General features: G+C 39.2%; 3 protein-coding genes and 1 long non-coding RNA gene across 7 annotated transcripts; 1 reads left to right on the plus strand and 3 right to left on the minus strand.

Annotated features, from left to right (window-relative positions):
• Positions 1-6,987: 6,987 nt before the first annotated feature.
• LOC114561128 (uncharacterized) lies at positions 6,988-15,579 on the minus strand. Its single transcript, XR_003693317.1, has 3 exons — positions 15,446-15,579; positions 12,081-12,217; positions 6,988-7,244 (listed from the first exon to the last, which is right to left on the minus strand). It is a non-coding gene; the product is annotated as an uncharacterized LOC114561128 (long non-coding RNA).
• On the plus strand, positions 10,388-22,933 carry nr2f6b (nuclear receptor subfamily 2, group F, member 6b). Of its 2 annotated transcripts, none has more exons than XM_028586865.1 (5): positions 10,388-12,280; positions 13,431-13,525; positions 17,830-18,164; positions 19,101-19,347; positions 20,869-22,933. In XM_028586865.1, exons 1-5 carry the CDS (start codon positions 12,012-12,014, stop codon positions 21,141-21,143), a joined length of 1,221 nt encoding a protein of 406 aa, XP_028442666.1. In that variant the 5' UTR covers positions 10,388-12,011; the 3' UTR covers positions 21,144-22,933. The 2 variants fall into 2 exon arrangements, with proteins under 2 accessions (XP_028442666.1, XP_028442667.1); XM_028586866.1 differs by having other exon boundaries at positions 17,833-18,164.
• Positions 22,934-23,788: 855 nt separating this feature from the next.
• si:ch73-61d6.3 (occludin) lies at positions 23,789-44,832 on the minus strand. Of its 2 annotated transcripts, none has more exons than XM_028586863.1 (9): positions 44,584-44,832; positions 37,982-38,570; positions 37,263-37,454; positions 36,292-36,459; positions 31,527-31,690; positions 28,962-29,180; positions 27,610-27,781; positions 26,159-26,200; positions 23,789-25,841 (listed from the first exon to the last, which is right to left on the minus strand). In XM_028586863.1, exons 2-9 carry the CDS (start codon positions 38,549-38,551, stop codon positions 25,743-25,745), a joined length of 1,626 nt encoding a protein of 541 aa, XP_028442664.1. In that variant the 5' UTR covers positions 38,552-38,570; positions 44,584-44,832; the 3' UTR covers positions 23,789-25,742. The 2 variants fall into 2 exon arrangements, with proteins under 2 accessions (XP_028442664.1, XP_028442665.1); XM_028586864.1 differs by lacking the exon at positions 44,584-44,832 and adding an exon at positions 42,079-42,162.
• Positions 44,833-46,058: 1,226 nt separating this feature from the next.
• On the minus strand, positions 46,059-56,273 carry mfsd12b (major facilitator superfamily domain containing 12b). 2 transcript variants are annotated; one of them, XM_028587584.1, is made up of 9 exons: positions 55,386-56,273; positions 51,796-52,006; positions 50,854-50,986; positions 50,589-50,774; positions 49,707-49,799; positions 49,498-49,590; positions 49,213-49,386; positions 47,489-47,583; positions 46,059-46,808 (listed from the first exon to the last, which is right to left on the minus strand). In XM_028587584.1, the coding sequence occupies exons 1-9, from the start codon at positions 55,654-55,656 to the stop codon at positions 46,673-46,675; spliced, it is 1,392 nt and encodes a 463-aa protein (XP_028443385.1). In that variant the 5' UTR covers positions 55,657-56,273; the 3' UTR covers positions 46,059-46,672. The 2 variants fall into 2 exon arrangements, with proteins under 2 accessions (XP_028443385.1, XP_028443386.1); XM_028587585.1 differs by having other exon boundaries at positions 46,665-46,803.
• Positions 56,274-57,689: the final 1,416 nt, after the last annotated feature.

Below are 57,689 nucleotides of genomic sequence, written 5' to 3' on the forward strand. Positions count from 1 at the left end.
GATTCAATGAGCACTTGGCACACTTACTCCAGGAAGGCTTTGTTTTATTGTGTCTTTTATTTAGTAAAACTAAAAAATGTGTTTTGTTAGAAACAGTAAAACAATACAAAAATACTATTTTAATTAGGGATAAAAACTGTAACAAAAGGCAGAACTAATGCTTTTAAAGAAAAAATAATTTTACAGGCTGTTCATTACCATATTTATCAGAAAAGATTGAACAGTGTGAACAGTGTGAACAGTCAATTCTGACTGATTAATACATTCGATTGCAGTATATATGTTGCAGTACTGCTGATTATAACAAACCAGTACTGTGTCTTGTTTTATCTTATTTTATACCTTTTTTATATGCATGTATTATGAATGCATATGTTCATGTACATGTATGTAATATGACTTACTCTTATTAATATATTCAAATAAAAATGGTATAGTATTTTTCCCCCCATGGAGCTCAGGAAGAGGAGCTGTACAACTAATAGGGATGCAGATTATAAAACACTTTATTAGTCCAGATATTCATTAATAGGGTATCTAGACAGTGCCTGGTCATTAAGAAAAACATGTTTTTGTGTGTGTGTTTTTTATTGCGTTTCTATCCAGTGGTGTATCTGCGTAAAAAATGCTTTACTTTATGTTCTTTGGTTCAGGAACCCTGTATAACATGTGGTATGCAGCAATGATTTGGTTTTCTTTGGAACATGAAAGTCAACTACAGTATATGTGGTATTATTGTGGTTCATGTGATCCTATATGAGATGGACCTTTTACATAGCATAACAGATTTTGGACTGGCATGTTAGACAGCGCTAGCGTTAGACCACCATCAACAAAACACCAAATGACCACCAAAATAAGAAGGAAAAAAAACAAATAAGTTGTGCATAACTAAAACTCCAAAAAGTACAAAAAAAAAGAGTTTAACCACCTAAATCAATTGGATTGTTTGTTTAGGTTTCAATCTCAAAATGTAGCCATTTCGGCTTCTATTGTGTGAAATAGTCATTCAATTTCATTATTGTGTCATTTTAACTTTTGACCAACATGTCGTCAACTTATTGCCAAAAGGTGCAGAAGTGCTTACCTGTAATTAGGGGTGTCATCTGATCACTGAAATCCTTCCCTCACGTGTGCTGACCCTTTTTGCACTTTTTAGAATTAAACTGTATTAAAAAAAATACAACAACCTAACCTAAAATGAATTTTGCAGGACATTTCACAGGTAGATTTCTTCAAAGGACCCTGCCGCTCTTGACAGGTTGTCAATAAAGGATACTTCTCAATAAGAACTTTTTAGATTGCTTATGATTTTGGTTTTGGTTTGATTTCAAGGCCAAAGTGGCACCCCTAACTCTTTAGAACAATTCATATTTTTTTGTTTTTATCTTACATGCAGCCACTGGTTGTCTTTTCCTTTCCATTGATTGCAGTGTGAAAATAACCTTACAGAGACTTAACACTTACTTCAAATAGGCAATCCATTTTTTATTTATATATATTTTTTAACAATTGCCAAAGTTGTATTCTTATCGTATGCACAGGTGCAGATTGAGGGCATGATGTTCACTGTGATGGATTGACAATATCAAATACATTCAGTTATCTTAGTATTAGCTACACCTAAACTAGTTTAATACAACAGTCCTGCAATATAGTCTGCCTTCATAAAGTTCAGTTTTGTTTTGTTGTTTTTAGAGAGGTGTTGATTCAACTGTATGATCACTACTGGAAAATGTGGATTGTGGTGCTGAAAGGTGATTCTATTATTTAGTCTACCATATTTTACATAAATGGGGTGGACAATAGCCTGTATAATATCTACATAAGGTGTACAGTGGAAAAGCCTCACATTAATTTCCTAAAGTAAAGTTAATCTGAGTAAATTAACTGAAACATGCAAAAATATTTGTTTGCTGTACTGAACTTGATGAATTCACACCTGGATGGAGCTTAACATGTTTTGTGATGTACTTTATATAATGAAGCCATTGTAGGAGGCTGAACACACCACAGATCAGTGTTGAGGCCAACAACAGAGCAGAAGATCTAAAGAGGTCAGTTAGCTCATCACCTTGTGAGAGGTAGATTACAGGAATAAGGTGTTTAGAGGGGAAAGATGGCTGGGGGAGTGGCCTCGTCCTAATCCTGTTAAAGCATTTGAGTCGTCTTCAATGAGCTGATTAGGTAAATTTTCTGTCATCCTAAACCCCTTAGTGGACCTCTAGGCAATGTCTCCCGAAAGCAGAGGCCAGAAACAGGGAGCAACAGATTGGACTCAGATTCACAAGAGATTGAACTTGGTAATTGGGAACACGATCAAATTGTTGTGGCTACACAGAGTGTTAGGTTAATGCCTGGTCTGAAAATATCAGGCTTCTTGGATGGTTAAAAGCGCAGCAAGTTTATCTTTCAAATGGGTTTTCCGTTGACAACATATTGACACTGTCAATGTTAACCCTTTTACATCTGAAGGAAAACATTTAGCTAAATAGTTTTTAAGTAATGCTAGTTGGTACACATCAGCCTCTTTAACATTACAAACTTCTATTGGCTGCACAATCACAGTTCAATCCATCACTTTTATTTTGAAATCAAGTTAAGATCCACCATGTCATGTTATACGAAAAACTATGAATTTTGTAATGCTTTTGTTTTGTTCATGATGAGGAAAACATGGAGCATAAAGCAATTTTGACAATATTTGTGTTCCATACAAACTGTGATAATTATGTATAATGATACACATGATCTCAAAGCCAGCCATAAAAAACTCTGCATTTGAATATTCAAAACTTTATTTGATAAGTTGAAACAATAGCACCACAGTTGGTAGAAGGTCAGTATTTGTAACTGCTGAGTCTGCTGAATATTCAGTGAGACAGTAAACAAGGATGTGCAGCCTGGTGATGGTTCATTACTTTTACTTACTGTAGGAGGCAACTAAAAGACTGGTAACAATTAAAGCTGCACTATTTGTATATTTACAATGGGTCATACCCTCCTCTAAAGCGATGCGGAGGAGGGTCTGGCTTGTCCACACAGCATTCCGGGATGGGAAAAAAACATGCTCTGGTTTATTGGCATTTCTTTAAACTAGTGCTGTCAAACGATTAAAATATTTAATCGCGATTAATCGCATTAATGTCATAGTTAACTCGCAATTAATCGCACATTTTTATCTATTTTAAATGTCCCTTGATTTCTTTTTGTCCCATTATTTTTTCTCATTTTAATGCTCTTATCAACATGATACGGTACTTTTAAAACGGTGCCTGAACCAAAAGATATATATATATTAAAAAAAAGGAGCACCTTGTTTATTTGTATTTGTGTGTTCTGTATAGTCAAAAATATAAAAAAAAGTTTTATCTAAAAAAAAAAAGGAGCACAAAACAGTGAAAACAACCACTGGATGGGAAAAGGATATTTTACAATTACAGTGAATGCACCACGAGGCTGGTGAGGCGAGCAACATAACATCATGACTGTGTTTTTCAGACAGCGGCAGCTAAAGTCCGGTGTTGGAATCATCTCCAGTGAAATATAGTCATACTTTACACCGTTTAGCTGTAAACATTTTAACCGTGTTTAGCTGCTAGCTAACGGTAGGCTAACGTTACCTGCTGCTAAGTGTAGTGTTGACTGGCCTCCTGTGCGGCAATGTTTCAGTTCCCTCTAACGTCCGTTTTCGGAGCATCAGAAAGAAGCGCAGACATCTAAGTGGCACCTAAATAAGGCACCGAAATCTGCGTTGCTATTTGGTCCGGTAGATAACGGTGATGGTGCTAATACGGCACCGGGTCTCGGACCCCATTCAAAACGACGATTTTCGTTGAAAAGCGACTAGTTTGCAGGTATGTACTACTCTTTGGCCGGCTCACAAGCAAGTGCAAACAAGTGTGTGCAGCGTGCATGTTGTTTTGTTCCCGGTCTAGCTAGATCCGGTGTGGTGTTGTAGTTTTTCTAATGTTACTAGTTGTTGCATGTGAAAAAACTACAAGTTTGCTGGGCCAAAAAGAACATTAATCTCGCGATAAAAAAATGTACGCCGTTAAAATGGGTTTGCATTAACGCCGTTAATAACGCGTTTAACTGACAGCACTACTATAAACCAATCACAATCGTCTTGGGCAGCGCTAAGCACCGGCAGCAGGTGTCGCTGCAAAATAGCCTCGGGAAGGAACTTGTTTTGGTGGAACATGTGTAGGCCTACGCTCAAAAGTTGTTTTAGTCGTGCAACAGAAAACTCACATTCGACAGATAGTCTGCTAGCTTCTGGATTTACCCTGCAGAGATCTGAGGACCAGTTAACCATAGTCCTCATAAATCAACCAGAGTTTAAAATTCCAACACAAAGAAAGCGGAAGGTACCGGACATCCAGGCAAAAAGAGGGAAATCCGTCGGAATTTCCGGCAGCAATGGAGCAATCTCGGAAGTGGAACGTCATGGATATAGACTACATCAAAGAATTTCTAATATAGGAAGAAGTTCCACTCCCTCGTTACTTCAGGCTTCTGAACTGGTTGCAGTTCAGCCAGAGTTCCATATAGGGGGCGCTCACAGGCCAGTGCAGAATGAATGGGACTATGGAGCTATACCCCTCAAAATCCACTTTTCTCAGGATCACATTTTTTTGCATTCGAAAGGGTAGGCTAAGAGATTTTTTTTAAAGTCGCTTTTTGTTCTAAATAGCCTTTTAAAATGTCAATGACGTCATAACACATATACAGAGATACTGCTTTACGGCAAGCTCTGAGTCGCTTCTTTTTTTCTCTCGTGGCATTGACAATACAGCTAACAGGTTAGGCTCTCCCTGTCAACACACATGCTAGAAAGAGGTTTGCTAATGTTTTAAAGACCACGCCGAAATATTCACTCTGACATTCATGCTCTGCTTTGGATGCTGTCAAGCGGGATCTCCGATCGTAATCAGTCCTTCACTGACCAATCAGCATGCATTAGCAGAATGCTAGCGTGTTATGGGCAACAACGACTCACCATGTAAGAAATCAAAAGGACATAAGTACTCGTTCATTCAACTTTCGACCTATAACCCATGTTGAACTTGCAAAAACTACAATCAAATCGGAGGTTTCTCAATGACAATCAGGCGAAAGAGACACATTTAGCCGTCTAGCTCCATAGAGTCCCATTCATTTTGCACTGGACTGCGATCACCCCCAGTGGAACTCTGGTGGAACTGCAACCAAATTCGGTACAATGGGGCTGAATAGGGAGTGGAACGGCTTTCCGTAGACCGGCTTTGACTACATGTAGGCTAACCCTTTTGCATGTTAAGGTTAACTTAGCATACAAACAGGAAAAAGGGGGAAATAGATAGCTAGCTTTAGTGTTGCCCAAAGTTCAAACACAACCAGAAATAAAAAGGAAACATGACATGTTTTCCTTTTTACATTTAATGCACGCACGCACACACACACACACACACGCACACTACAGTTTGTATATGGATTAAACAAACAGGATACATGTTAATTAGTGAGCTTCAGAGGTGCTGGTAGACATGTTTTTTAATCTGCGGACAGTCCAGGCTAGCTGTTTCCCCCTGACTGTATGCTAAGCTAAGCTACTTGCCCCCTTTCTATAGCTCCACAGACTTATTAGCACACAAACATAAGAGTGATTTCAATCTTCTTATCTCAGCATTTAAATAACTATTAACTACTAACTATAGGTATTTACCAAAATGTAGAATTATTCCCCAAAATGAGAAATATTTTATGTAATCTGGAAAAAATGGGTACTTACAACATAAGTGGTATTTCCATAAAGTGTGGAAAATGCTTAATGTAACTTTAAATTTATTGAAATTTAAACAGGAATATTGTTAAGAACAGAGTTAATTTGGTTGAGTTAGAGCAATTTGGTTTAAACTCATTTTATAAGGTATCTTATCTTTACAGCAGACACATGGATGAAAAAAGCTCCACTGCTGTTACAGTAAACACGTCTATCGACTCCTCTGCAAACAATGGGTTCATACCTTGTTCACGGCGAACACAAGATAACTGATTTGAATGACAACAACACGCACCAAATGTGAAGTTTCCCACCATCCTGGGTAGGTCCTGGGCGGGGAGGAGGGCAAATATTGATTGGACGCCGTGTGTTGCTCTGGAGTCACCCCAGCAGATGTTTTTCTTTGGCAAGTTCCACTGCCCTGTGTATTTTATATTGCTCCGTCATTCACTTGAGGTCAAAGGCCCGAGGATAGAGAGAGTGTTGTGAGAAGGGAGAGAGAGAGAGAGACAGAGAGAAATAAAAAGAAAGAGAGAGAGAGGGGGTGTGATTTTCCCTCTGGCCTCTAGGCCAAAGGGCAGTAGGGGCTAATGAGGAAGGAGCAGGGAATCATGTGCTGTTGTTCACCCAGAGTTACTCCTCAGAGTTAAAGTTTAACCCCAGTTTTCAAATTCCTCTGCACCTTAACTAATGCAGTTAACACACTTCCAGACCAATAATTAGACCACCATTTGTGTGTGTGTGTGTGTGTGTGTGTGTGTGTGTGTGTGTGTGTGTGTGTGTGTGTGTGTGTGTGTCGGTGGGTGGGTGCGTGAGTGCGTGCGTGCGTGCGTGCGTGCGTGCATGTGTGCATGTTCAAACTTTAACTCAAACAATGGGAGAAAACATTTGAGGCCAAAGTGTGTAAAACATATGATAAACTGCCCACACACAAGCTCACGTAAAACAATGTCCATGCTATCAGTGAACCAGTCCATCCAGCCAGATGATGAGAGACAAACTAAATTATATAAACATAGCTGTTTAGCAATTTAACCACTCATATTTTAAATGTTATAATAAATATCACATAGTGCCAATGCCAATACACTGATGGAACAACAATAGTCGATTGCAAGCCAATATTTCAGCGTCATCTATTGTAAATACTGTATGTTCATTTGATGCAGATATGCAGCCATGCTTGAATAAATATTTTGTGTAAAATAAAGCACAAGTAAATATTATGTGAAAATGTTTTTTCTATTTAATTATTTTTAAACAAACTGGGGAGATATAAAAGGATTACATTGGAGGTGTGTTGTCATATCCCTGTGCATGTGTGTGTGGCATGTGTGTGTGTGTGTGTGTGTGCAGTGTTCAGGTGAGTGAACTAAAGGTTTGTCTGCTTCACTCTGGTGGCTCTGGCCTCCTTACTGTGTTGAGAATGCACAGACTCCGCCACACTCGACTTCACGCTGAGAGCAGCTGCATTCCTGACCTGCAGTTCAAAGAGAAAAAAAACACACACACAAACACACACACGCACACACTAACTTTCAGATATAAAGGGCATATGTACTTGTGCACAAACGCATGTGCACGCTCCGTCTCAGACATACAAAATACACATTTCAAAGCACAGTGACACTTCTATAATCGCTATATGTGCATATATACACACTCAAACATACATGAATGCACTGTGTCAACACAATAGCTGCAAACATGGACACACCGGTTTCAATCTCATACACCAACGCTGTACAGAATCCAGGCGATAAAAACGTAGGAAAGGTCAAAGGTCCAACCTCCTTGATCCACACTACACTTATCACTGTGATCTGCTTTATTATGACTGATAATACCAAATTATTTTGTTATTAGACATGGTCACAATTATCATTTGCAATCATTTGTCTTATTAATTATTCAGAAAATATGTAGTTATGAAAAATCTTTAGCATTTAAAAAATACAGAGCGTACGTACATATTCTATTTCAGTCAAGGTTATTTTTGTATATGCTTTACTATTAATGAGTTTGTTTTAAATTAGTCAGTGTATTTTTAATTTGTTTCCTCTCTACATTTGAACTGATCCAGGTTTGATTTGGTTAAGTTTTTTTATGTTGTAATCTGTCATGAGATAAATCCACTTAGTTTGCTACACTTTTAGATTCAGCAGAAATGAAAATGTCACCAAATTGCATTTTATATTAGATTAAAATGTATTTTGTGATAAAGTAGCAGCGCATATACCATTTAATTTTAATCTGTCACAACTCACAGTGACGTTGACATCTAACAAACTTAGGATGGATAGGAGGATGTCTACAAAATAAATGCAACATGTTTCTTTGGTTGAGTGTCCCTGTAAAAGAAGACTGTACATTTTATTATCCTTATATTCCTCTTCCCAGAAAATAATTTCTCATTTACTATAACTTTGAGCTTTAAAAAAAAAAACCTATGACAGTTACACTTAAGATATAGTAAAGTTGTACTATTTAAACATAGTGTACGACTAAATCTTTACATATCCAAATCTTGAGGGTTTATGAGTAAATATCAAACACTATCCCACATGGTCCGACCCCTGCTAATGCACATACACAGAGGCTTAAAGGACAGCACTAATTCAACTTACAGCAGCTTAACTTGGCCCCGATAACCTCTTAACCAAACAAAAGACCTATCCATGCACAATGAGTCTGGCTGTGACGGATGAGGGTTTAAGTTACCTTATGCTCACATTTAAAAAGGCTCAATTAACGTCACTGACAAAAAATTGCGTAAAAGAAATCCTTCCCCTTCCTTTCAGCCTTGTTATAAACTTTTACCTCTTTGCTCCTTTGACATTCATACATCTTCTGAGACAAAACACTCCTTTGAAGAACGCAAGGACAAAATGTTTTGTCATGCTGGGGGAATTCCTGTAAAACCAAGTGATGAGCAAACACTTTTTGGTACACAGAGGTTCTTTTAACCAGGCATGCTTAGAAGTGAATACCTCCTCTGTGGGTTTTCTTTTTCGCCTGCGTTTGGAGGCTGTTATTGGAAACTTGGATGCAGGCCCTGATTGTTTATTTTGTCCTCCCTTCACATGACAATGGTGAAATTCCAAAAGATCATTGCCAACTGCCAAGACGATAGATGAGTTACACAGCAAATTATAGTTAATAAAACAGGAGTAGTATATGCATGTAACAATACCTTTCTTTGTGCCATGAATGGTTTACAGTCTATCTTTAAGGGGCAATCTGCCGATTTCGCATATCAGTTTACTCAACAAGAGTACTAAAAGTAATAAAACAGCAAACCTGTCTCTTAAAAACTACATTTACATACTCTTAATCTGGACCAGCAAATACGTTTAGAAGAAAATGTATATTTATATTTGTATTTATAATTAGGAAACTTTAACTAACATATGTAGCAAGGTGCCAAATGTTAAGTAGCATGTTCACTGACAATATATTCCATTGCTTTTCCTATTATACCTACCCGTAGCAACTAAAGCATAATGAAACATTTTTTTGTGGTTGCAGGAATCAGGATGAGAGCCCCAGTCGCCACTGTCAAAGTCCGGCACTTTGTAAGCCTATCATCCATCACGAACACCTCCCTACAACTTGCGTGTACTTCGGAATTGTAGTATATTACTGTGAGGGCAGGCTTATGCTGTAAAATAGCTGTTTTGTATGATGTGTTCAGACCTGTATAGTTGTTCCAAATGGCCACACTGGAAGGAAACTACGGCATAGTTAAGGTTGGGGAAAGATCGTGTTTAAAAATCTGGTTATGGTTTGATTAGAAAGTTAAAACACACTGTTGGTTAGGGTTGGGGAAACATTATGGTTACAGTTAATGAAAACACAATAGTTAATGGCAGGTCTGTGAACTCTCCTTTCCTGCATGAAGGTTGGGCGTGCTACAACCACCCACCACCCTGACCTCCACACACTTTCCACCTCACTGGGTACACAACTATACTTCCTACGTTGGCTCTGAACATTGGCATTGGAAGTAAATCGTGAAATGCAGAATCATCCAGTGTGGACGTACACACTGGGTTGGTTGCAACTTGTCTCGCCAGTCCAACAACTTCATGGGCATACAATACTATTTTAAAATGTGGACGCAAAAACACAACCAGTACCACCCAGGATGCAGCAGTTCACCAGGATTTCTGGCATCCTTCACACAGACCTGTGAGTGTGTGCAGCAGGTGTGAAAAGGAGCCAGTGGCGTATCATATAACCTTTTGACTCTAAAACAACAGGCCCTCCCTGTTATTATTGAGTCAACAAAGTCGGAGAAATTCTTTGGGATTAGAGTGAAGTGGAGAACATGAGTGTGAGTGCCATGCGCTTGCTGTGTGTTCGACCAGAGCCCCCCACGTTTTACGGCAGTGTTAGGGTTAACTCCCCCCTTTGCTCCCAGCCTGGCCCGGGGTCAGGGGGGAAACAGGCAGCCAGTCAGGCGGCCAGGCATTCTTTCTGTGTGTTTGTGAGTGTGTGTGCTGCAGCCCATTCTGTGCTCTTTGACTCTACTGGCCTTATAAGGCATCCAGTGCCATGGCAACGGCAGGGCTTGAATAGCAGTGTCAAATCCCCTAGCACACAGACACACGCTCGCTCTCCCTAAAGGAGGGAGCCAGGCAGAGACACACAGAGGATTGAGAGGAGCAGGAGAGGTGGCTATCTCTGGGCTGCTCTCCACTGCAGCGTCTGGCTTTCACTAAAAGGTCTATGACCGTGTTTTTCCTGCGCTTGTTTGCCTAATTTATTCCTGCCGAGGCCAGCAGAAAGAAAGGCGGAACAGAGAAGAAGAAAAAAAGGACGGGCAGAATAGTAAAGAGTGCAACAGTACACCCTGACTTGCTGACAGGGAATGCAGAAAGGTTCTGGCCTCTGGTTGTTACTGCTGGATGGACAAGCACTGACAAAACAAGAGACAAGACTTTGTGGGCTTTGAGAAAGGGGGAGATTTCTCAACTCTGCTTTTTGTTCTGGCTCGTTGTTGTTTTACTGTGACATTTGAGCCTCTGACACGACAGACTCGGAAGAGTTGGGGGAGCCACCAGAAAACATCATAACACCACAGACACAGAAGAGGAGGAACTATTTGATGAAATTTGTTGCTGCAGAGACCACAAAGACATTACTCCAGGAGTGAAAGCAGTGTATCGTCTTTCTCAACACTTATTTAACTATCAAGTGTGGAATCGGTTTCAGTTGGATGTTTTTGGCTATTTATCTGGCACAGAGGTGTTCCTGAGCCAAAACACTTATTGTATATAAAAGCTGAAGTGACTCAGTGGTTGTGTCCTTTCAGAATACCAAAGAAAGAAACAAAAACCCAATTTCCAAAACTCCCCACAAGCCTTTTTTTCTTTTCTTTTGGGGACGTATGACTGAGCATTTCCAGAGCAAAACATGATCTTATTTTTCCTCTTCATCACTATAACCTTTGCTTCTATAACAGCCCCGACAAGTCAAGAGTGAGTCTGGACTAGAACTGCCTCAGATCAGCAGATAACACATCTGCACGGCAGGAACTGGTTGGACTAGTTTATAAGTTGGAGGAGAGGGCAGGGCAGTTTAACCCTGCCTGAAGGAGAGCTGTGTTTTATTTTCCTCCCACTTGCTTATCCTTTTGGGGAGAAAGTTGAGTGCTGAGAGAGGGGCAGAGCTTATTTTTCATTTGGAGAGCGACTCTGTTTTGTCCCTTGTCACTATGCTTAGGGATAGGTGAGGTGTTTATCTTTTTACTTCTTCCAGGGGGGAGACGGAGAGAGAAAGTGGGAGGGAGAAAGAGTCAAAGTGTAATTTATTGTTTCCAGTGAAAAGAGCAAGGCTGCACCCTTTTTTCCTGCTTGAACTCTGAACCACTCAATGTGTGTCTGAAGTTTTCTCAGACCTTGGGAGCCATTGATACGAGGTCAGGGTAGAGAACACAAGAAGGAAAGACAGGAACAGAGAGAGCAGAGGGAATAAAGAAGAGCGAGAGAGAAAACAGCACTGGGAAAGACCTCCAGGTCATTACAACCAGACGCCAAAGGGGAGAAAGGTCAACACGGGAGAGTCCGGGACGACTTTTTATCCCACTTCTAGATTCTTTTGGACAAAGCCTGCCTTTAATACAAATCTGGAGCCACTCTTTTCTTGTCTGGGACCAGTTTTTAGACTTTGAGGGTAGTTTGAAGCTGGGGGAGAGGGCGCGTCTGTGTATGATCTACTCACAGGGCTGCGTGTTTCAAAGAATATGGCCATGGTGAGCGGGGGATGGGGCAACCCCAACGGGGACACTAATGGACTGGGGGAGAAGGCTTACCTGAGAAGGGAGGAAGAGGAGAGCTCGCCTCAGGCCGGGAGCAGCGATGTAGACGTCGGGGACGAGGACAAGGCTTGCGTGGTGGACTGTGTGGTGTGCGGGGACAAGTCCAGCGGGAAGCACTACGGCGTGTTCACCTGCGAGGGATGCAAGAGCTTCTTTAAGAGGAGCATCAGACGAAACCTTAACTACTCCTGCAGGTAAGGGCTGCTGGGAGATTCACACATATGTATTGTCTTTGTTAATAGTTTGAACAGTAGAGTTAAAGTACACATTTATTTTGCTCACTCTTCTTGTTGCACTAAAGTGTCTCTTATGGTAACACTTTACATGATTCACTTTACATTTAATAAACGGTTTATAACACACTTTAAGGTAGTTGTAAGCCGATTTGTCAACAACTATAACTCCTCCTTTGGCACCCTTAAGTGGAGGTAGGTCATAGAGGTAGGTGTATAAACAGTAATGAGTGACAATATAGTAATAATATGAAATATGTCTTCAAGTTATAATTGTTGTACATTACTGTACAACAATAAAAGCTTAAACATGTCCTTTTATCTGTGTACAACTACATTATAGTGTGTTGTTAACCATTTTGTAAATGTTTAAATAATTTCCCTGAGGGGATCAATAAAGTATTCTGATTCTGATATATAGTGCTTATGAATGCTAAATGTAGCGGGGTACAAAGTAAATGTACTGTCTTTTTTTTAAGCCATTATATAGTCATTCACATGAATGAAAGACACAGCAGATTAGTCCATTTCTCACTCCAGAGCGATATGCTCCAACCTTGGATGTGTCTGACAAACAGCCTAAGGAGAAAAAAAAGAAATGAAATGAAAGCCCTGAAGGTCAGTCATGTGAGGATGGATTGCCTCAGAAGGTCAACATTCCCATTATTCTTCACAACAGGAACCCAATGTTGCAACTCAATTCTTTGCTCTTGCTAAGACTACTCTCAGCCTCTGAATGTAGTCATTCCTTCCACATAATAATGCACCAACTGTGAATGAGGTGTCTTTTCAATCAGTTTGTCACATACGGGACTAAAAAGGTCTCTCTGTGAAATGTTGGCAGACCTTGTTCTGCTGTAAAAAGGCAACACAAGGGCGTGTAAGGCCGATGATTTATAAAGGTCACAGCCTTGATAGCTTTTCAGCCACGCCAGCTCACACAGTTCACTCACCATAGGGGTCAGTGAGGGGGAGAGAGAGGGAGGAAGAGAAAGAAAGGGGGGAGACAAAGATGTAAATGCAAAGTTTTTTTGATGTATTCATTCTTTACTAATAGAAAATGAAATGCTTTTCACATTAAGTGGTTGAACTTTTTGTTTCCTTTGTGCAGATCAAATCGAGAATGCCAAATCGACCAGCATCACCGCAACCAGTGCCAATACTGCCGTCTGAAGAAATGTTTCCGTGTAGGAATGCGCAAAGAAGGTATCAAAGCTCCGTCATCCTTGTGCACAGCAGGTTAAAGGTATTTTCTTTTAGGATTAGGCCTAGTAGACAAATGAAGAGGTAAAAAAAAATCGATAGATTTCACAGTGGTGAAAGATGCTTTACTTAAATCTGCACTATCTAAACAATGGATTAAAAGACTATGTGCTACCTAATGACAAACCTACAGGCATTTAACACCTGACTCTGTTGTTCCCCTCTTTCAGCTCATTGTTTCGGTTTTACAGGCCAACTTAACTGGTTTGGTTCGCTCTCATTAGCGATGTTTCCATAAACAACAGGCAAATGTTTTCAGCACCAAAAACCTCTGATGAACTCATCTTTAGACTGCGTGGCAAACACCAAACAGCAGATGGACAAAGTTAGAGACTAGCTGCCTGGTGTGAACATAGTGTAGCATTTATAGCAGCTAGAGAGCCAGATATTTCCCTCAGGAGTTGGTAGACCAAAAACAGAGCTAAAAGAGAGTGAATATTGGACTTGCCTCTAAATGGACACTATGATGCTCCTTAACTGCTGGATGTGTAAATGAGCAACTGCTTGCTAACACATTTGCCATATCAACTTAAAACGTGATATTACGATTTGTCAGTGTTGTTTACAACTTGTTGCGCTGCCCCCAAGTGGTCAAAAAGATAAATGCAGGTTGAGGTAAAAGTTTAATGTAGAACCTTTACTTTTAGAGTTCACAGCTTCTACTTTTTCAACATTTACTTAAGTAGGCTAAAGTACAGAAGTATGATCAGCAAATTACATTAAAGTATTAAAAGTAGGCCTAAATGCTATCAATCAATGCTATGTTATCATCATTATTACTAATGCAATGTTTAGGCAGCATCTTTGTAGTTGGTTTAGGTGGAGTGGAGACAATTGTGAGTATACTGTTGAATAGTTAAATCTTTAATAATTTTTTATATTTGATAATTTTTTAATATCTTGATCTTCAAAGTAACTGAAGCTGTCAAATAGCCTAGGCTACACAGTGGAGTACCAAAAAATAGAAAAATAAAAGTAGCCTATCACATTTCCTCCTGAAATTTAGTGGAATGGTATAAAGTAAGATAAAATGGAAGTCAAGCAGAGTAGCTTACAAATACATCAAAGTTGTACTTAAGTACAGTACTTTCATCATGAACGATTAAATATGGCCGGGAGTGTCTGGGGCTCAGCGGACTGTTAAAGTGCTCATATTATGCTTTTTGGCTTTTTCCCTTTCCTTTATTGTGTTATATATCTTTTTTCTGCATGTAATAGGTTTACAAAGTGAAAAAGCCCAAAGTCCACCTGCTCCAACTCGACATTGGTGTGACAATTAGCGACATAGTGAATAAATATGAGGCCAAACGCAGCAATAATCTACTTTCTAATTCACTATAAATGAAGAACTCACCTTATAAGTAACAAGAGGTAACCCTTATCTTTAAACCTAACCGTAACCATAGACAGTATATAAGAAGACCGTAACCCGCCTCATAGCCATGGGCTCATAGCTAGCTGCTAACTTAAGAAGTGTTGCGCAGTAGGCTATGCCAGTTTTGTTCGGTGACTCACATTCGGTGACTACATTCTCGCATCTACCCTGCATGTCAGTCAGCACAGAGAGTGATTGATGGATGGATGACAAGGTAGGGAGAAAAATAGGTCAGAAACTAACTGACAGATTTATTATCAGAATGTAAATTGCTTCTGCTTCAACCATGTTTTGCTTTTACTTTAACGCATGATATTTTGCGGCTGGTTTGCCTCCTAGCTTTGGTAGCTATATGCACCAAGTTGCCCACTTATTTTTTCTACCAGTCCACCAAAATATAACAGGCTAAAATCAGCCCTGGTCTCTGCATGGAGACATAATCTTTCAAGAGAGAATCGCGATGCATCCAAAGCCCCTCACACACTAACCCGATAAACGGCCGCCGGACAGTCCGGCGGGGTCTGTGGCTCGAGTCTGTTTGGTGTGTTCCGTGCCGTTGTCCGTCGGAGGAGGGGCCCTTGGCTTTCATTTTGGCCGACCGGACACGCTCGGTCAGCTATGGTGCGTTCTTTTTGTCTTGTAATCGCGACTAGTAGCTCGAGTGACGTCACATCCATGTCGGAAAACGAATAACCTTGGGTTGTTGCATTCTTTTTGTCACACAATATTACGAGTTGGAGAAAAGATGGATTTTTGTAACATTTTTAGTAACATTTAGGGTTCTATTCACCCAGTTATTGACATATTACACAAATATATTTCACAGTTTGATACATGAAAATTACGTTTTGATTAACATTAACATTAGGCTCTGCTTTCTGCTCAAGACTCGGCTTAAAGCCGTTGTTGTCATATAGCAACCGAGCGTCTCTAGCCAATTTCAGCTGCACAAGCTACAAAATAACTAATTAGGCGGTATTTAACTCCTAATAAGACTGTAGCGACATGCCTATAGGTAGCAGTATACAGTGCTATGTGTACGACTTCTTCATTTGGTTACAACAAAGACAAAAGTGCTTAAAATTGTAGAAAACCACAATGTTTACTACGTGTGATGCACGACGTAGCCATCTTTGAAAGTGAACTCGGGGTCCTCTGAGTTCAGACGACTTGACGAGTCGTATATACGACCTTGGTGGCGTTCTTTTTGCAACTTCCGGTTCGTAAATCCGGAAAACAACTTGTAAATCGACTTTGGTGGACAAAAAGAACGCACCACTAGCACTGCTGGCAGTCGGACTCAAATGACGAGCCTTAAGAATCAATCTTTCCCCCCATCCAACAACTTATGTAGTCACTTTCCAGCACTCAGGTTTAATCCAATCATATCATCTCTTTTACATACCAAGGAACACCCTGAATCTTGTACAAACATCCTTCAGCAAAGCACAAATACCCCAAAACACACACGAATACATAAATGTCAGAAATCATTTGCAGAGAAAATGCTTACCTCGACAGAATCTGCGATCACTGACATTTCCCAGTGATCTAAGCACAATATTTATACTGTCAACCAAAGCATGTTTTCATGTTTTCGCCCCAGAGCTCGACTCCCTGCAGCTGTTGAGCTTCAGAAGGACAGAAGGCAACTGGAGGCAACCATGTTTGATTTGCATTGGAAAAACAAGTTGACAAAGTCAAAACCCCTTGAGACATCTGTGGCTCTATATATATGTGTAGCCTCTATCTATATATATATATATATATATATATATATATATATATATATATATATATATATATATATATATATATATATATATATATATATATATATATATATATATATATATATATATATATATATATATAATATCTTATCCATCTAATTACAGTTATGATTTGCTTAATGTCTGCATGGTTGATTAGTCATAAGAGATCATTCCCATTTCCCCTGGCGTGATTATTTTTATTCCAACAGTCCTACCCTTCGTCACATCACAAACTATTTCAAAAGAGTTTGTAATTGTATTCTAGTCGCCTATAACCACACTTGTATTTCCGTCTGTGTCAGTGGACACCATGAGCCACCATCGCATACATAATGTGCACTGAGGTGACAGTGTGTCAGGGGTTATATTGAGCCTGTTTAGTCATGAACATGCTGACGCAGTTGCACTGTATCCACATTACATGGAAATGTCGGTTTTACCTTTAACCCAGAAGCATATGTTTGAGAAGTTGGCATTTGGAACTAGTATATTCACTGAAATGTAAAACAACCAGTGGTGGTATTTAAAGTTTGGTGCAGGGGGAGCAGCTGTGCATTAACAGTATTAGAATATAATCAGTGTCATTCTATTACTAGGTATGAACTAAGCTTGATGCTGTTACAAGTTCATTTAGGGATCTATTTAAAAATCTAAATGTTGTCTCTACCATTACAGTACATCACATTTTGTCGCTGTCCAAAGAAAGCCATATAATTATTCTTTTCTGGAAGAATTGAAGGAGAAAGATCTTTAATGGGTTTGAAACATCTACCTACCTTGTCAGAAAGCTGACAAGATTTTTTTCTTTTCTTGATACACACTGTTTGTACAGAACAGCGACAAAATGTTCTTGAAGATTTTGAATGATGATGAGAAAAAAATTCCAGTTATGTTAGCCTACTTTAGAAATGTAAATTTATTTTCTACAACCTTTAAATCTCAATTCAAACAAAAATCTGTAATTTACTGAGTGATTGAATCAAAAGAGAACCACGACACATTTCAGAGAGAAGGACATACCTTCACCAGGATGTTCTGTCCAATTCAGTTCCTGGATCTGATTCTCATTCTGTTGTCTCTTCCCTCTTTTTCTGCAGCAGTCCAGAGGGGCCGAATCCCTCCATCTCACTCAGGTATCAGTCCCAACTCCCTGCCAGGTGGGGTTGCAGGCGCAGGCCCAGGTCATATTGGGGCGGACTTCTTCAACGGGCAGCCGGTGTCAGAGCTCATCTCCCAGCTCCTCCGGGCTGAGCCGTACCCCAGCAGCCGATACGGGACCCCGTACAGTCAGGCACAGATGCAGGCGTCTGCGAGTGGAGCCTCCGTCATGGGCATCGACAGCATCTGTGAGCTGGCCGCCCGGCTCCTCTTCAGCACCATTGAATGGGCCAGAAACATCCCATACTTTCCAGAACTGCCAGTCTCAGAGCAAGTGAGTCAAGACATACAGTAGCCTACCTGGTTACTTATTTTTTTCCTGTCTTTTCTTTAAAAAAAACAAACAAAAAAAAACAGGTTACGCTTTTAGTGCAGAGTAAAATTGAGGTGCAAATACTAAAGCTTAAACAACAAAAGCCAACATTTTAATATAAAAGTATACCTGTCTTTTCAGCCTAAACTCTAAACTGTAGTGGTGTGTACTGTAGTTCCGATGTCATACCCACTAATTGTGGCCCCCGTAGATTCATCTATTTGCCCTGATATGAGCTCAACAACAACTACACGCGTCACATCACTAAGCATGTAAACATGTTCTAGAAACCCAAAATACAATGAACCTGAAAATGAGCATGATAAGACCTTTAAAGCTTGAAATTATATGAACACATGCTCATTTACTCCTAAGTCAGCCCTGTCATTTTCACGTGTGACTCCCATAAAATAAAGCAATAACTACACATATTACAGCCTCAGTGTTGAATCGTGTTGTCGTGTTGCTAGCAGTTTTATCAAAGTGATTTTTTTAATTTTTTTTATCTTGGATTGTTCCATTTGAAGGATTTAAGAGACCTGAAGAAGTAGAAGTTTTCCCCAAAAAAAGAAAACTTAAAATTTAATTTAAGAATAAACATGATTTAATTTTTTTAATATCCCTTTACTCGCCTTATTGCCCCTCAGAATTATTACCCTTTTGCGGTCCTAGCCTCAGGATAGGCCTTTTTTTGACATGTCACAGTAGGAAAAGCACAGCCTTAATGAAGGCTGAATTCCATTTAGCTGCTTCAGTTTCAGGGTCCTGCAATTGTTCATGCTGGCTCACTGAGACAATTGAATAGAACAGAGCCTTTGTTATTCATTAACATTCATCGTTAAAAAGTCCTATTGGGACTTATTACTCTAAATGATCTTTTCTTAATCAACCTTACAGGTGGCGCTGCTTAGGCTGAGTTGGAGCGAGCTCTTCATCCTGAACGCAGCTCAGTCTGCTCTGCCTCTACACATGGCTCCTCTGCTGGCAGCTGCCGGGTTTCACTCATCTCCCATGTCTGCTGAGCGTGTGGTGTCCTTCATGGACCAGGTCAGGATTTTCCAGGACCAGGTGGACAAACTGAAGAGGCTGCAGGTGGACTCAGCCGAGTACAGCTGCCTCAAAGCCATTGCACTCTTTTCACCTGGTACGTCTCGTAGTTACAAAATCTTTATCTTTGTATCAAGGTTATCTGAGTGATGATAGCTGCTGTAACTGCCTTTACTGTAAACTGATCCCAAGTGCCTTTGTAGAAGACCAAAACAAAACTGTCTGTATTACAGTAGGCAGGGTTCAGTTTCTGGGCCCCACCAACTCCAGGGATCCTTTGATTTGACCGAATGTGACCTTTGACCTCAATGAAGAACTAAGAGAGACTTTCCTTTAAAGGAATAGTTGGATGTATGCTTAATTGCTTTCTTGCCAAGAGTTATATGAGAATGTTGACACCACTTCCATGTCCATTTAATATGAAGCTACAGCCAGATAACAGTTAGCTTAGCTTAGCTTAGTTTAGCTTAGCATAGAGACTGGAAACTCAGGGAAACAGATAGCCTGGCTTTGTACAAAGTTAACAACAGCCGCCTATACCAGCACGTCTGTAGCTCATTAATTAACACATTCTATCTTATTTGTCTAATCTATACAACAATCTAAGTCTAAGAAAGACAAATTGTGGTTTAATGGGGGGGTTAAGTGACTAGTTTTCCCCATTTCCAATTGTTGTGCTAAGCTAACTAGCTGCTGACTGTAGCTTAATATTTATCATACAGATAAGAAAGTAGGAACGATCTTCTCATCCAGCTCTGGGCAAGAAAGCAAAAAAGCATATTTCCCCCCTGAATTTCAAGCTATACCTTAAAGGGATATTTCACCGCTGGAAAAATTAATACATATTTAAATTGGGTCATTTATGTAGTAGAAATGTGAAATTGGTGCCTTCTAGACTGAGAAAAGCCAGAAAATGTGTTTGGCTCATGTGGATGAAAGACAAAAACTCCCAGAATGCACTTGCTTCGGTGTCTTACTGAAATTTGTGAAATCCATAAAATAATAAACGTTTCTCTTTACATACAATAACAGAAGATGGTAATCATTTCAAAAACGTTTTAGCTATATATGATTGTTTGATTGCTAACGTTAGCTCAAAATGCCATTCAAGTGACAGCCTTTGTTGTGTTTGATTGCTAACTTGTAGCCAGCAGCAGCAGTCATTTCAAAAACATTTTAGCTATGATTGTTTGATTGATAACGTTAGCTCATAGACTGTGCGTTAGCTCTAAAAGCCGTTAGCATCTTGGAGGCTACTTGACGCATGCGCAACTCACATCTGCACTCATTACAAAGTGACGCATGCGCGACTCAAATCTGCACTCAACTCACAAATGACAATTTTTGCGTCATCAGAGGCTTTTTTCAAGACACACAATACAGAACTTGATCAACTCATGGGGACATGAGGGAGGGAAGCACGGCCATTCGAAAATACTACCGGGTTTCTACTGATACAAAGCTTAATGCTAATCAGTGAAGTATCCCTTTAAAGAGGTCAAAAATGAATGTAAAGCATTAGTCACATAGGAGAAAAGAAGTTACAAGGGTAAAATAGAAAATAACAGAGCAACAGAAAAATCAAATAATGATAATCTTATGTTTCTCTGCCTCACAGATGCATGTGGTCTGACAGACCCAGCCCATGTGGAGTCCCTACAGGAGAAGGCCCAGGTCGCCCTAACAGAGTACGAGAGGTTGCAGTACCCCAACCAGCCGCAGCGCTTCGGCTGCTTACTGCTGCGCCTCCCGGCTCTGCGTGCCGTGCCGGCCAACCTCATCTCCCAGCTCTTCTTCATGCGACTGGTGGGCAAGACACCCATCGAGACGCTGATCCGAGACATGCAGTTATCAGGGAGCTCCATCAGCTGGCCCTATGTACCGGGACAGTAAACCCTGTTGATTCCAGAGTGAGACAGACTGAGATCAGATTGGGAGGAATCAGAGCTCACAGAATGTTATGAACACAAACTGGGATTTCAGATGTTTAAGGTCGTTGTCGTCAGCTTTTCCCACGTTAGCTCTGAAAAGTTGGAAGTCACACCAAAGCTGCTGTCAGGGAAACAAAAATGGGTAATTGTAATATATTTGCAGCACTTGTCAGTTTTGCTCTGGCCTCCGTCTGATTTCTCTGTCTCATTTTGGACAAAAACACAGGGCTTTAATTAAAATGAAGACTCTAACATGAGGCCATGTGCCTGTACTACCTCTTCCCAGATCACCCTTAATGTGACTCCGTTTTAACCCAGGCTCTGTGTTTCCCCTCTGCTTTGTTTTTCAAGTGAAAATGAAGCCATAGCAGCGCCACTTTTACAGGCAGAGCTTTATATCGGAGACATGTCGTGCAAATCATACCTAAGTCGTGTCATGTTTGATAAGTGGGATAAAAATATCACACTTTTTTACCAAATGTATTTGTGAAGATATATCAAAGTATCAACTTTTACAGCATTTAAACAAAGAAGAGGCATGGGAATTGTATTGTATGTCATACTTTATGAAGTACTGTATATACAAGACATGTATGTTATGTACTTAAAGAGAAGTTAAGGGAAATACGCTTATGATCATTTGATGAGAAGATTGATTCCACATAGACAGTACTGCTAGACAGTAAATGTGAAGACAGAAGTCTTTATGCTAAGCTAAGCTAACCAGCTGCTGGGTTGAGCTCTGTATTTACTGTACTCTCTGCAAATAGAAGTGAATAACCATATTTCTTAAAATGTAAAGCTATTCCTTTAATATAGTATGTTATACAATAATGTGCTTGCGTGTGAATGTACTTAAACACACCCTGGCTCCTCAGACAGTCACATCCCTGTTAAACATTATTACCTCATGTTTTATACATCAAAGACAAAGATTGTATATTCATGTGCTAAAGATAAATACAAAGGGATCAAGGCATCTTTATCAGAAACCAGAAACACTAATATTCCTCTATAGACTTGTCTGTCCACCAGACTTTGGCCAAAATATATTTGTTTGAAATGCAATGCTTAATGATTGAAGGGCGCCCAAAGTTTGACATATTATTTACAGAAATCTACAGCTTAGTCAAGTGACTCAAGTTTCTGGTTAATCTCCAACTGGAGACTGTTTCCTTTACTTTTATAAGAGCAGAGGTAATTCATTCTCATTTCTTTTTACACATGGTCCCATTGCAGAAGCAGTGTGACAAAGCACGGCCTAACGTGGACAGAGGTCACTTTCAGATAATTATGCTTGTGCAAGGTACTCTGAGTGTTGTAAGTGTTGTAAAGGTTATGGTGTTTGTTGATACTGAGATAAAGGGTACTTAGTAGTTACATTCATGAGTGTTATTGCCATGAAGTGCAGCTCAATGTGACAAATGTTTTCTTACCAAATTAACTGACTGAAAGGAAAGACAGTGTGGGGACAAATGTGTTTTTGGTATGACTTATTGTACTACCCATAAAAAAGGCAACAATGATCACCAATGCTTTCAAACAACTTCATCATCAGCACTTCATGCTGTCCTTCAGTCACTTTTTGTGTTATTTGTTGGAATATAAACGGTAGTGATTTGACTGTGTAAAGCTTTACTTTTAAAAGAAGCATGTTTTTTATGAACATGCCAAACCTAAAAAATGCAAAAGAAGTTCATATGAATGATTCTTTTTTGCATTATTAGAAATAAAAGTATGCACATTCGTTCAGTGGGTGACTTGGATATCTGAGACATTAAGACAATAAGTCAAAACACTTTGCCAGTAATTTTGATTACAAAGTTGCTGATTGGAACTGAAATAATCAAGTAATCCAAAAGAAATTGAGAAAAACAAAAAGGCAAATATTTGTTGGTTCCAGTTTTTTGAGTTTTGCACTGTTGATCGGACAAAACAAGACATTTGAAGATGTCACCTTCTCCTCTCAGAACTTGTGATGGGCCTTTTTCACTGTTTGTGACATTTTGTAGTAAATTATTAAGCAATTAATTGCAAAAACAAACAGATGAACAGATAATGAAAATAATTGTTAGTTGCAGCTGTATTTCTGATATTGGACGTACACATGCAGTCAATTTTATGTATAGCCCAATATCACAAAAATGTATTTGGCTCAAGGGGCTTTACAATCTGTACGGTATACAACACCCTCTGTCATTTTTGACCCTCGCTTAAAGAAAAACTCCCCAAAAATTGTCTTTTAACATGGATGAAATTGCATGTTTGGGGTGGAGTGCCACCCCGTGCCCCCCTTCTAGCCCCTCCCCTGCCTGCCGGAGATAATACTAAAGCAAAAAATAAAAGCATAAAAAAGTGCATTTTCAATAGGGACACAGCAAACAGTGGTGCTGAACAGCTTTGGTAAAAGAGTTTTAAAGTAGTTTACCAAAAGAGGGCAGCAGCAGCTTACCTTAAGCTGACTGTGATTGGATCACCAGTTTTCCCTGAAGTTCCCTTGCTCTCCCTGCTGGACGCTCACTGCAGATGCACAGAGCTACAGACATCTGTAAACCAGCAGTGTCAGCAAAACATAGAATAAGTGAAAAAATAAGAGACAGGCTTATCTAATTTTAAGAGAATTAGAAATGTTTATTATTATTGAACTCCATATGTTTTAGACATCATACCTTATGGAAGTATACAGTTACAGAAATGGTCAAATAAAACAAATTCATACAAAAATAAATGGCTCGCAAATGGTTTGTAAAATAATGTTTTTCATAAAATACAAATTGATGACAAATCAAAAGTGTGTCTAAACTATTTTATAATGTACACTAGATCGTAACACTTTGCACATGAAGTGGATTAATGCAAAAATTATCACACATGGAATCAGCAGATGATAATTTTTCAATGGCAAAAAATCAAATAAATGAAAAGATGAGCGTAGCTTATAGACAGTGACAGAAACAGAGTTTTCCAGTTTGTTGAGGAGTGTGCAAGATAAAAAATATAAAAATAGTCTGGATGTTTTTACTCATTTGCATAGCTGAAGCACATTTTGAATGATTAAAAAACAAGCCACTATGGGTCTTTAGTATGTACAAGTACAAAAACACATAACTAAGATGTCTGCTGAATCTAATAGACAGAGACTAAATTTTTTCTTGGTATGTAGTGTAAGAACAGGATTTATTGAAAGTATACACAATATAACAACGCCACACATATCTCACTGATATGTCCCCTTTTTGGTCTCACTGCATCTATGATAATCAGTATGAAAATCTTAGTTTAGACAAACACCAGTATGTGGGAAAGAAACACATGGTACTGTAATGGTTAAAAAAACTATGTATTTGCTATTTGCAAAACAATCCCAGCAACCCGTTTCACCCATTACTACGTTCTCTACAATACTGTTCCACCTCTTATCTGTGCAGATAAAACAAAGACAAGTTTGAGAGCAAACAGCCACAGAACAGAGCACAGTGTTATCACAGGTGGCTGAAGGGCAGGTTACTTTCAAATGACATTTTCGCCAACCACACCCCCTGACCCTCACAAGTGAGTGAACACTTGAACACAGTGAACAATAAGCTGAATCTTGAGAGAAAAGGCAGTGTTAGCTGTGGAAGTGGATACAGCTGAGTGCCCTGCTTCCTCACAAAAATGTAGTTATTTATACCTAATTGATCAAGATCATTATTATTAACTTTAAGGCAGGGTTGGTAACTATTTCCAATAAAGACTTTTTTATATATTGTTTGAAATGGTCTTTACACCCCGACAGCAATACATAACTAATGGGCTCTGAAAAAGGAGTGAAAAAGATCCGTCATCTGTAGCTGCTGTAATCCTGTAAAAACACCCACCAATCGCAGCCGGTTGGCTCAGTTGGTAGAGCAGGCGCACATACAGTATATAGAGGTTTATTCCTCGATGCAGAAGGTCCAGGGTTTGATTCCAACCTGTGACGGTTTTCCTGCATGTCTTCCCCTTTCATGTCTCGGTCCGCTTGATAAGAACCAATGCCCCGCTGCGCATACCCTATCCCTCCCGTGTACGAGCCTGAGCTCAAAGCACGTTGCAGCCGCTGGATTTATTGCAAGTCCATTGAAGAATGGAGTAGTCATGTTTGTTTTAAACATTCTGTTCAATAATATTAGGTGTTTGCTTACCGGTGAATGAGACATGAAGTAGTTTTGATGAGTGAAATTGCGGCCCTTTCTCCGCTCTGCTCTGAAACAGCTAAGCAAAGATGCTCATGCATGTCTGTGTGTGGTATGGGGAGGGGTTAGACAGAGCCCTGAGAAGATGCTACTTTCAAATCTGGCTAGCTTTTCAAACATTACCAACCCTGCCTTTAAAGTATGTTCCTTATGTGTGTGTGTGTGTGTGTGTGTGTGTGTGTGTGTGTGTATGTGTGTGTATGTGTGTGTGTGTGTGTGTTGGTAACTTTGGTCTCGGCATGTCACAGAGTCTTTGCAGTGTTTAGGAGTGTATCTTGGCCTGTGTGTCTGTGAGTGTTTGCTGTGTGGACCACAGAGTTGAGCGTCAGGACTCAGCAGATTCTTCAGTGGTTCTTGTCGTAGTCCTTCACCATGCCCTTGATGTGGAACAGTTTGTGTCTCAGGCTGCGACACTGTTTCTTCTTAGATTGGTAGTCCAATGTCTACAGAGCAGAGGGAGCAGTAGATGAGACATTTAATAGCCTAAAACAGTACATTCATGCATAAGTTATTTAATACTACTAGGCAGTAAAAATGTTAGCTCTTCTGCTCTAAAAATAAAAGCACTGTGATAGACTGTCAAGGAAAAAGGTTAGAGACATAGGTTTATGTGCAAAAGAACACACACACACAAAAAATGAAATGATTCACTTTGTTGCTGGATGTTAAGAACTTAATTCTTCCATAACTGCAATATATTTTTAATAAAGTTTTTATGGAGTTTAGTTTATAAAATGTATCTTGAGAGACGTCTCCCCACCTGCTTCAGATCCTTCAACTGATTATATTCCATTGCTACAGCCTGTGAAAAAAATGAGGAAAACATTTGTTACATTTGTGTCATTCACATACAGGGCCCTATCTTGCACCCAGCGCAATTGCCTTTGTACACCGACGCATGTATCATTCCTATTTTGCACCCGACGCACAGCGGACTTTTCCCTCCACAGACGCACGTCGGTAAATAAGGGAATGTATTGCGTTCAGCGAAAAGAGGAGGCGTGTTCCGGCGCAAACGTTCCCCAGTGCTATTTTGCAGTTTCAGAAAACAATTCCGCCACTGACCAGGAAAAACCTGGTCTAAAGTCAGTGGCGCTAGTCTAAAGTCAGACGCGCGTTATTCAGATGCTATTTTAGGGGCGCATGCTTGGCCATAATGTAGCGTGTGCACAACGCGCATACACTTCTCTCATCTAAACGGACACAGCAGTTCCCATTTTTGCAAACCATACATAATTACAAAGGAAAATATTACTGAAAATGCGCTTCAGGTGTTTGGATAGGTCAGGAGGCACTTTACAGTACAGTCCTAAAAAAGTTGCAGCATTTTTTGTGGCTTGTTGTGATTTACACAACATTTCCATGAATCATGGATGTGTTGATGACATAAATGAGTAAATATTAGAGGACTTAAGGAGACGTGATGTTGAACTACGGCGGGATCTGGTCCGGGAGTAATGCACAATGTGCTCCTGATGGACGGAGATGGAGATGCGTTTCATACTTGCATTTCAGATCGATAAAATAGGGCCCACAAACTGAATGTTAAAAGAATATTGTCTATTAACATTTTTTTTTTTTTTTTTAAGATTATTTTTTGGTCATTTCCGCCTTTAATCAATAGGAAAGTTGTGAAAGGGGGAGAGAGAGAAGGGGAAGACATGCAGGAAATTGTCCCAGGTCAGACTCAAACCCTGGACCTTCTGAGTCGAGGCATAAACCTCTGAATATGTGCACACCGCTCTACCAACTGAGCTATCCTGGCCACTAAATTTAATTTTTGTGCACTCAGGACCATGGTGATCTGGGATTTTAGTCTTTGTGTGTGAGTATTTGCAATATATACTTGCATTTCCTTGCTGCCATAAAAAATAGCACCAGGTAGGAGGAGATAGAGAGACAGATATTCCAACAACATCCCAAGACAAAGTTGGATATGAGATTTGGTTGAACTAATTAGTGCAGTGACTCAGCAACTGAGAAACTAACTGTACAAATGCTAAAAGTTAAGGGTGCGTGTTTTATAATTTCCTTTAACGAGTCGTAAAACTTTAGCACACTCGGTAAAAGATTTCTTGCCTAATTGTGAACTGTCGCACTGCAGATTGACATCTAAATATTTAATATACGCTATTGCATTCCTCATTTGTAATTTAGGCTTATACATGCCTTTTTCCAGAGTTTCGGGGGTGAGCACTGTGTATATCTGACCTGGTATTTGGCAGAGTTTTCATCCAGTGTGTCCAGCTGCCGGCTGAGTTTGTTTAACTGGTCATTAATGTCGTCCATCTCAGCACACAGGCGCTTGTATTCCTTAAGGTCGGCATCAAACTCTCTCTTATAGTCATGACGCTGAGCATCAGATGTTATTTCTGGGTACATACTGGAGGAGGAGGAGAAAGGGTGGGGAGAGGAGAGGGATCAGCATCAGAGATAAACCTGCATCAGTCACTCAAAAGACTTAAAAACATTTCCAATGTTGCAGCACAAGAATATCCAGTGTTGTAATGTAACAAAGTACGAATACTTTACTGTACACAAGTAGACTTTTCATGTATCTGTACTTTATTTACCGTTATTTTATTTCTGGAAACCTTTATACTCCACTACATTTCTTAAATAAAATGTATACTTTACTCCACTACATTTCTCATGGTGAATGGGCTGGTGATAAAGATAACGTTGAACACCTGTGGTGGTATTTGTGAGAAATGTTTTCATGTATTGGAGTAAAAGATTCTTCCTCACAAAAAAAAATGAAAATTCTGTTTCTGTTGTTCTCTTTGCTGATATGTCAGTGCTCTCAAAAATATGCAGTGTTTGATCCTTTAACTTGGGAGCCACAATAAAGTTCATAATCAAAGTTATTTTTTTCATTTTTTACTTTTACTTCTGATAATTAAGTACATTTGATATCAGAATGTTACTTTTGATACTTAAGTACAGTAAATATCAGATACTTTAAGACTTTTACTTAAGTAATATTCTAAAAGGTGACTTTAACTTCTATCAAAGTCATTTTCTGCTAAGATAGTTGTACTTTTACACAAGTACTGCTTTCAAGTACTTTATACAAGAGTGAGAATATCACACCTAACAACCTTCACTGAGGTTATCAGGTTTACTACTGAATTACAGGAATAGTGTAAGTGCTGCTTTCAATAAAGGTGTGTTAATCTGGGTGTCTCGAACCACAGCCAAATATAACTGCTTTCTCATAAACTACACTGACTTCCATGTTTTGTACCTTTGGCCCAATTCTCTCATTATTCCTGAGCCCATGTGAACTGGCATGCCTCAGAGGATTAACTCTCCTGGACAGAGTGAAGCATATACAGACTGAAGCCTTTTCCACACAGACATTCTAGCTGCATTTTCTGGTAAATCATGTTCACTCTATGTGAGCTTGATTTTCTGAGCTTACAGTTCATTTAAATCAAAGAATTAAGGTCTGGTCCTGAGGGAGCGACTGCAATCTACGTTCTGTGTTCTTAGGTAATGACATTCCATCTTTAATCCAGACAAAGTCTGAGTTGCACAGAGATACAACGGTACATTCTTACTTCTCCCACTCTTCTCCATCGAGTTCATTGCCTGTTTCTCCTCCTGTGGTGTACTCTGTCTCATACTGAGACTCATCCAGCTCTGGGTTACGTCTGCGTCTCTTGTCCCTGTTGGCAGAGGGTTTGCGGCCCCCGCCGGTCCCCTCTGAAGGGCTCGAGCTGGTTCGTCCACCGTGGGAGAAGGCTTCTGATGGTCTGCTGGTGGTTCTCTCTGAGTACCTGCAGCACAGAAAAAATAACATGAAAAGTAATGCCTGACTTTCACTCGAACCACAAAAAAGTCCATAATAATGACAAAGTATTTTTCATGGGAAGAGCATTGGGACAACAATTTTTTTTTTGGAGAGATAATATTCATAAAAATTTAAAGAGGTTAAAGAGGTGACTGAAAGCACAATGTCAATTTGTGTTTGTGTCTTTCACTTTTCCCTTGTTGTCTACTAGCAGTGAGTTTCTATACTGAATCCAGGGATTCCCATAGTAATGTCAAGTATAGCCAAATTAAAAGGTACAGTAGAGTTCAGTACAGGCTAGACAATAATTAATTACCTAGACTGCATTTGCAAGTGTAAAGGTTTGATTTCAGAAGTGGACGTGAAACCGAGGTACTTCAGCTCCCAAAACAAGTGACATTTTCTGCATTTGAACACATTTATATTTGTTCTTATTCATATTAATCTAGCAAATAACATATACGGTAATGAAATATAAACCCTACTAAAAATCACATTTATGTTTCTTGAGAGAGAGCTTATAAATAATGCTGTATTCGCATCGTTACTACAAAGGGGCAGTAGCTCAGTCCGTGGGGGTTTGGCTTGGGTTAAGTTTGGACTGGAGCTTGTAGCTGGAGGGTGCAACTTGAGCAATGCACCAACCCCCCCAACTGCTTGGGTGCCATCATATGAACATTGTGAAAACTTTAAATTTCCCCTTTCAGGGATTAATAAAGTATACTTTCCTTTCCTCCAAAGCTTGACTATATAAAACAAATTAAGCAAAAACATCATGACCCAAATAATGCCAGATACGCAAGGAAAGGTCTAATGTGAGATTGTGTCTAAAGAAAAAACTATTTACTGACATAGCCCAGACAGAACCTATATGGAGGAAGGTAAACACTTTGAACCACTAATGATTATTTTTGCTAACACCCTACAATTTGACTATGTGCCATGTTGAGGGCCCTCAGTGACCAGGGAGCAGGACAGCAGGTACAGCTCTTTAATAACGGTAAGGAGGAAACATGCTCAATATTGCAGGTTTCCAGGGATTTGTAGAGTAATTCAAGTCCAGCGGTGCAGATATTACAAGTTCTTACAAAAAAGGCTGCATAATGTCAACAACAGAGCACTCTGACATTCTTCTGCTTATGAAAATACCAGCTATATTTACTTTGTGAGAGAGGAAGTCATCAAAATTATAATATTCTGTGCTTTGAACCTAATCTAAATCCTGTTATGTAAAATGTCATTATTTTGTCTTAGCGTCCGGGAACATTAACTGTGCAGTCAACATTAATCAGGTCATTCAGAGCATATTTTTGAGACAAGCTGGGCTTGTTTTTAAGAAACTGTTAGGAGCAATTTACTTTTCGTCTGATACACGGCAGTCTTTAGGACATTGACGCAAACAAAAACAAGGTGCTTGAGCAATCATTTCTAGCATTGAAGAAAAACAAATACAGTTGTTCACAAACATGCAGCATTTCAATGAACATGAGAAAAAAAGGAAAGTTAATCCAACATGGGCTCAAAGGTCTCACACACACACACACACACACACACACACACACACACACACACACACACACACACACACACACACACACACACACACACACACACACACACACACACCATTTTGTGTGTAGGGCAATATGTTCTCATGGGCTTTAAAAGAGCAGTGATTAAATATTGCTTGTGTGAATCACATGTTTGGAGGTTCATTGTTTGCATAGAATCTTTGCTTTACAGTGTACAGTCAAATGTTGCAGCTACTTTCTGAACAGAATATTACCTAAATCTGTCCAATTGGAAAGACATTCACTGCTGTGTGTATATCTTAAAGACACAGTCAAATAATTACAACACAATTCTGCATCTTTGTGTAACTTGGTAGCTTATCTCTTGTTATATACCAAATATAAATCAAATCGTTGTGATCTCATCTTATAACGCCTCTCTTTTCTTTTCTCATCTTGAACTCAGGGGTGTTACTCGCTAACCTCGCTCATATATAACCATGCTCATCGGGCCTAGTAGCTAGCAGTGATATCATGGTCAGACGTATGTGTTTTGAAGTCACAAACGTTTACATTTTCAAAAGAGCGTTTGTAGTGAGGGGGATGTAGGTGGAAGCCAGCAGTCCTCTACAGCTCCATATCACGGTGTATTTGCTAAACAACCCCCACTTTTGAGCGATCCAATCAAGGGATTGGGATTAAAATCCCTCGCATAACTAAACACATTTTTTGTTTTGTTTCACCAAAACATGCTTCATCTGATTTGTATGTATAATACAGATTATCACTTGAAAAGGGGCGGAGAATATAGGTTCACCCACTCATTGTTGTCATAGTTGTCCTCGTTATAGGAGCTGCTGTCCACCTTAGCTGGGGGGTAGGAGATGACACTGTTCGCTGAGGCGTTGAGCAGCCCGGCTCCCTTCTCTGATACCAGCAGGGTAGGGGCGTCTTGAACACTGCGGCTTTCCTCTACATTGTTCACCTACAGCAGGCAGGAAAAAACAAAAGGAACAGACTCAGCAAACAGAAACAAACAACTAAAGCACTCACAAAGACTAGGCCATGCTACAGGGTCATTTTCTGATTGACATCCTGTTCATCCAGAAACCATTAATTTTTTCCTCTTTTCCTTAGGTCCCTTCTTGAGAAGAAAAGAAATCTCTACAACCGAGACAGAAGTATGGTAATTATTAGTGCCTTAAGTTTCAAAGAAAAGTCAAGCATGTAATTGGACGGCACAGTCCAACTACTCAGTGAAATGAGGGCTGTTTGATTCACCGTGCTTGAAAATGTCAAGAGAACAAAAACAAAGGATGACTTATGGCTAATTGTAAAATAAACCTGACACTAACCATAAATAAATGGATATATGGTCTCTTGTTTACATTGTTTGCTCTACTTTTCACATATTTGTTTCTGATAGCCTTATAACCTAAAAAGATAAGGATATAATATATGTATACACAAAATATCTGACAATAATTCCAGCTTCACTTTCAATTCTTTCTATTATTTTATGCCTGCATGAACACCTGGAACGGATGTGCGCCTCCTTTCTTTCTTCAAACAAAAGATCTGACATATAAATAAGTGTTCCTTAATCTGTATTTTCAACTCCTTCCTGTGAGCTCAGACAGCCTGCACGAGGGAATTCCTCACAAAAATGAAGGCCTCGGGGGTGGTCACTGTTTCTCCCACTTCCACTGGGTCAGCAAATGTATCAATCATTAGATGCCTTTCAGACAAACTTTACACAAAGCAGTTAAGTCTAAACTAGGGTATTACTGTGCTTCTGCTACCTGCAAGGCTAACTGGCTTAAAGTTAAAGCAGAAACCCTTTGGTCATTTTTCAAATCTAGCAACACAAAGAGGATGTGAAGCCACTAAAAACACAACAAAAAGGAGACTAAAACTTAAACAATTCATCGTATAAGCAAGTACGCAGGTAATCAAGTTTTAAATTAAGCAGGCACACTGTATCTGCCTTTGTACACAAAACAGCCCTGACAATGGTTTGGGTGGGGTTACTTTTGACAATGCATATTTCTGAAAAAACATTAAAACTGTGTGCAGCAATGTGCAGGATTATGTTCTTTTGAAATACATCTACTGCACATGCACAAGAAGGCATTCATATTTGCTGTACTTGCTGTACTGTCTATAATGTATTTTAGCACCACTCCTGCTTAGAGGTGATCATTTACTACAACTATACTGTATATATAACCCTAAAAACAACATCTTACTGCTTACTTGATGGTACATTACTGAGCAATCTCTTAAATTCCTCACAGTGCAGGAGCATAAGCCTTGCCCCCGAAAAACAATAATCATTGTGGGTGGAGTGCCTGGGTGGGGGAGAGTTACCCTTGCAACTTGCAGCTGCAGGAGAATCCCATTTGAAGACTGCACTTCATGTAAGAATTTCAACAATGCCTTCTCAGTGTGCAGCACAGCAGCTGCTGGGCTGTGAGCAGCGTGTGTAAGCACAGTAAGAATGTCTGAGTCCTGGACCCGGTGAAGAAAAGCATGAAGAAAACGATGGAGAGACACAGAGCGAGACAGAGAGAAGAAGCCATGGATGTTGATGAGGGAAGAAGGAGCCATGGGAAGCAGACAGGCATGCAAAGTGAGGGAGAAGTGCATGTATGATAGAAGAAGAAGAAGAAGAAAAAAAGAAGAAGAAGAAGAAGAAGAAGAAGAAGAAGAAGAAGCAGAGTAGTGGCAGGGAGAGTCACAGTGGAAAAGGATAGAAATGTCTACTTGAATACCAAAAAACACTCTTACTTGTAGGATTGTGCTTCACCAAAGAAGATGTACTTGTGCTTTGCAAAACTAACCAGAACAGCAAGTGTTATTGAGCAGCAGTGTTTGACATATTTAAAAGAGAAAATACAGTGAAAGCTGCAATTTTCAAATCACAATAGCCACAAGCCGACCATCGACAGCACCATCTGTAAGGACAACTCTATGATTTTATTATTCTTTTTGTAAAATATTTTAATTAGTTTTTTTTAGATTTTTGTTTCGTTTAATACTATATAAATAACCAAAGCACCACTTAATTCATTGAGAAGAGAATTAAAAAATCTATTTTAAATTACCTATTGGCCAAAATAATCATATTTAGATATTTCTCTACACTCTACACTACTCCTCCTCGAAGAGATGCCAGTACTCAAAACATTTCAAATAATAAACCTCATCAGTCAGACCAGGGATACCACTTTGGGAGAAATGGATAACAAATCTTTGTTATTTATGGTGCAGCCACATTTTGTTTCTTAATAAAATTGTTCTAACTTGTTTATTGTCCGCACAGTATTATGCTATATATACTACCAATGTTATACTATAGCATCAAACCACATACTGTACATTCACTCTGTATTTGGATGTTTTAATCTGCCTCTATGAAACCAGCCCAGGATGCTTTCACTCTACATTTGTGCAGCACTTCAGTGTTTCCAGCACACAGACAGCCCTGCAGAAACCGACTCTGATGACCTCATGCAGCAGACACAATGCAGCCACCCTTGGGCAAAGTGAATGAGGCCAGTGTATGAGGTCATCAGAGCATGCCAGGCCTCTCCGAGCTCAGCAACAGAGATGGTTCCCATCTCAAACCAACCACAGCCTCAGACTGTCACTGACCTTGTGTTTAAAAGGTCCAAACAAGCCTGATGACTCACTTTGTGGCACAGACACAGAATGCAGGTAGCGCAGCAATGAAGGAGAATAGTAACGGCAGTGTGGAACATTGGACATATGAGGAAAATGAGGACAGAAGGTCAATTCTACCACATTAAGAGCCTGTTTATTGAGGCAGAAAAGCAAAAGTCAAATATGTTCCACAACCTACATACATGTGTTAATCTTTGAGATTGAGTAGCTTGAATAAATAATGATCTGATTGCAACAGTCATCAAATAGAAATATTTGAAAAATAAATATTTGCTCTTTCCCCCAACCTTTATAATCCAAAACATGTCTCTTACTCCTTACATTAGTATTTACATAAAAATGTTAAAATTGTGAAATTTCTAGGAGTGTACATGCCATTACTGGACCTACAATAAGTCCGATGACATCAGTGAGCATGGCTCCATTATCAGACACTAGTGCTAGTCATAGGATTCACTCTTGGCTTGTCTAATCTACTCTGCTCTGCCTGTACACCTCTGTGTGCATGATGCCATGTTCTAGGCAATGACAACCACTCGCAAAAACAAACAGCTCTGTACAATCTAATATGACAACGTGTCTGTTTGTGTTCTTTAAGTATTTTATGTCAGTGCAAGAGATAAAGACTAAAGGTCATCTAGCAATATTTAGTTTAGTTTAATACTTGTTTTGTATACTAAGGGATATTTAGCTTTTCAATTTCTCTCACTTGCAATTGGCATGCATGTACTGTATACCATGTGTCTGCATGTATTGATTTGTGTTCGTGACACTCTCTTGCACAATGTTTGAATAAAAACACTGGATGTGGACAATATGTGTTGGGGAGGATGGTGATTGCAGTATGTAGAAACAGAAAGGACATATTCTACAGACCTAGTTTTAAGATACAAAACAATAAAAAAAAACTGCTTACAAACCAAGTTTGAAGAATGTCAAGCTACCCTATTAGTTCTGTTTGTGACTATCAATTACATTTTCAAACCTGAACTTTTGATGTCAACTCATTCTCTATCACTGTATTAAACAGGGCGTCTTTGAAAAGGGGCAGGACAAGTCAATCATCAACCCATATCTCAGGTAACATTCTCATGTGACTAAAGTGATGTTGACATTTAAAAACCTGAAAGCAGGCTAGAAACTGCCTGCCTGCTTACTATCTTCTCAGATGGTTAATGATTACTCAGAGTGAAACCAGGTAGTAGGCCATGAGCATTAACAATCAGTGACAGCCTTCAGCCCTAACCCGGAACAATGTGACTAAGTAAGAGGAAACACTGTTACGCTAGTGTGACCGTTTCCCTGCAGCATCCGATAAACTCATAAAGATCTGTATATGATGCTCCTTTTGGACTTTAAACCCATAAAGAGAAACAATGAAAGTATAAGAGATATTTGAAATGGTGAACAACATCACCTAATATTGTGTCAAAAATAGCATAACAAGTTACAAACCAACCTGTGGAGGGTGGCAGCTTGGCTTTTTACTGCATCTACGTCACCACAATCACCTAACCTATATCTATACCTGATGACTTACCTAAGCAGGATGACTTCCTCACTGATGACCTACTTTCTTTACCTACTTTGCATTGTAAAAAAAAGGTTGGAAACTAATTTCACACATAGCTAATTTGGTGACAGATGGAGAAAAGCATATGTCAATCAGTTTTGGTGGAAGAACCTTGATGCAGAAAAAAAAACATAGTTGATCATTTCATCATCTAATCAAATCGCCTATGAATATTGTATTCCATCAACTTTTCTAAGGCTAGATTTAAGCTCTCTAAGCTGTGCATGCACAAACTCAGGGTCAGTTTGGGTCCAAAAAGTGATTTTTCTTTGTAAATCCCACGTAAACCCAGTTTATATTGTGACTACCATCCAGTTGTCTCTTACCCATTCCTCTACGTCCCTGCCCTCTGAGGCCTTCCCACCAACGAGAGGCTCTTCCCAGTAGATGTTTGGTTTCCCGTATCGCCAGATCTTCCCTCTTGTTTTGTGTGCAAAGAAAGCCGCAACACCGAAGGCGATGACAACCACAAATCCACACACCATGGCAACTCCCTAGAAAAGCAAGAACATGACAATAAAATCTGGAAAGTTCTAGAGGAGATAAACTGTAAAATAAAGCTGGCTTATCCTGGTACAAAAAGTACACAAATACAGGTGTGACATCATTCGGAGAAATACATATCACAATTTGTGGCTTCATGTACCTAAAAATGTAACAAATGCTTCATGATAATAGATAACAAAACAGTACAGGACTGATAACATTGGAGACTATAATATGTTTGTGAGTCCAGATTTATCTCACACTTCCCACATTTTTAACAGCAATATTTCACAAAAACAGAAACCCAAAGAATTTCAACTACATTCATTTTAGTTCTTAAGTACAAACAGAATCATCAACAATTCTGCTAATGAATTAATAAGTTATCTAATAAAAACAGCTTAACATTACCTAGTTACAGCTCCAGTAATGTGAGGATTTGCTGTTTGTATTTGTTTTATATTATTGTATATATTTGGGTTTTGGGCTGTTGTTCAGACAAAATATACAAAGACTGTTTATTTTTTAACAGTGTAATTGTTGAAATTGTTACTTGCAGCCTTAATTAATTAATTTGTAATCTTTCACATGTTGCAATTTAACTTTTTTTTTTGCTGCCTTCACTGCTCATCCAATATATATATATATACCTTCTACATAAAGTATTACGGTTAGAACTCTAGTCCGATCAATTTAAAATCAAGTTGTAAATATTCAAATGAGGCCATTGTCAGACTATTCAATCTACTACTTGAATGGATCCTGAAGAGAGTCACACCAAACACTGACTCAACCCTTGATATCTACACACCTCCTGTGGGTCCACAAAGCAGTAATGGTAGAGATACTGGTTGTAGATGGGGAAGCCTCCCACTCCTCCCATCTGAGAGTAGCTGGTCTGGTAGAGGTTCTGGCACATCATAAGCATCGGATTGTACATCATACTGGAGGTGCCCTGGGACATGGGGTTCACCCCGACAATGTAGACAATGTTTATGATGCCCTGGAAAATACAATGACAGTCATTATTATTTACATTATTACATTATTATTTACAACATACACTGCCGGTCAAAAGTTTGGGGTCACTTAGAAATTTCCATTCCATTATAGACAGAATACCAGCTGAGATCAGTTGCATTGTTTTTTTAATCAGGGCAGCAGTTTTCAGATTATATCATGTGCTTACATAATTGCAAAAGGGTTCTCGACTGTTACTGTAGAAAGAAGTGGCTGATCTTTAATCTACATTGCCCATTATCAGAAACCATTCATCCAATGTTCCAAAGGTACATTCTGTTTACTAATCTAATATCAATTTTAAAAGGCTAACTGAGAAAACATTGGAGAACCCTTTTGCAATTATGTAAGCACATAATGTAATCTGAAAACTGTTGCCCTGGTTAAAAAAACAATGCAACTGATCTCAGCTGGTATTCTGTCTATAATGGAGTGGAATGGAAATTTCTAAGTGACCCCAAACTTTTGACTGGTAGTATAAGGTGACCATAAAATGTGTATGAGTCTTACCTGCAGGATTGCCATGATGATGCTGGCTATCATGACGGCCAGAAAGAACTTTCTACCACGGACAGTGTTGGATTTAGAGAAGCTTGTGATGAAGAAGGCCAGTGCCCCTATGAAGTTAATGGCTGCCATGGCAATCATGGTGGTTTTGGCTGAGTAAGGTGAGAGGTAGGAGCCATAGCCATTTCCATAGCCTCCTCCATAGGCTCCTCCATAACCTCCATAACCACCGTATCCTGAGCCGAAGCTGCCGCTGCCGTATCCCATTCCCATTCCCATTCCCATTCCATACTGCATGTCCCACATGAGAGTGGAGGCCACGCAGGCAAATATCGCCACACACAACACGATCACTGTAGCCATCATGGCCTTGATGATCCCTGGAGGTGACAGCCATTTGTAGAAGTGCTGAGGTTTGTCCTCAATGTAGTAAGATCCCGGCGGAGGTGGGTATGCGTTGTAACCGCTCTGAGGAGCACTGAAGCTGCCTGGAGGGCCAAAGCCATTGTTGGATGGCGAGCGGAAAGGAGGAGAGTAAACAGGTGGACTCTCGTAGTGCTGCTTGTCGAACATCGCTCAAAGATATCCCGTACTGTGAACAAAATAAAAAAAACTGTTTGTGGATAGACGAGAGAGCAAAGAGTACTGCACAAAACTAGGAAGAGTTGTCCGGCTCTGTTTTTCAGCAGCACTGATATGAGTAATGCTACGTGGAGATATGGGAAAGTTAGGCGTGACTGTCTTTTGTAATGAGAGTTAGTAACAGAACAGTGTAAATGTTTTACCGTTTCCAGAGGGTGTGATTAATGAGGGCATAAGTTAGGCTTGTTTCTGCAATTTGTTCTTTCAGGTTGAGTAAATTAGTTTTACAGAGAGCAGAGCATGTTTATCACTTGTCATTTCATAAACAAGATCAGACCTGCTTTCCTAACAGAAAATAGAATTATTAGAGGAATGAGCTTTGAGGTCTCTGACCCGGCAAAGTCAGAATCAATGAGGAGATGTCGGTACCAGGGCGGGGAGCACAGCCAAACAACAATACTTTCCTTTTTGCCTCTTCACAGGCTGTAGGAGTCTATCTCCAGCCCCCACAATGTCCAGCCAGACTTTGAACATTTCACATCCCGCCCGCTACATTTTTGTTTTCTTTCTGGTTACAAATCTTACAGAAAGATATCCAAGCGTATACAATTTAACAATGCCCATTCTTCTACATGGAACTCTAAAGGGAGGGGGCTGCCTACATGTGAGTGAAACGCAGAGCAAAGTCACTGTAGAGGACAAAAAAAAAATGTGAACATTAATGCTTCTTTTACTTTTTTTTCCAACACAATGCTCAGTGCTGGTAACGGACTGTAAAATATCATCTGTTAATACACCACATAACAATAGAAGAAATTATTAATTATTATTGTTCAACTAATGGTTACTTATGTTATTGATTCATCATTCTTTTTTGATTAACCTTTTAATTTTAATTGTCTATAAAATGTCATAAAGTAGTGGAAAATGCCCAGCACAGGTTCCCAAAGCCCAAGGTCAAGTCTTAAAATTAATTGTTTTGTCAGATCAACAGTCCGAAACACAAAGATATGGAGTTTCCAAGATAAAAAAAACATGGATGTGTTCTTTTGTCATGTATGATTGTAAATTGAATATTTCTTCACGTTAGGAGTGTTAGTTGAACAAACCATGTGATTTAAATATCAGTTTGTATATTAGTCACTTAGCTCTGGGAAATTGTGATGGCCATTCTATTTTACTATTTACTTACATTTTATAGACAAAACGATTACTCAATTTAGTGAGAAAATAATAACTTAATCGTTAATGAAAATAATCATTTTTGCAGCCCTTGATTCATTTTTGTGGCTGTATTTAGCCTCATTTATTATCAAGGGATATTTGCAATGTGCTCTGCCTTTCTAAGCTCGGTCTTCCAGTGACAGTACATCACTGATTTTAACAACATAAACCAAAATGTCTTCCATCTACATCATGCTACTGTTCAGTCACCTTAGTGGGATTGTGAGGGAGGTAACGGCCATTCAGAAACATAGACATAGACATACAGACAGACAGACGGACGGACAGAGAGACAGTCCCTGGCACTGCCCACAGTCTCCAGTCCCCGGTAATAACTCTCCTCTCTTTAAGGGATTCTGGCACACACGGAAAAAAGAGGTCTCGCCTCAGAGCCTCCATCCCAGACACCCCCCCATTCTTTCCCTCCCTCTATAACTTATTGCCTTTGTTTTGGGAGCAGGAGGGGCAAAAGTTAAGGGTACTTGTCACGGAAACAGTGTTGCCATGGAGTTGGGGTAAAAAAAAAAGTAAAAGAAATGTGGGGCACTGTCCAGGGAGGATCACACAAGGGCTCCTCTGTGCTGCTCCTGAGTGGAGTGAGGCAGGAGAAAGAGGGGAGGACAGGTGGATGTTGTGCACAGAGGTGTCAGGTGTCCTCTATTGTTGATCAACAGGCTGTCTCCTAAGCCAGTGGGTCTTAGTTTAATTTCTACTGCCAGTGTTTGATTCATGGTTTGATTATATCAAAGATTTTCAGTACCTGTCTCTTAAATGGGCATGGCCTGGTTTGAAAGTGTAGTAAATGTTGTGGGGATTTATAAGGATACATTTGCATTACTAATTCATATTTTCTTTTGCTAACATTACATATTATAACAAAAATCAATTTTTTTAGGGTGTTCGCAAATGTTAGTTGACATTAGCTTATGTGTTTCCAGATCTCGCAAGAGTTTGTTCCTGAGACAGAAAGGTCTAGAACAAAGTTCATTTTCTCCTGATTTGTCCATCTAAGAAATGCCATTTTAGTGTCAGAATGTTCAGGAGATATGTGGTGTGAAATAAAATGGATTTGCTTTGGTGACTACGGGGCAAAGAATCGGTCATAATCTGTGTCCACCTTCATTTCTCCCATGGGAATCGATACACCCAGGTCCTGGTGAAACTAACACGACACAGATACAGGAAATGACTCTGAGTTGGGGCGTCTCGGTTCTAAACAAACTGCATTTGATCATATCGATAACTGGCAGGAAATAATCTGAGGCTCATGCCCTTTCCGAGCAATGAAATTACACTGAGGACCAAACAACTGTAAATTCTACCTCCCAAGGCTTCACAACAACATGAATTCCTTTTCCTACGTTATAACAGTAGGAAAAGTACAACTTTTTAAGCCCAAACTGTCCTGTGTCAGGTACAGAGAGAAATCAAGGGATTTAAAATCTTTAAATCTGAATCTTAAACTCTTTGAGCTGAAATTGTTGTACTTTCCTCAATGTAATAAAGTAGGAATTTTCTAAAGGGAGCGTTTGAAAGTAGTGTGAATCTTCGGGAAGCAAAAATCATAACTACATGTTTTTGGACTTAGCTAGAGCTGCAATGATTCATGGTTTAAATCATAGCAAGCAAAAATTCCAAACATTTGATGGTTTTAGCTTCTCAAATGTAAGAATTTGCTGCTTGTTCTTCTTTGAACATTATTGTAAACGGAATATCTATGGGTGTGGACCTTTAGTCTGACAAAACAAAACATATGGTGACATTAACTTTAGCTATTGGGCCTTTTCCACTACATTTTATTGATCAAAAAATTAATCAATTATTAAAATAAATATTGGCAGATTAATCAATATTGCAGCTGCAGACTCAGTACCCTGGACAAGAAAGATGTGATTGTGTCTTGTACACTGATTGTTAAGACCCACAAAATCCCAATATCTTATTTAGGACATCTGCTTTGCATTAAGGGAAAGCCTTTAAAGGACAAATCCGGCGCAAAATGAACCTAGGGGTTAATAACACGTGTGTACTGAGTCGACCGTTCTCTGGGATATGTTTTCATGCTAATCGAATGTAACCAGTTTTATCGCAAACCGCTAATTACCTTATAACGCTAGTTGTCGGTGCACGGGTAAAGTAAAAATAAATCACTAATTATATATCACTAACAAGGCTTAAAATAGCACCACACCTCCACGGTAGCATAATGAGGGTCCCTACATGTAAACCAAAGCTTTGAGAACTTTGTAAGTGTACAGACAGTTGATTAAAAAGATAGTTTAGAAAGACAGTACCTTTCACGTATACATGCGGGAGCCATCTTGGGAAAACAAACGCTGTGCAACATGAGCTGAACTCTCACTTGAAATCTCCCATGGTCCGTGGTTTCCCAATGGGTCGAAAGGAATTCTGTTTGTGAAATCTAAGTACATGGAAATGCAGGAATTATATATATTTAAAATTCGTTCGACTGGTCGGACGGTTTTCCCAAGATGGCGCCGTCTGTATATGTGAAAGGTACTGTCTTTCTAAACTATCTTTTTAATGAACTGTCTGTACACTTACAAAGTTCTCAATGCTTCGGTTTACATGTAGGGACCCTCATTATGCTACCGTGGAAGTGTGGTGCTATTTTGAGCCTTGTTAGTGGTATAGAAATAGCGTTGTTTTTTTTTTACTTAGCCGTGCCCCGACGACTAGCGTTACAAGGTAATAAGCGGTTTGCGATAAAACTGGTCACATTCAATTTGCATGAAAATATATCCCAGAGAACGGTCAAACTCGGAGACGTGTTATTAACCCCTATGTTCATTCTGCGCTGGAGTTGTCCTTTAAGTTATTTAACAGCCTATTTCCTGCAAAGCATTTGCTGTAGCAGCAGCACCGTGGCAGCTATAGTAGGAGTACCATGTGATAACTAATGAGGATCCTTAATAAACAATAAACCAGCAGCAGCAGCAGTAGTAGCAGTAGTGATCGTAGTAGCAGTAGTAATACAGTTGTGTTTGTCTAAAACTGGCACACAAATCTCATTTTCATGCTGGGCAGAAGGCACAGCGTTTGGACCAAAGTCACAGGTCAGGTCAGACACCCACCAGCAGCAGCCTGAGCTCCTCTACAACACAGAGACTTTATCATCTGCTGCTGATAATGGAATTCTAGTCATACAGTCACATGTCTCACATCTGTCAAAAACAATTAGGCCCCTGCCCAGTGTAGGCTGGGACCCACTGGGAAACTCACAGGAGTCAGCCAAGGCTTCCTGCCCAAAAACACTCCACTGAAAAATCCTGTGGGCCATACAAATTACTCAGTAAAACTTATGGAAAAACATGTGCAGATGTTTTAAGTACACCGGTCTTAAACTAACGTATATTAAAACAAAAACAGTTTTAGAGAGATGTCGATTCAACTTGTCATTTTGGAGACTGTGGTGTTAAGTGTATTATGTTATACTGAAGGGGTTCTAATAGTGTCGACCCCAGTTATACCAATGAAGATAGAGTAAATGTTGACTCAACATAAACCTGAACAAAACATTTGCTCCTCAGTATTTAATGTTATGTTTTTTTCTTCAGTATTGCATGCATATTATTTAACTGTTATATACTCAATGGTACTTGTCACAGGGTTGTATGTTGGATGCGGTTGTGTTGCTTTTTTATGATATGGTAAGCTAAAGACACTTCCATAATAAACACTTCAATAAAGTTGTATTCTATTCGACCCTTTATGAAGGTAGGATTTATTGCAGGGCTGCTGTATTGGACTGCAGTTTTAGCTGGGTGTACCTACTGTATAAACTGGTATCTGAGCGCAAATATTAAGTAATTTACTTGTTTGCATAACAAACAAAGAAACTCTTAAACTACATTAATAATACATCTTTGAGTCTAGACTTAACGGTTGTTAGGTTTTAGTCAATTAAGATTTCTTTTGCCGATTTGTGCTTTATCCTTTTAATGCTGAATGACTAATAGTATATCGAGGACACTAATCAGCAAATCTGTGGTAAAAACAAGATTTAAAGTGGTGCTTTTGCATGATTCTTTGTGGAAAAACTCAGTTTTACAGATCTGTTGATTCAATCAACTAGTCGACAAAATCATAGGAGTGTAAGTCAACTTAATGAAATACTTTCTTTAGTCAAGGACAGCCCTAGTGTTTACAATAAATTAAAGATATAAACAGACATTTAACATAATCAGAAAACATAAAAAAATAAAAAATAATAACAGATTGCAGGTTGTGAACCTGCTGTGATTTGTTTTTGGTTGTGGCTAATGTCATTGGGGGAATGTAGTACAATTTGAGGTACTTGAATGAATATTTCCATTTTATGCTACTTATACTTCTTACTTATACTTCTTCTCCACACTATTTTGGAAGCCTATATTGTACTTATTACTGGACTAACTTTGTCTGGCAATTCTTCAGATATTATAAATAGAAAATATAATTGAACTAATAAATTATTATGCATTATTACAAATTAAGTTGCTGAAAACTAGTTAAAATTAGGTACACCTTTACCAGCTGCAATATTAGTGATGCTCAATGCAACACCAATTATAATAGGCCTACGTTATTCTGGAATGAGACATTCTGCAAATGATTACTTTTGGCACTTTGAGTAGCCTATATTTTGATGCCAACGCTGTGGTATGGCTTACTATGGTATATTTTAAACGGCAGCGACTTTGAATAACTTCATAAAAACACATTAATGCAAGTTTAGTCTGATAGAATAACTCTACATACTAAAATCAAAATCACCTTTAAACTTCATGTTGTCTTACCTGTGGAACGCTAAAGGGGAATAGGAACTTCCAGCCAATCCCTGTTTCCTGTCAAAACTCCCCTTCTCAAAGTTAGGAGCTAAATAATGTGTCCGTTAGTAAACTAACCTTTCTCCGAGATGAATTAATATTAAAGTGAACCTTCAACCTTCATTCGAGGCTAACTTTAAAAGTAGCGACTCCGCTTCAAGCTGCAGTCCGAGGCGAAGACAGAGACAACGGTTTCCTTCGACAAACAGCCTCTGAACAAGTGCTTTGTCCCGCCTGTCCGCGGTGATGAGGCCCACCGCACAACACCGCTACTCCACGGAAGTTTAACCGCCAGAGGTCGGGCTTTCTGCGGCTAACAGTGACCATACGGGACAGAGACGGCAGAAAGACCCTTTTTTTTTTTATTTAATCGATTCTAAAATTATAGTAATGAAATTATGAATAATGCGTATAATAACATCATCATCGTCATCATAGTATTCCGCCAAACAATGTAGTTCTTGAACAGCAGTTTAGTGGTAACAGTGGTGGAATGTAGTATCCTACATTACTCAAGTAGCCTACTGTAGCCTACATATCTGAGGTAGGCCTACTTATACTTCAACACCGCTACATGTATTTCACAACTTTAGTTACTTGTTACTTTACTGATCGATATTATTTTTGCATACAAAACACATGTAGAGCTTATAAAATATGATGTTTTATTGTAAATTAAAGTAGGCCTACCCAAAAGTTTATATAAGTAGGCTACAGCTGAAACTATTACTTGAGTGACAGAAAATGAACTGGCAACTAGGCTGTTCTGCACAAACATTGTAAAGGTGTTACTTTGGGTAATTGTGATGAGCATTCAATTTTTACAAAGCAAACAATTAATTTATTAATGGAGAAAATAAGCAGCAGCTTAATCCATAATGCAAATATTCATTAGTTGCAGTCCTGCACAAAATAGTTATAAATTAGCTCCACCTCAACCAACTACAGTAAATAAAATCAGTAAAAACCTGCTTTTACATTAATGCATGAGTAACAATCCAATGATATCAAAAACAATATTACAACAGTCACAGAGGCCATTTCTTTGCATTGATTACATTTTCCTAATGACTTATACTTTTACTTATGTAACATTTTCAATTCAGGACTTTTACTTGTAATGAAGTTCTTACATTGTGGTATCAGAAGGAAAGTGTTTTTATGTGGGTTTCCCTTCATAAACGTAATATTTAGACAGCTGTAACGTCAGATTCAATGAGAAACCTGTTAACACTCAATTTTGAGTAAAAAACATCATCATATTGGGGTCCGTGGTCACTGAAATCAAACTGGTGCAGATGTTTTAATTAATCTCACAAAGAGAAAAGTTGACCGCTATTATTTAGGTTCACCAAGTTCAATCCTTGGATCAGCGCCACAATCTCTGCCAGGGCAATGAAAACATTCGGCTTTATTCACAGTAGAAAGCTGAGGCAGAGATTGGATCGCATTTGCAATACATTTATTAGTTTTCACTTTTACAACAAATAGAAAATGGATACATTATGAAATCCACAGGAGGAAAACCAAAAACGATTACATAAATAATATGCAATAAAGACAATCAAGAAAATCCCTGCTGCATGATGGCAGAGACATCAGGCTTTAGTTCAGGTAGGGTTCCCAAATGTTATAGAATTGATCAGTTTTTGAATGCAATGTACTCTAACGGCACCAAATCAAAAACTCTGCCAGTTTTTAATTTGGTAATTTTTCATTACGCTGCAATAGAATATTCTTCCATGCTTCACAAGTAAGAATACGAAGCAATCTCTTATGATTTTACATATCTGCTTGGGAGACCCAGGATAAGGGACACTGGGCACAGCTCCAAATCCAATATTTTTTCTACTCCAGAAAGTATTGGATATCTGGCCCAGTTTAATATGCAACTCTATTTTACACAATATATGTATTAGGAGGTCCGTGCTCCGTCTCTTTTTCAGCTAAGGGGTCCTTGGTCTAAAAAGGTTGAAGGCCCCTGCCCTATATAAAGCAGAGTAGTTACAGATTCATACACAAGGTGGTAGCATGGTATGTGTAGTGCAGACTTTGAACCCTAACCTCTCCCTATGCGGATTGGACAGATTAGAAGAGTGAACAGGCAAAGTGCTGCAGCCACACCCACACCCCCGGTTACCATCGCCATGACATCACGATAAAACCAAACACAGTCTGGGCAGCAGACACCTGTGCTGTTAAAGAGAAAAGAAAAGAAAATAAGAGTAGCTTTTGTTAAACTGTTAAACGTTGTGGTTGTTGAGAAGTGAAAGGTCAACTGTGTGCAATAAAGCACACATCACGAATCCTTTCACATCTTGAAGTAAGAATTCATTTTGGGGAAAAAACATACACATAGTCATAAGTTGAAGGATAAGGCTGGTGTTATTTTATTACTGGCAGCAAATTCCATGAAAATACCCAAACCAATCATAACTCTTAATACCCCACTTCCATTGAAGTCCATTAGTTCCTATTGAAGATGTAAATATTCAAAAACAAGTCACATATATATTGTTAAATAATTTAAGTCTAAGTAATTACCTACAACAGTTGGGCACTGTATGTTTTAGCAAGCAGGAGTAAATAGCGCATTTGTTCAGGACTATTTTCAACAGTGGATTAATACAAATTTGGTGCTCTAGTGAGTGTTTCAGGCTGCTGGGCGGTGTACGTGGAATTGAAAATAAACTACATTGGCCATGTTCATTGTAATGTAGGGAACTTGTTACCCAGTATTCACCACCTATTTTTTTTTTGTGGTTGATCTGTCTGTGGGGAATGCCTATATCTTTTCTGACAGCTTTCCCCAAACGGAGTGTCAGTGAAAGGACTGCTTCAGACAGCAGGGTGTCAGCCACATTGAGAGACTCACCTGCATGGTCGTACGCTCTGGATGAGGACGACCCCCACACCATTAGCAAACTTGTCTGTGAGGCTCATCGATCCATAAACAAAGGCTCCACTTTGCTGCCAAAAAAGACAGAGACCAAAGATAAGTATAGTTGCTGCAGCAAAGCACAAAGGAATAAAATCCATCCAAAAAACCCACACAGTTCTTCACAGCATTCTTCTTTGTGAATAAGATACACAATAGACTCTGTGAGCATTTATCTGGCATTTGCATTCATTTCTTTTCAGACAGTGTGAGATGTGACAGCAGTAAATGTAATGTGCTGTGATAACCCTCCCATTTAATGACAGCTTTGTCTTGAACTTTAAAGTGCCCATATTATGAAAAGAAATCACTTTTTCTGGGATTTGGGGTGTTATTTTGTGTCTCTGGTGCTTCCACACGCATACAAACTTGGAAAAAAAACATCCATGCTGTTTTGAGTGAGATACAGGTTTCTGAATGTGTCCTGCCTTCAGTCTCCGGGTGAGCTGTTCAAAATCTGCACGGCTTTCTACGTCACTAGCCGAAACGAGGGGCCTAGGGGGCTAACCGTTAGCATGCTAGCTCGTTCTCAATGGCAAAACACTGCTTCGACACACACAAATTCACCCTAATCTACAAAAGAAATTGTATAGAACTACTTACATGTCCCTGTTCTGCAGGTATTCCACGCAAAGTTGGAAGTGCGCCCTTGTTTAGAAGAAGTCTCCTGGCTAATCCTGTCTTGTACAGGCCGAAGTTGGAGAAACAGCTAGCTAGCTCATGGAATCCTTACCTACCTACTGAGCATGTGCGACTGACAACAAAGATGTTACAGAAGTTGAGAGGTCTCGCTCTGTAGCTAAAACAGACCTGACACAGGGTGAAAAGAAGAGCTGCAGCAATGTGCAATACAACAAAAAATATGGTGTTTTTTTTTAAACTAAACCATGTAAACCTATTCTGATACAATCTCAAATTACAATTATGAACTTGAAAATGAGCATAATATGGCCACTTCAACCACAAAGTGGAACTAACGTACTTACTTTTAAGTATCATGCAATTTTTTGTATTTATTCCCTGATGTATTTTAGCTTTTTCAAAGACGATTTTTGGCACACTACTAAACTACTGTGTTGTAACGGTCAACCCAGCCATGGCACTCAACTGTTGCCCAAATTTTACTAATTTAAAAGATAGAGCTGGCATTATTCTATATTTAATTAAAATGATTCAATATTATTTTCAACAAATCCCATTAAAAGACCAACACCAACCAAGTCTGTCGATCAGTACTTTTTCGTCTTCCCATCCTTGTCCGTGGCAGTCACAAGCCCATTCGTTCCTACTGAAAATGTAAATCTTTAACAACGGGGTCACAAATATATAGTTTAAAGGCCCGTTTCTCAAGCAGAAGTCAATTTTGCATGTTGTGGACTATTTTCAGCTGCGGATAAAATACACATTTGGTGCTTTAGTGTGTATGTGGGATTGACTCCTAATAAACTGCAGTGTCTGTGTTCATCGTAATGAAGGATGTCACTCAATGCAACAGTGTGAATAGGATAGGACCAATTAATTATTATTTTAGCTTTTTAATGAGATTTGTTGATAACAAGAAAAATATAGCATATGGCCAGCCTTATCCTCTTTAATTCCTTCATGCAACATCTCTCCTATACAAGCTATAAACTGTTGTAGGTTAGTTCCCCTCCACCCACCGTCTGCTCCCCGATGAGTTTGGCCGTCATGGACAGAGACATGACCAGGATTGTAGCTGAACCGGCTCCCAGCAGCACGGCTGCTCCATAGATCCTCTCAGATCCCATGCTCTTGTCCACAAACAACCAGGTGGCAAAGCCCAGCACCAACAACAGGCCGACCAAATAGGTAATCTGACAACGAATAAATACATTTCATTTCAATATAACTTTTCTTTCTAATCACTAATGTATTAATCATGCAACAGATATGAAATATATGCTTCTTGTTAGGGAGAGACTCACACTGATTCCTATGAGCTTGCTGACTGGTTTCATGGCCAGAGAGCAAACAAAACCACTGACATACATCACCAGAGGTATGATGGCAATGAAGTTCTCAGGAGAGAGGAGGAGGAGAGAAGTATTTACATTGCAACACAGATGTTTCGCAAACCGAGGCTACATAATGAGTTACACATGTCACTGCATTAATACAAACTGTGTGGCCTTACCTTTGGTAACATCAGTGAGTCTGTGAGGTAAACTGAGATGTAGGTCTGAGATAAGTTGACTATTAGTCTGGTGCACATGTACAGGAAAGCCACCTGGTACAAAACCAACCAAAGGAAACAAGATTCAAAAGGACCAATCCAGTGTTTTTGCAAACAAATTCAGCCATTTCTATGCAATATGAATATCAATTAGCGTACTCTTGACACTTGCTTAAGTTGTGTAATGCAATCACAGTTAGGGCTGGATATTGTTTGAATTGAGTTTCAGTACCGATACCAAAATAAAAATAAGATGTCTATGTCATATATTGAGGAATATAAACGTGTTGTACTTCAAACCTTTTTTCTCTATAAGCAATAATTCTCAAATACATCACTGTTTTACTTAAAACAAAGTTGATTTAAATACAGTCTACAATGACCGAAACTGTGATTTAAATAAGGAAATCTAAAAAAAATGTAAAGTTAACAAGACTAAGAATTTGACCAAGCATTCAATGCTGAAGTTGATGATATGAACACATTTCAGTCAGTATGTATTGAGGTTAAACTCCCAGCCCTAATCCCAGTCATATCAAGTTTGAATTAGTTTTGCTAATGTTATATTATTTTATATTATTATAACCTGTGATAATAGATTTTCACATAATACAGAAATAAATGGAAGCAAACAGTTGCAAACGGTTGCCAAGTATGACAGGAAAAATACATTCTAATTTTTGACACACGACAGGTTGGATTGCAAAATGGTAAGCTACGATGTAGTAAGTACATATAATTTAACTCCAACAACAAACTATATTCAAAGTGGTTGCCATTTCCTGTAAGAAAAGGGTTGAGAAATGTTCTGAATCAGCAGAAAGTTACCCAGCACATATTTACCTGGTAGAAGGAGGGCTCCTTCAGCCAATGCTTCCACGGAAATATAGGACGAGGCAAAACTTCCTGGGAAGGGAAAGGTATGAGCAGCTGATCCTCGCTCCTCGAGGTTGACACCTTCTCTTTGGTGCCGACATGGAATATCAGGGAGAATAAAGCTCCAATACCCAGCATAATGAGGGCCAGCGTCTACGGACGAGAGAAAGAGAGATAAGATAGAAAATAGTAATTTTGCACAAGTGTATTATCTCTCTGGCGTCTCGCTTACCCTGAACAGAGGGATGTCCACCTGGCCCAAGTTATCTGTGATGTCAGGGTCCACATTTTGCTGAGACTGGAAGTGAAAGAGCAGCCAGGCCACAGTGTATACAGTGATATTGGCCACCACAGTGAAGGCATACCTAATCAAGGAAGAATATAATTGACACAAGCAAACAGTAACTTGGTTGTTACAGCTTTAAAGGAATGATAATAAAAAGGAACATAGACATTTTGTTCTTATATATATATTTGAGATTTGAACTGCTCTGGACAACATGATGAAATGACAGTTACTTCTCTTTTGAGAATTTGGCTGCTATTTCTGCCTTATTGTTTCACTTCCACTGGCATAATAATGGCTTGTGACATGAACCCAATGTTGCAACTATCTTAGCAAAGACACGTTCCTCAGCTCTACTCTTTTAGTTTGGACCGAGCATTAGAGGAAGTTATGACAACTTTTTTTAAAGATAGGAATGAGAAGAGGGTTGCACGGTGGCAATAGACACGGAACAATGGAAGAACTGACGCCATTGTTAAGTACAATATCTCAGTCTAAAAGCTGTAATCACGTGATGACTTTGACAAAGGATACATTTTGCTAAACCCACCACCCTCCACTTAAATGAATGGGCAGACTTCGCTTTTACAAAGTTGAACAAACAAACCACATGTTTGTATGATATGTGCAAACTTCAAAAATCTAATCTGCTAGCTGAGCAAGATGTTAGCTAACGGGATGTCAGTCCATGCTGGTTGCCTGACAAGTGAAGTCAACTGCATTTTGAAAAGATTTTGAACTTTTCCTTTAAAGCTGAATTTCAATCAGAGCAAATGTGTTTCCATGTCAACATGAATGAGCTTACCTTTCCTTTAAAATACAAAATTACGGTTTTGTACATTTTAAAACGTGAGTAACTAAGATGAGACCGTGATGACGTCATCTGACCTGCAAGCAGTGAGCTCCACCTTGGCGCTCTCGCTGGACACCAGCTCTGGGATCAGGGACAGGTGTGAGATCTGAGTGGCTGCCCAGCCGAGCTGGAAGACGATGATAAAGGGGGAGAAGTAAAGAATCCGAGCCCACTGAGGAGTGCTGTCGTTACAGGCCAGGCAGGGGTTGAAAATGAAGGGGAAAGATACAACAACACAAATAGTTCCTAGAAAGTAAAGAGGGAACAAAATAAGTAGGCCTATTATTATTGAGTCACTAAAACATTTCTTTGGCTGTGGGACATTTCTGTTTATAAGATCAGTGGTTGAAAGCAGTGGTGGAATGTAAAGAAGTACATTTACTCAAGTACTGTACAAATTGAGGTACTTGTACTTTACTGGAGTTTCTTTCTCTACTTCTACTCCACTACATTTCAGAGAGAAATATTGTACTTTTTACTCCACTATATTAATCTGACAGCTTTAGTTAGCCTACTAATGACATTACAAATTAAGATTTTTGCACATTAAACACATATAAAATTATAAAATACAAGTGCTGCTGAAATGATTAGACGATTAAGACTGATTGTTTCCAGTTTCTAAAATGTCAGGATTTTGCATTGAGTACTTTTACTTTTAATACTTTAAGTAGGCCTGCATTTCCTGACAATACATATATATAGGCCTACTTTTACTTAAAGGTGCAGTAGGTAAAACTAACTTTCTGTCATATTTGCTGAAACTGAACCTATGTTCCAGTAGAACTACATGAAGCAGGTCATTTAAAAAAAGAAATCTGGCTCCTCTGACACCACCTACAGCCTGTAGTGAGATTTGCAAAAATCCACAGCTCCCTGTTCAGATGCACCAATCAGGGCCAGGGGGGTGTCTAACTGTGTGCCAATCACTGCTCATGCACATGCACTCATTCTCCCTTGTGGGGGGAGGGGCTTAGAAGAACGTTTTGGGCTTTAGCAGAAAGGGGAGAGGGACTGAGAAGTTGTTGATGTTAAAATGTTTTGGCTAAGTCCTGGATCTTCCCAATCCTACCTACAGCACCTTTAAGTAACATTTTCAATGCAGGACTTTTATCAATCAATCAGACTTTATTTATATAGCACTTGTCATACATAAAAATGTAGCACAAAGTGCTTTATACAATCCCCCGCACACACACAGATATACACATATAACACAATTCCCCCCCATCTCCCAGACCCATTCACCCAGCTACCCAATGTTGGAATATATTTTGAGAGAATAAAGTGAGGGGCTTTAGAGTTCATGAGCTGACCTTGTCGTCTCTGCTTCTCTGGGTTATGAAAGGCCATCTGGTTTTTAAAGTGATAAGACATTATAAAGGGAGTATGGGATATTGGCACCCAGGGAATGATTGGGAACTGAGAAAAGGTCTCCTCTGACCGGAGGGGGCAGCGCCGACAATGGTGCAGTGTTTTGCAAGCGCGAGATGTGTAGCACAAAATATGGAAATGGCCTTGGCTCTCGCAACTCTTTAAGTCTGCAGAAGATTAAGAACACACAGGTATTCAAATCTCAAACAATAACAGCTTGTCTCTTTTGACCTGAGAATGGGAGAAGCCGAGGTAACGTTTTCATACATATACATAAATATTGTTAGGAGCCTGCTGGAGCCAAAAGATCTGGACTGTATCCAAACTGATGGCAGCACCACCAGAAGATGGGACAGAAATGGATAAAAAGACAGGATTTTTACTTAGCATCTCATGCTGGGGGAACCTCTGCCTGTTGGCCAGGGAGAGGTAGACTCATCTTTGATCCGTATGCATACGCTCTTGTATTTTGCAATATCATTCACTATAGCTTGTTATAACTTTAACTGAACGAATCCTGATTTTTATTTCTCTGATCTACCAGTAACTGACACTATTCAGGGTGTAGTGACCATAGAATTGGAGTCAGGATTAAGTCTGGAAATGATGTCATTCAAAACAGGAACAAGCCGAACCAAACTGAACCTCTTGTAACAGAGTATTTTTACAGTGTGGAATTAGTACCTTTACTTAAGTAAAGGAACTGAATACTTCTTCCACCAATGGTTGAAAGTAACTAAGCACTTTTACTTAAGTAGGCTACAATTTTGTTTTATAGGCTAGGCTCCTTCTCTTAAGTATTTCCATTTTATGCTCTACTCCACTAAATTTAAGGACAATTAACTGTAATACATTTTAGATAGGTAGGCTACTTATATTATCAACTAATAATATTTGAATTGTTAAAAGGTTAAACTAAAAGTAGGCTATATAAAAATTAGCTCCATTTCAACCAGCTTTAAGGCTATTAAATGCTGCTTACACATTCATGTTGCACCAATAATGATAATAATCCAATAATACTCAAGGGGCCATTCTGAATTAGCAGCGGTGGAATGCACATTTACTCAAGTATGGTACCTTAGTACAATTTGGCTTCATTGTATGCTACTTTGTACTAGCCTGGATGCCAGCCGAACATAGCCCCGCCTACAAAATTTGAGGTCGGGAAGTTCGGTCTGGAGCATAGACAGTATATAAGTCTGGAATCGCCGGAGTCGCTCTGTTGAGAAGCAATTATTGCTGAACAGATCCTGTTCGGACCAATCACATTATCGGAAAGATGATCAACAGTAACATAATCAATCACGTCACCAAAGAACGCTTGGGTTGAATTTGTTGAGGTGTAGATTCCACCATCGCGTCTGTTACAGAGGATATCGACAGCGCATTCATTTTAAAATCCTCAGCGGAGGAGCCTCAACAACTGCCCGAAAGCACAGTAGCGTTATATGGTGGAGAGAGGCTGAAGAGAGAGAGAGCGTTATATTGTGGAGAGACAGAGAGAGACTGAAGAGAGGGACCGCCGGCGCTAGAACAAAGCCGTGAATCAGAGAAATAAAACGTGTTTTCGCCGATCCATCTCTAGAAATGCAACTGTAGCGAGCATGTCACTATCACTAACGTTATCCACATTTATATTTACAAGAAACAAATGATATATCCAGCTTCAAAAAAGTCTAAAAGTCGGAAGTTAGAACGAATGCATTGTGCCAAGAGTGGTTGCTATGGAGACGATACACAGTGTTGAGTTCCGTTGCTCTATCCAATGAATGCAGAGGCATTTCTTTTCCTGGTTCGGTTGGAACACGCCCAATGGAGCGGTTTCAGACTCACATTCTGACTAGAATCTGAGTATGACCACGTCAGGCTAACTTTGTACTTCTTCCACCTCACTATTTAAAAAAGGTATATATTCCACTTTGTAATCGACTACATTTAGTTGATGGCTTTAATTACTTTTAAGATTTAGTTGGTTACAAAATATAAATCAACTCATAACTTATGAAATAGGCTGTTATAGGCCATTTCTGCATGAGTACTTACTTTTGGGACTTTAAGCGCATTTGAATGCTAATTGCCTACTTTTGTAGTTTTACTTGAGTAAAGTTTTGAATGCTGGAGCAGAGTAGTCCTATTTTGCTTTAGTAAAAGAACGGAATACTTCTTTCATCGCTGTTTATAGGCCTCTCTTATCAGAATATAGGCCTAAGTGCATTTAGCTTAAGTCAAATTCGTTTCTCATACTTACCCAATAGGTGCCAGGATTTTCTCTTGCCGTAAATGCATGCTATTCTGTCAGATTCATATCCAACCAGAGGAGTGCAGACTCCGTCCGCTATCTGACCAATCAGCAGCAGCACACCTGCATAGGTGCTCTGGAAGCCGAGCACGGAGTGCAGGTAGACCAGCAGATAGGTGAACCACATAGAGGCGCACAGGTCGTTTAGAAAATGTCCTGCTGCGTAACACAACCGCCTGCAGACTGATAAAGAGCGTTCAGCAGGCACAAACTGCTCCATGACTGATTTGAGTCCTGTGATAAAACTTCCTTTATTCACAATTAGAGCTCTGTCGATGTAATATTTACAAATACATAATGCAATTCGTTACACTAACAGACGAGCAAAAACACAGTTCAACCTTGGTCTGAGGATCGCAAAAAAAAATATCCTTAATTATAAAGCACATAATAAACTTAGGGTAATGGATTATGCCAAGCTGTGTCCTCACGCTGGTCAGCTGAACCGGTTTAGCTTTCAGTGGAATAAATTAATGCTCCAACAAAAGCTTTTTGAGCTACAGTATCAGCAGCACTTAAGTCACACCGACAACTTCACGCGTAAAAAAAAAAAAATAAAAAAAAAAAAAAAAAAGCGCGCTGGTGCACCGTGTCATCTTCGGAGCATCTGGAGATTTGCAATGTACACGCCTCCGGTGTAGTCTCTATTAGATGAATAACCAAGCCGTGATTATGAGCGGCTTTAAAAACTCGTGAGTTACAATACCCTTATCAAATACAGTTGGTTCCTCTTTGTTCTTCACATGGCGAGTGATACAAGGAACCCACTTGTCCTCTAAATCATGCTTATACAAATATTCACCTCTCCTTCATAAGTTAAAATGAATTAGGTTTGCCTACAAGTAAAAAAAAAAAAGATATATATATATATATATATATATATATATATATATATATATATATATATATATATATATATATATATATATATACACACACACACACACACACACACACACATACACACACACACACATCAAGATCAGATATTCAGCTGTGTGCCATAGTCTCTCTTTCTGGGCTTGACATATAACACATTTAACAGAAAGCCTGCGTTACAAACAGGGCATGTGGGGTTTAGAAGGCAGGAAATATCTAATAAAAAAAAGAACCACCATTTCAGTTGCATTGTGGGAAATGTAGGATCCAGTGTCCTTGGAATTTTACCCATGCTAGTCAAGATATGTTGGTTCCTGCTGCTTCGATTTCCCAACTTAAACAAAATTAATAAAAATTTGCCTTAGGAGTCCCCCAACTTTATGCAAGCACAATATTAAAATCGCTGGAGTACTCCTTTAAATAACTGAAGGCCATACATGTTGCAATCTCTGATGAGCTAGAATCTTTAGGGGAGATTTAAACAATCCTGAACACAGACAGAGCACCAGACATACAGTACATCTCACCTTGGCCAGAAAAAGATAAACACACATAATAGAAATGGTTGATATTCATAAAAGTAGAGCTGCAACAATTAGTCGATCAAAAGAAAATTAATCAGCAACTATTCTGCTAATCAATTAATCATTTAAGTGATTTTTAAGGCAAACATGCCATTGATGGTTCCAGGTTTTTTTTTTTAAATGTCAGAATTGACTACTTTTCTTGGTCTTACAGTAAATTGAATAATTTAGTGTTTTAGACTGCGAGTCAGACAAAACAGGATATTTGATGATGTGGGGCCTAGGATAAAATGATGTGGGTTTTCTGACATTTTCTAGTCCAAATGAATATTCGATTAATCGAGAAAATAGGCAGCAGATGAATCGATAACGAAAACAATCATTAGTTGCAGTCCTACGTGACACTACAGTTGTGAGCAGGCAGCAGCAATTAACTCCTTTCTTTGACTTTTGGGAAGGTTCCTTTGTTTTCAGGCTCAGAAACAGCAGCCAATTAACTTGAGAGACATGATGTACCTCAGAAAACAAGTAAACCTCATTGCACTGCATGTCTGTCGGTTACCTCCTGACAAAATGAAACAATGGTTCAAACAGATTTGGGTTGTCTATTAGACCTCACACACACAGACACACAGACACACACACAGACACAGACACACACACACACACACACACACACACACAGACACAGACACACACACACACACACACACACACACACGCAGAAACACACACCAGTCCTGATCGCTCTCCAAACCAAACAACACTGTACAGACGTGTCGATTGTCACAGCAGAGGATGAAGGGATGTATGCGGTTTGTGAGAGCAAGTGATGTGCACACAGTCCACA

Source organism: Perca flavescens, chromosome 9 (assembly GCF_004354835.1).
Source record: "Perca flavescens isolate YP-PL-M2 chromosome 9, PFLA_1.0, whole genome shotgun sequence".
Taxonomy (NCBI): Eukaryota; Metazoa; Chordata; class Actinopteri; order Perciformes; family Percidae; genus Perca; species Perca flavescens.

Bases quoted from the DNA above. Each gene is read 5' to 3' on its own strand.
- nr2f6b (XM_028586865.1), top strand. From the start codon at position 12,012: ATGGCCATGGTGAGCGGGGGATGGGGCAACCCCAACGGGGACACTAAT. The intron at 18,165-19,100 runs GTGAGTCAAGAC...TCAACCTTACAG, and splicing joins AACTGCCAGTCTCAGAGCAA to GTGGCGCTGCTTAGGCTGAG. The intron at 19,348-20,868 runs GTACGTCTCGTA...TCTGCCTCACAG, and splicing joins CATTGCACTCTTTTCACCTG to ATGCATGTGGTCTGACAGAC.
- si:ch73-61d6.3 (XM_028586863.1), bottom strand. From the start codon at position 38,551: ATGTTCGACAAGCAGCACTACGAGAGTCCACCTGTTTACTCTCCTCCT. The intron at 26,201-27,609 runs GTCAGATATACA...TTTTTTTCACAG, and splicing joins AAAACTCTGCCAAATACCAG to GCTGTAGCAATGGAATATAA. The intron at 25,842-26,158 runs GTGGGGAGACGT...TCTGCTCTGTAG, and splicing joins AGTTGAAGGATCTGAAGCAG to ACATTGGACTACCAATCTAA.
- mfsd12b (XM_028587584.1), bottom strand. From the start codon at position 55,656: ATGGAGCAGTTTGTGCCTGCTGAACGCTCTTTATCAGTCTGCAGGCGG. The intron at 52,007-55,385 runs GTAAGTATGAGA...TTTACTTTCTAG, and splicing joins AAAATCCTGGCACCTATTGG to GAACTATTTGTGTTGTTGTA. The intron at 49,591-49,706 runs GTAAGGCCACAC...CTCTCTCCTGAG, and splicing joins ACTCACTGATGTTACCAAAG to AACTTCATTGCCATCATACC.